Source organism: Polyodon spathula, chromosome 3 (assembly GCF_017654505.1).
Source record: "Polyodon spathula isolate WHYD16114869_AA chromosome 3, ASM1765450v1, whole genome shotgun sequence".
Lineage (NCBI taxonomy): Eukaryota > Metazoa > Chordata > Actinopteri > Acipenseriformes > Polyodontidae > Polyodon > Polyodon spathula.
Genome location: NC_054536.1, coordinates 90173653 through 90245741, shown reverse-complemented (window position 1 = coordinate 90245741; position 72089 = coordinate 90173653). Strand labels below are relative to the sequence as shown.

General features: G+C 37.2%; 1 protein-coding gene across 1 annotated transcript; it reads right to left on the bottom strand.

Annotated features, from left to right (window-relative positions):
* Positions 1 to 22130: 22130 nt before the first annotated feature.
* Positions 22131 to 65933, bottom strand: LOC121313620 (dual 3',5'-cyclic-AMP and -GMP phosphodiesterase 11A-like). Its single transcript, XM_041246348.1, has 20 exons — positions 64913 to 65933; positions 58799 to 58957; positions 47752 to 47841; positions 45577 to 45717; positions 42598 to 42662; positions 42100 to 42220; positions 40994 to 41069; positions 40831 to 40898; positions 40151 to 40243; positions 37627 to 37677; positions 34143 to 34289; positions 32873 to 32980; positions 31857 to 31966; positions 30954 to 31044; positions 29864 to 29964; positions 29583 to 29660; positions 27953 to 28016; positions 26214 to 26288; positions 23308 to 23391; positions 22131 to 22934 (listed from the first exon to the last, which is right to left on the bottom strand). Exons 1-20 carry the CDS (start codon positions 65669 to 65671, stop codon positions 22812 to 22814), a joined length of 2604 nt encoding a protein of 867 aa, XP_041102282.1. The 5' UTR covers positions 65672 to 65933; the 3' UTR covers positions 22131 to 22811.
* Positions 65934 to 72089: the final 6156 nt, after the last annotated feature.

Sequence of the window (72089 nt, the reverse complement as noted above, 5' to 3'; positions counted from 1 at the left end):
TGTTCCGTAGCAGGTCCCTAAACCTGCAATCATTGTCCAATTTCCCTTTTTCATAGGTGCGTGACAAAAACTGTATGCGCTCTCTTGTGAAAGTTCGCTTTTTCCATTTTGCTGACAAGTACTTTTTTTTTTATAAAGTTAAGTCTGTTATTACGCTATTTTCTGAGTGTGTGCTGCTTGCAAGCCTGCAAATAACAAATGTTTCCTGAGTGGCTTAACTGTGTTTCACCACTTCGTTTAGTCCAAAACTGAGTCACCATTCCACTGTGTAAATTCAAGCTGTTTGTGTTAAGTCCAAATTTGGTTTTGTCACGTTTGCAACATTCTGTTCCATTTTTCTGTTAGTATCTCTGTGTTTTATTCTGCATACCATTTTTTTATTATTAGCCTCAGAGGTGGTTTTGGTTTAATATCAATTCACATGGCATGTATTTCTTTTTAATCCAGCAGTCTCAATGAAGACAGATCAACATCAATTTCAGGTGCACAACCTCTCCTTGCTAGTTCATTTTTTTTTTCTTTTTGAATGCATCTGCGTACTCTTTCTCTTCTCTGATCCTCAACTTGTACAAGGTTGTAGGTTCCAGGCAAGCATGGAAACCTTCCATGTAGTCTTTCTTGCAGGGCAATACTATGGGTTCTCCATTGTAATACACATTGTAAACAGCCACTCTCTGCACAGTAAGGGCAACCTGATCTATTGCTGGTCCATTCTCTTAACACATCAGTATCCAATACTGGATAGGGATCAGCTCTCTGCTATGGCATTGCTTGTTTCATTTCCCATCCTGCTTCCAAGGGACATGTATGGAGTACCCAAGTGTTAAATCATGTAATGAAATGCCAATGCTAGCAAGTATGGTGTGGTATTCTACCTACTCCACACTGCTGGTTGAAATGGTAGGCAATCAGTGTCTGTGTCCCCCATAGTTTTGGTACCACAGTTACCCCTTGTCTGCTATTTAATTCAGCTTGATTAGACATTGTCTTTTTCATTCACATTTTGTCCTATTAAAATAGCGGACCTCTGTTTGACACAGTAACCACAAGCCCATTATACTTTGTGCTTGTGATATACAGCTACTTTTTATTCTTAGTTCACTGGTCAATGGTTAGTTCATGACATTTCCTTTCCTGTACCTGAAATCAGCTTCCATGGCCCCATCTGTTCAGGAAGTAAGGCCAGTCTTTTTAGTTTGCCAATTTCATCATAGGGCAAAGGAGTTACAGTCCTCAGCAATTCTATTTCATCGCATATGTCTGTGGTTTCAAAGTCTGTATTCCAGTTCAGTACTATATTGAAGTCTAAGTTTTTGAATATAGTACTTTGTTTGATTCTTTTAGATGAATTCAAGGTTGTTGAAATACTTCGGCCTGGCATGTTAGCTACCATAATCCTGTCCGCGTTTCAATTGTTCATATTAATGTCTTTTTACCCATAGTGAGCAAAACAACAGAGGCCTGCTGCTTGTACTGATAGGGCAGGTCAGATCTGGGTTCATAACATTTGTATAGTCTGTGAAGAGCCTACCCAATTGAATCCCTTAAGTTTTGCTTTGGGTTTGTCGTTAGAAATTCCCGCTTTGGTTAGGTAAGGCCTACTGTTTCCTTAATATCTATTGAGACCCTGAGAGCAGAAGCACCAGGCACAACAAGCAATTCCAAATCACAGTAATCAGATTTTATTATTAACACTCAGGTACAATTATACAGAGAAATGCACAACTACTAGAGTATATGAACTAGCCCTAACACAGATTAACAGATAATGTAAACACTTAGCTGCTATAATCTGGACAGTTGGCGATGTCAGCTTTCTCTTTTCCAACTGTGAGTGAGTGCTCCACTATACCAATACATATAACCTAATCCCCACCCTCTACTTGCCATAACCCACACATTCCCCAGACAAGAAGAGCCCCTCTCCTTATTTCTCTTTTCTCCAACACAGACCCCCAATATGTCTCGGCCTATCTTGACTTGGCAGGCAGTCAGCAACTCCTCACTTAACAAAGAACAGATGTCACCTCTTGTGACAAAGTGCCCGCCCCTGTGTGTATTTTGTGTTATATGTTGTGTGTTAGTGTTGGTGTATAGGCATTGGCACACGGGATATAAATAGGTCTGTGTAACATGAGTGTTTAAAATGTATATTTGTATTTAGGCACGAGGATTGCACAGCACTTCACGTGCAAGTAAAAAGTAATAATATGTGAGCACGGGGAATTGCACTTTATTAATTCACGTGCAGTTGTACCGAGACTCCAACTGAATGATTGATTAGAATCGAGTCTCCATACAGCTGCATAAAAGCAGCATGTTTTCACTCACTCAGGGTTGTGTGTTTAGTGAGTGGAGAATGGGATTGGAGACAGAGGTAATAATAATAATAATAGTAGGTAAAATAGAAGCGCACCATGTTTTTGTCTGTATATTGCGCTTTGTTTGTCTTTTTGTTTTGGCGAATATGCCGTGTCTTGTGTTTTTGTTTGTTACAATCTTTTTATTTACTGCTCTGTTAATTCATTAAATGCTGAACGAGACCATTCGCTCAGCTCCACCAAACTCCACCTTTCTGTTATTTATTTCCTGGTTCCTGTTTCTGGTCTGACGTGCCCCACTCCGGTCGTGTTGTGACACCTCTCACAGGGTTCTCAGCCTTTACAAGCAGGCAGCACTGAACCAACTTCAAATGAACAAAGAGAGACATTTTATAAGATAAAAATAGTATTGAGGAAAAAGAATTACAAATTGCTGACAAAGAAAACTGATGACAATATTATCTCTGCCCCCTGCCTGCTCCCCTTTTCTTCTGTTGAAGATCATTTAGTTCTTTGCTTGTACTTTAAACCTTAATTTGAAATATGCAGGTCTTTCAGACAGTGTTATGCTGCTACTTCTTGGTACACTGCAATCAGACCATGTGACTAAAATGTCATGTGACTTGGATGCTTCTTCTCTATAGCGCTGTAAATTAATGCACAAAACAAGTAACGCAAGATTTTCAGCTCAATAAAAGAGGGACCAGTAATATCGATAATAAAAGGAATAGGAGTTTTAAAAAAAATCTAATTTGAAGGATTGATTAACACAGACTTGAATTACAGTTGTGAAATTGACATTAGCTTGGAGTCTGTCTGTCTGTCTCAGAGACATCCACCCTTTAATCTTATTTCTACAGTCCTAGACTGTGATAGGCACGTCCTTTTCATGAACCTTCATCGTGTATATGTACCAGACCTGCAAGAAAATAATGAAGACATTAGATTATGTCATTTATTTAAACTGACCATGTGGTCAATTAGCCCAGTAATATACTAAACTAAACTAATCTAGTTAAAAAAAAATCAGTAAAAACAATATAAACAGGAAATACAAAATCACATGGCATTAAGAAAGCTGATACTGTATGCATAATTTTTCCTAATGAAAATACATAAATAGATAACTATATGTTTATAATCACTGGCTGCAGTAAACAGTAATAGGGTTAAGGAAGAAAAACAGTCAAAACATTATACAGCAAAATCTGATTATCTGGAAAATATGTGATTGAGTTATTATGATGATTAAAGAATGCAAATTGAAACCAGGACTAATAGGGTTAAACTGTGAAATAGATATAGATCTGTATTTGTAAATATATTTGTGAAATCAGCAATTACATTTTTCTTTTTTTTTTTCACAAAACAACTGCATTTAGGCTAGTCCATAACCTTTGCTATTGTCTATTTGAAATACTGGTTTGGAAACTCACTGAGAGCCCTTTAAAAACACTTCTTGTTTGCAGCTCATTAAATGTTACAATGATAATCAACAGTTATGTGGTGATAGAAATGGAGCACTAAAACTTATTTTATAACACAGTGCAAGCATTGAACTCGGCTCCATTGAAAAAAAAAAGCTAGAGAATGTCAGTTATAGCATGTCAAGATTGATTTATTATTTTACTATATAGCTATGGCCAAACATTTTGCATCACCCTATAGAATTAACTAATTTTGCTTCATGAAATCAAATGAAATCTGCTGAATAATGTTACTTTAACATATTGAATTACATCCTGCTTTGTAGTTTTCCATATACTTTACAAAAAAACTGACAAATACTGTACTATTTACAAAATACTGTACTACTTATGGCTTCTGGTCAACTTTTGTGATATATATATATATATATATATATATATATATATAGTTTTACATATATGTAATGCTTCCCCCTCCCCTTGCATTGAAAGCACTTTTACACGTTACAAAGTAGCAATCAGAATGGCAGCTTTGAAAACCTATTAACCGACCAACTGCAATGACCTGCGACAGCTCTGCAAAAACAACCCTTTGTTGCTATTATTGCGCATTCAACTTTTTTTCAGTCTTTTGTACTGGACTTTTCAATGGGAAAGTGTTTATAAATAGAAACGTAAGGATTTGGTGAGCGCAGACTAACTTGGTCAGGTTATATGTATTGGTTTGAAATGTAGTTTCACTGTAGTTTCACTGTATTGTGTGTGTCAGTCCATCAGTCATTTCAAGCAGCCCTGTCCATCAGCATACCATTTCAACACACAGTTTTCCTGTCAAGGTCAGGAAAGGTTAGGTTTAGTATTTGTTAAAAGCTGTATGCCTTTTGCTATTAAATGTATCCGCTAAACTGTTTCCTCTTTTGAGGTCAGCAGAGGTTAGAGTTAGCATGTTGGTATTAGTAGTATGTTTTGTTGTTTACTTTAAAGGTGGCTCCAATAATCAGGCAATTAGGGACATTAACTGGACATTTAAATTAATGCATAGATTTTATGTTTCTGTCTATTAGTCAACTGTCTGTATTTCGATGGCCAGGAAGCCCAGCTAATACTTTATATTGAGCTTAGATTTGGTGGGGTGACAATTGTAACATTTGGTTTTCTGACTACCTCAAATTTCAGCTCTACTGGCACCAGTCAAATTGAATACTTATGGGAACTGAATTGCTTATTTTCCCTCTTTGAGGGCAGGCTCGAGGCATGTACAGTTATGAGGGCAGGCTCGAGGCATGTACAGTTATGAGGGCAGGCTCGAGGCATGTACAGCTATGAGGGCAGGCTCAAGGCATGTACTGTTATGAGGGCAGGCTTGAGGCATGTACAGCTATGAGGGCAGGCTCAAGGCATGTACAGTTATAAGGGCAGGCTAGAGGCATGTACAGCTATGGCCAAAAGTTTTGCGTCACCTACAATTTTAAGATAATTAGTAAGCATAATAACAACCTAAGCCAAGACAACAATAGAGGATCACATTGACCATACATAACATGATATGAAATAGATAAGAAATTCAGTGTTAGGTAATGTAGATGATATACAGTATCACCTTCAATTAATGAATGCACCTGTCATTCTTAACTCATACATTATAGCATAACATTATAGGGTTTAAGTGATTGTTTAAGCATGTCCTATGCTCTTAGAAGCTGTAATTATTAGTCTGAAGTAACAGAACCTGTCACTACACTGGTTATTCATTCACACATACGATTCAGCAATGACAGAACTGCCAAGTATTACTTCTCCCCAGGCAGATTTTTCTGAGCATTGGTTTGCATTATTGAATGCTGCTCCAGTGTTTTATTGTACCAGTTACAAATATAATTTCCTTAGAAGGAATTGCTTTTTATTTGTTAAGGGTTATTACACAGCACTGTACCCTGTTTTAATGAACAGTGGAACTGATTTAGTACTGCTGCCTGCCAAATATCATAAACTTGATCTTAAAATAGAACAGAACGTGCAACAACAATCGTAAGAAATGCGGGAACTTTGATTAGATAATCCCTGTATACTTTTTCCACCCATAAATTCAAGCATTAGAAGAGAATACGCTGTTCCAACACATAAGAAAGCGATAGGGACAAACATGTTAGCTAATGTCTTGGCAGTAATGTATTGACCTTAGGAGTCTATACACATTAGTCAGTACACAGAGACTGTTTGTCTGTCCACCCAGCTGTCATGCTTACATGTTTACATCTATGTAGGGAACCAGTTTTCCACTTGTGATGAACTTTAGACTGCACATGCTTCATCACATGCTACTGAGAGCATTAGAGTCTTGTTGTATATTGTAAAGGCTTGGCATCTCAGCCCATTGAATTGAATGGAAAGGCAAGGTCTGGATGTGAAGCTCACGATGCAAAGATGAACTTTTTAACCATTCAACTAAGCAAGCTCTGTAGTCAAGAGGCTAGTGTGTGTCTTATGCTGATGTTAGTATTATTAACTCATCAGCTGCTAGGAGGAGCAATATGAAAGCTGTCCATCTGTCTGTAGGGCAAACTTAAATTTGTGCATGTGTATACAGTTGATGTAGTCTCATCGATCTACTTGGTCATGTTACTGGTGGCTCTAATTTTGAATTTGCAGACATGGTGAGTGATGAATGTCACTGACATGCTTGTCTGATCCACGCATTACAAATACCAGAAAACAAAGTAGGAAATACTATAGACAGTCTGGTTTTACCTAAAATCTAAGGCAGGTAAACGCCTGGCATAGTACATTAAGTACGTACCATTATACAGCAGGATGGTTCTGGTTACAGTCGCACTTGCAAACTAGCTGTCTCACTGGTGAAAAAAGAAAACGATAATCAAAACCATTAAATGTCCATTTGACTAGGATGTAGACTTTCTAATGATGAAACAAACATCACTAACAGTATACACTTAGGTTTAAATACTTTAAAATAATCAACTTGTTGGACATATACTGTATTTAATTACAGAAAGCCAATGTGTAGTGTACAATACTACCTTGCTCCTTTAAAAACGAATATAGTGCACACCCTACAGGAATAACACATAAACTACTGATGTTTGCTTTTTACTTAGCTTCTGATGAGGGTTGATGACGAGGGGGGGTGAAATTGATCAAAACTTGAAAGCAACTTGAACAACTTGTTGTTGTTGTTGTTGTTGTTGTTGTTGTTGTTGAGTATAAGCATTTTATAAATACATTGTTTAATTTACCTAGGCTTTATATTATTATATATATATATATATATATATATATATATATATATATATATATATATATATATATATATATATATGGAAATTACAGCCTTTCAATTGAATTGTTTCCTGAATTATGTGTTGCTGCTGCCTTTTCTTTTGAAAGTTCAAAGGTCAGGTCAGTGTTTTGTGGCTGTGCAGAGTGCCAGTGAACCCTGAATTGACCTCTCTGATTGTTTCCCTGTTTAAAACAGTGAGAGTGTTGTGGCCTTGCATTCAGATGTAAACCAGGGCACGAGATGCAGGAACCACAAGCAGAATGTCAAAGCTGTATAGAGGAATTTCAATTGCTCCAAGTGTTTGATGTGGGTGGTTAATGCAATAAACTTTAGACAGGTCTTCTTCCCATAACCTCTGTGGTGAGTCGGCCCTGTATAAAATCAGTGGGGATAAACACACTTCACACTAAGAGCAGTGGCTGGCGTTGCTGCAGACCTTATAGTCGTATCCTTTAAAGATTCTTTCTTTATTTTCAAATTTTTATTTGAGTCTTAATTGACTGGCACGCTTTATTTGAATTGGAAACTGGTGTATTCAGATTCGTAACACATTCACAAAGGCTACATAACATTGTATAATTATATGCATGACCCGTCATATTCATATTGAAAACCAACATTACATGCATACATAGTACATGTTAATAACTAATTACATTTCCTACTATAATTCTGCAAAATTATATTGCTTAATGGATTTCAAGAACTACAGTAAAAGTGTTGATGAATACCACTTGAACTACACTGGAAACGTCAAATGTTCAATTCCAGTACTTTTTCTTTTTTTATTTTATTTTTATAGCAATCAATAGTTTACTGTTGGCATTGCTCACATATCACTGCCAGCCATATCTTCCCCCAGTAGCTCTGGAACAATTTTTAAAGTGGGGGTGCTGAAAGCTATTGAACAAAACTGTAACCCCTGTATATGATGGAAGCCATGCAAAGCCAGGGGTGCTATCGCACTCCCAGCACCCCTAGCTCCAGTGCCCTTGTCTTCCCCCACATCCTCCTCACCAATAGCTGGACAGGATAAGCTTCTTTCTAAGTTTGCATCTGGCATGAGTCACATGTAAAATGTTGTCACCTTAGTCCTCAGTGGGACAAAGCCAGCACACATTTTGGTCAGAGTACGGTTTTCTAATAGGGCAGATTTGATGCCTGCTTGTGAGGCAAGGTGGGAAAGGTGACATTGGTTCAGTATTTTACACCTCGGCACTGTGGATTAACAGCAAGGTTTTCAGAGCTGCTGATATAAAATTATGAATACATAATATTATAGTTATTTTCTTCAGGGTTCATTTATGAGAGTTGAATTACTACCTGTATTTATAAAATCAACTTATTCCAACACTAATCCTTCTACTTATCCATATGAATATATATATATATATATATATATATATATATATATATATATATATATATATATATATATATATATATATATATATATATAGTGTTGGAATAAGTTGATTTTATAAATACAGGTAGTAATTCAGGCTAAACAGCTATATATATATATATATATATATATATATATATATATATATACACACAAACACACACACACACACACACACACACACATACATATATATATATATATATATATATATATATATATATATATATATATATATATATATATATATACACAGCTCTGGAAAAAATTAAGAGACCATTGCAAAATGATCAGTTTCTCTGGTTTTACTATTTATAGGTATGTGTTTGGGTAAAATTAACATTTTTGTTTTATTCTATAAACTGCTGAGAACATTTCTCCCAAATTCCAAATAAAAATATTGTCATTTAGAGCATTTATTTGCAGAAAATGACAACTGGTCAAAATAACAAAAAAAGATGCAGTGTTGTCAGACCTCAAATAATGCAAAGAAAATAAGTTCAGATTCATTTTTAAACAACACAATACTAATGGTTTAACTTAGGAGTTCAGAAATCAATATTTGGTGGAATAACCCTGATTTTCAATCACAGCTTTCATGCGTCTTGGCATGCTCTCCACCAGTCTTTCACATTGATGTTGGGTGACTTTATGCCACTCCTGGCGCAAAAATTCAAGCAGCTCGACTTTGTTTGATGGCTTGTGACCATCCATCTTCCTCTTGATCACATTCCACAGGTTTTCAATGGGGTTCAGGTCTGGAAATTGGGCATTGGGCCTCCATCCACACCTTGATTGACCTGGCTGTGTGGCATGGAGCATTGTCCTGCTGGAAAAAACAATCCTCAGAGTTGGGGAACATTGTCAGAGCAGAAGGAAGCAAGTTTTCTTCCAGGACAACCTTGTACTTGGCTTGATTCATGCGTCCTTCACAAAGACAAATCTGCCCGATTCCAGCCTTGCTGAAGCACCCCCGGATCATCACCGATCCTCCACCACATTTCACAGTGGGTGCGAGACATTGTGGCTTGTAGGCCTCTCCAGGTCTCAGTCTAACCATTAGACGACCAGGTGTTGGGCAAAGCTGAATATTGGACTCATCAGAGAAGATGACCTTACTCCAGCCCTCTGCCGGTCTGTAGCTTTGTTGTCCCCAATGTGTGCTGCTTGACCTTGTTCTTATGAACCGCCATCTTTGAAATTTAAAGGATGGAAGCAATCCAAAGCTCACTGTATCCCTCTGCCAGTAAAGCCAGAATTGAACCCTTCTTTTCCTCACTCAAAACTTTCCTTTTCAACTCTTTGGGCATGGTCAATAGTTATTTTTTGATTCCAATTACTTTTGAGGTACTACTAGCACTGTTTTGCCATCCAGCTGGTCTTATTGCAAGAGGATAGTGATGACCACAGGAGTGGTTTTTAAACTTTTCCTCATTAAATAAGATTTGGTTCAGGTGATCCCCTAATCAGTACTTCATTCAGTAGAATGAGGTGTGCCTGTGTTGGAATTCAACAGACACTGGAAAGGAATGGCTGCATACATGTAGAGATGCTGATTTAAGAAAAATTTACAGTGGTCTCTTAATTTTTTCCAGAGCTGTATATATATATATATATATAGCAACTAACAATCTGTTATTTGTGCAAATATATATTTCTCTAGAGGTGAATTTATTCCTGGGTTTGATATGAGCTACTTTTTATAAAAGAGGTTGAAAGAAAAAATCACACCTAACAAGAGAATCTTCAATACCTTGCAGCTTAGAAATAACAGGGTGAAATGCCCTTGCATGTTAGAGATAATCTGTTGAGATTGCACTATTCAGTTACCCTATCAGTCTGAATAATGCTCGGTCAACAAGCTTTGAAACTACGTGACTGCCATTCACTTCATTCATGATCACATTTTCAGCAAGTGATGGTTGCACATTACTGCATAACAGTACAGCGAATATGATAAATTGAAACAGAAAACCTCATCATATTGGTTATTTGTGATAAAGAAAAAGTATTTCTTGAGATGGCTAGAATGAATAATGAAAAAGAACAGTTTGGAAGTAGAAAATTGTTATTATTATTATTATTTATTTCTAACTAATACGTGCACATCAAAGAACTGATTACTAAGCAGTTCAAAATTGCTTACAGTAACAATACACTACAAATAAGCAATAATGATCAGGATCCTGACCATTACTGTGGAATAAAAGATTGAGCTGCACTGAACAACAATCAAGGAACTTTGCTAAGGCATCTGCTAATGTAATGACCTGTACTTTTGTCATAATGGTCGTCACATGGGTTATATTACAATACAACATTTGAAACTATTATTTCTATAATACATTTTCAGACGAAGGGCAAAATGTGTGTGAGTGCAGGTGACGGCAGTTCTGCAGATCTATCCCGATAAGAACAGCAGAAATGCAAGGCTCACATAATAAAGATGGTTACATTTTAACTGGGAAGCTGCTCTCTATTAAAGCAAAGCCTAGCCTACCCAGCGCTCAGCTACAAGAGAATGACCTCAGTGACCTATTGAGCAGACGACTGAAAAAGAACCTCTGAATCACAAAACAAAACGAACATCTGACAGCGACTCTGGTGTCAAAGGTCAACGGAGGAAACAGAACGCCTGGTATCGCTCTCATTTTTACCCTATTGTAGGTAATTCTATACTTCCCATCATGCCATTTACTAACTTGGCAAAAGCAGTGCTGACTTCTGCAAAGTGTTACCCAGCCCGTAATAGCTATTTCACATAGGGGTTGTTTGAAAGACCCGCTGTTGCTGCCTGGAGCTATAATCAACCATCACCTCTCCAGTTCTAAAAGCAGGAGAAAGACAGCAGCTGTGGCGTTAGTTGCTTTTTGACAAATGATCCTGCCATTCTTCCTAATGATTGCTGATATGATGACACTCCAGTTCTAGTAAAGCGCTGATACCCCAACATTGGCAGATACAAAAGGTTCTCAGTTCAATTCACTTTTAATATCTCTTTCCATGGGCTTGTACAGAATTCAGAACTATAGCAGTACCATATATCAATGGTAAATGAACCTTATATAAATAAGGTTCAGCGGATGCAGAATAATGTAAATTTTAAGATGAAATTGGAAGATCTATTTGTTGTCTTATTATTTTATTTTTTACAGCATCTGATTTTAATAGGTGACATTTTTGACAGCAACACTGGAATGATATAATGAGTTTATTGTCCAGCAGGTGACTGAAAATATTAACTTAGACCACTCAGGCCTCGGGTTCATCATGAGGAAATCCATCCCTGTGAGAAGACAGTGTAGTTGTATGCTGATTAGACTATTACAATGGGGTGGGAGTGCTGGGTTTCGTTCACTGTATACCACGTGTCCTCGATTGCCACCTTAAGCAGGACAAACTGTTTTCTACTCTGGTTGGCTGCATAGAGTCCCTGAAGCTAGTTATTAGTATTTCTGTCCATATCGTATGTTCCTAGTTTCAGTTGCAACTTGATACACAAGTTAAGTGACAGTGTGTCATCAAGCAGAGATAAATGGTGGGTGGTCTTGGCAGCTGGCACATAGCTTTTATGTCAGCTGCAAATAATCAACTTTTTCTATCATTACTTGTTCTGACTTGAGATTTATGCATTTTTTAAATATAAGTAGCATGAAAGAAATGTTTTGATTGTGTTTTATTGTATCTTTGCCTTGCCTTGGGAAGTTTAAGAAGCTTTTGAGTATATATATTATTTTTCTCTGTCCTAAACTGGAACCTGTATGCCCCAACTACTCTATAGACAGCATAGGTGGGGCACATTATTGGAATGGAACGAGGAAGGGTTCAGTCCTAGCCTCTAAGATTCTCTACACAAGCACAAGGCAGCACAAAGCCAGGTAAAGTAAGGGTTAGAGAAATAAAAACTATATTGGAACAACAGAACCCACAAACACTCAAAATAATTGGAGATCTCTGGCTAGGTTCAGAAAGAAGGTGCTGCATGTTCTTTGTTAATACAGTATTTACAAAAATGCACAATGTGTTCTTGTCCATGTCTCCTTGTGCTGAATTTCAATAGCATTTGTTTTTCTATTTCGTTATGACACACTGTGTACATAATGCTGAATCCAATTTAAGACAAAGCAACAAGGCAAAACAAGTGCAATTAGATTCCAGAAATTCAATTATACATTAGATTATATAATAGATGTTATATTTTTAGAAGCAGACTGCAGGCTTACAGTTTCCAAGGGTAGCCGGAAAATTGAGGACACTCAGAAAGATAACAAAAACTTCAATTTAATTATAGTACAGTCCAGGATATTTCTTGAGGTGCCTTTTTTGAGAATCTAACTTCACCTTGACATCTTGGGATGCTAATGAAGTTTCTGGTTTTTCTGAGTTTCAAAACATGTGGGAGCTTACTTTATTTTGAAACAATATTCCAGTAAGAAATACGGCTTGGTCCTTATTCTGTTTATTCACTACGATTAAACACACTTACTCCATCTGAGAAACTTTCTTCTCTAGATAGTTTCTTGCTTTAACTTGGTATACACAATAGTAGAGACCAATGCTTTCCAGGTATCACCTGCCTGCTTGAGAAGTCACCATCGAGTCTTTAAAATTGTGACCTTCTGAAACAGCAAGATTAACTTAAGCCTTTAAATTGATCCTCTCTGTTGTTCTGAGCCGGGGCCTGTAGATACACCCTTTGATTTGAAAGTTGTGTCATTTGCTCAGAATAATATAGTGATAATCTTGTATTCAATTAGATGAACATGATTGAAGTCACATAGAGGAAAATGTGATTTACAAAGACCAGGCAGAGAGGTTAAGGATATACACGGCAGGCTTAAAATCATTTTGGGTGAATTAACTGCTGCTTTGGCTTATCAAGTTTAGTAATGGCACAAAACAAAGCATGTGGGTTTACCTGCAGGTTACCTGGTCCAGTAGTTAAAGAAAATGCCTTATAACCAGGAGGTCCCTGGTTCAGATCCCAGCTCACTCATTGACTCACTGTGTGACCTTGAGCAAATCATTTCACCTCCTTGTGCTCTGTCTTTTGGGTGAGACGTTGCTGTGACGTATTTATATATAGGCAGGGTACTCAGTAGTGTTCATGTCAGTTTGAGATGCACTTGCAAGAAGCTGTATCCAGTTTTATTGTTCAATCTCTTTCATCGTTACTAAAATGAACTCGCAAAAGAAATGTGTCAAAAGAAACATTTGGATCATGTTCAAACTCACGTGCATCCCTTTCCATGGGAATATGTACGTTCAGCTCCTTACTGTAGTTTTGGTTGGGTATACTGCTTGATGAGTCGTTTATGTCAGGATTATTATAGGTTGATCAGTCATCTGTCACCAGAGCCAAAAACCTTGTTATGTGAAACGACACACATTATGCTCAAAGAACCTGGATCTTCTTAGAAGCTGGCACATGGCGTGCATAAGGTATACCATTGGCTCTATGGATATGGTCTTTTCAAGATCCTTTTATGACAAGGTTCTAGGTTATTATTAATATGTATTTCTTTGGCAGACACCTTTATCGAAAGCAATTTACAGGCGTTAAAAGGCAGTACAGGTTAACAATGCAAGCTGAATATATAATGCAATATAGTTTACAGTGATTGCAAATAATACTACCAGGTGACAAAACTGTTTTTTTTAAAGCCTGGGTTTGCTTTTGAAGAGCATTCTCATTGTCACTTCTATTCATGGTTCGCTTTTCAGCCTTGGTGAAGGAAGGTGGGGATGCTGGCCTTCCAGTCCTCCAGCTCAAAGTGCTGCTGTACTGCAAGATCTCACACTTCCACCTGGACTGTCCCGAAGCATGAATTGGTTTCTAGAGCCAAAGGAGTCACTAGATCAGGTAACAGGATTTTTCTCGGTCCTGACCAATTGGTTTCCAGAACACATTTCTGTTCCTCCGTGTCACCAGACACTAACCCTATCGGGATTAGTATTCCACTTCCTCCTTCTGTGTAGTAAGTATGTTTATATTTATATCTCATTCACTCTTAAATTTCTTTATTGTCATTTAGGGTTACATTCACAATGCTTTCAACTCACTGCCATTACTTGACAGGTAAAAAGTAATACTGCCCTGCAGGAAGGCAAAAAGACAGACAACATACAGCATTTTCACTCTAAATTTACACATATTTATTTGGCAGGATTGTATATCTAGCTGTTATATTTTGAAATGATTTGTATTATACTTGTGTAGTGTATTTTTCACCCTTATGTGTACTGACATTCTAACATTCAAATTGGTCTATTATTTATAATTATAATTCCTAGCAAGGGAATATTTCATAATCACTCAATTTGTCTTTGTATATCTCCAAGCGTTCTGGTAATTACTGCAGTGTATGTACGGTAGTATTTTCCAGTAGAATTGAATTTACATGTTGATAATCATAATTCAGGTTATGCTCTTTGGGGTTTGACTTTGGCACTTGAAACTATTTTTTTTTTTTTTTTTGTCTATCATGCAAAACCTTGATAAGTCAAGATGATTTGTTCTTGTGTTGATAGCTACAGATGACAGGCTTGAAATCCTCACCACTATATTTTATTCATCTTGTTTGGGTATTTATGAAAAAAAAAGAAACACTTTGAACCCTGTTAATCAAAAATGAGCTGCAAAGTCCAATACAATATTTTATTCAAGGGGATTTAGCATAGAAAACAGGTTGCAGTCCTCCATTTTCTTTAGGGTCAAAGGCTTAGGATGACTTTTATAGGTACAGAATAACAAAAATGATGGTAAGAGCGTGTGCAGTTCCATAATGCTAACATTGCAAATGCCACAAAAAACTAACTTTATTCCCTTTTGTTAGTTTTGTTAGTTTTTGTAAATCTTGGGATTACATTGTGAGGGCCAACAGTCAACCAATTTTTATTTAAATTGGGAGGGAAAAAAAAAAACTTGAAATTCCATTTGTGAGGGTGTGTGGTTAATTCCATACATTACCTTTAATTAAGATACCATAATTCAGATTATAGGAGGCTGTGTGATCTAGTTGTTAAAGAAACAAGCTTGTAACCACGTGGTCCTTGGCTCAAATCCCAGCTCAGCCACTGACTCCTTGTGTGACCCCAAGCAAATCACTTGACCTCCTTGTGCTCTTTCGGTTGAGACGTTGTTGTAAGTGACTCTGCAGCTGTGCATAGTTCACACATCCAAGTCTCATATCTTGTAAAGCGCTTTGTGATGGTAGTCCACTACGAAAGATGTAATATATATATAAAAGAGATATTTTTGTATGTAGAGCTAATGTACCGACAGTAGCTAATTCACATGTAGCTTCCATATATGATTCAAGTTCTCATCTGCTTATATTGGGGGGGGGGGGGCATGCCTTATTGTTGGTGTCGGTAGCTGCATACTGACCTTTGACCTTGTCATGTTTTAACATAACCTGCAGATTTGAACAATACCAGTGGCAGGCCAACTTATCTGATGACCAAGCATTTTTAATTGTACATGTTATTTATTTATTGCATTTATATAGCACTTTTATACAAAAGTATCTCAAAGCACTGTACAGAACATAGCAGAAAAAAATAACAAACCGCAATACATTTGTTTAGCATGTCGCACATACAACTGCCACAATCAGACCATTTAAAAAACAGATGTCATTAACAGTATACACTTAATACAAAAGCAGCAATTTTAAAGTTACATTAAAATCCACTGAGTTAAGAAAGCCATTTTATAAAAGTGTGTTTTTAGTCTTGACTTGAAAACTGTAACGGTCCCAGCTTCCCTGATAAACAAAGGCAGAACATTCCATAATTTAGGAGCTCTACAAGAAAAAGCCCTCCCTCCTCCCGTGTTGCTTTTGTTGATCCTAGGAATAACCAGCTGCCACTCATCCTGTGATCTCTGTGCGGTTTGGAAGATACAGGGTCAGTAACTCCTGCAAATAACTAGGTGCTAATCCATTCAGAGTCTTGTAAGTTGACAGCAACATCTTAAAACCAATTCTATAAATTCTGTAGTTATTTTTTACAACAAAGAATTTCAGACAAAAAAGCATCGGATCTGGTGTCCCGTGCAGTCCAGCCCACAAATTAACCCCTGGATATATGGTATTTGCAGAAATGAATGTGGCAATATATAAGTTATATAGATGCACTGTGGTAGTTCCATGAAAGATGAAACAACTTCTATTGTAAATGTTTTTTTGTTCTTTTTGTCCGCCACATGCCTTATTTCTATAACATAGTTACAATGCCTGAATTCAAGATGCATCATCCGTTCACCCCTACATCAAGCGAATACGAAATCCTTAGCATCTCAGAGTTTAAATCATTTATCATGATGTAGGAAATCTGATACAGAGCGCACGAATTGGGAATGAGCTCCTCGGGGTTACTGAGCTCCTAACAATTCAAGTCAGAATGATAGGCTTGACAGCTTCACTGCTAAACCCGGAAGGACCGGGTGTGTTTGTTTTCAAACAGACAGTCCAAGACTCCTGAGCACTATTGATGCTGGATTATTGATTATGACCTCAAGTTTTTCTTTGCTCCTTTTTTTTCAGATGTAAAATATCAATATTTAATATACCACTGATGCTCATTAGTACCTTATGTAACAACATCTATCCTTAAGTTCTGGTTGTATTCAGTCAGTACAGATATGCTGTACACGGTGTAGGAAATATATTGATAGAGTACAGTACAAGTGAAAATGTGAAAATGCATTTTTGGAATTTTTTTTAATGTTTGTTATAATTTGTGGGGATGTTGGATGAACTCCAGGTATGCTCATCTATTGTAAACCAGTTATCTGCTCTGTTACAAACAAGTTTTCAAAGGAAAATATATGCAATTAAGTTGCTAATTAAAGCTGTTGGATCTCACTCTCGCAATCGTTTTAACTACAATAACATGCCTTTATGTTTGTGTATTCTTGTACAACAATCAAGGTTTACTTCATGAGAAATGATCTGGGAAATGCTGATGCATAAATCATAATGCTTTTGTCTGGTGGCTGTTACCGAAGATCTCAGTTTCCCTTCTAGTCTGACTATCTGATGTATGATTTATATTTAGTTATATAATAGTATATTATTAAAATTGTGTTGAGATGTATCCTTTCTTTTACAAGGGGATTTTTCAACATTTTATAAGAACATACAATTTTTTACAAACAATCCGATGCCATTGGCCCATTTGGTTCCTAGTACTGGTAGCTGGTTAATCTCACCACCTTGTTTAATTAGGTCTTAAAGAATACCAGTCAGTACTAACATGACTACAGGTAGGCATAGTAGGTAACCCATTCCATACCCTCACCAATCTCTGTAAAGAAGGATCTCCTACCTATGTCTGCCATACCTATATAGAAAATGTAAATACTAATGTGTTGACATAGTGTTGATTGCAGCTAAGACAAGAAGTGAATGCGAGTTAAATGTTCCTGATTAAAAAAAATTAAAAATCAAATCAAGAATAGAGGACACTAGCAACACTGTGTACAGAATCAAAGCTTTATTTATACAAGAAATGGCATTTTCTGGCATTTTAATTTCCACATGCTCAGCAAGCAAACAAAGCAGCTGCCCATTGCTATGGACACATAAAGGGCATAGCAAGCAGAGGAACAACATATTCAATCTAGGGAATGGGTGGAACATCTCAAATGACATTTTCTTAGTTTTTCAGCAAAGGCTTGTTAATCTCGCTGTTTTGATTAATGTGATCATACACAAATGCTATAAAAGGTACGTACGCCTCTCAGGGAAACATAATTCTACAGCAAGCCAAAGTTGGCAGTTCCACTCCTGGTCTTCATTCCAACCCTGTTCTCAATTGTTTAATTGAACCAATTAAACCGCCATCCAGACCCTGAAGTAGTTAATTATATAGTTTTACCTGTTAAAAATGGAGTGGAATTGCCTTCCAGGACTGTGATTGAGTGACACAAACAATGTTGCCTAAAAACACACCTATTACGCATCAGGCTATATTTACTGGAATAATAGACCTACCAATGTTTCAAACAGAATGTCCCCATGAGGGAATCTGTATTTAAAGGTGTTTTACCCAGGATACTATTGTGTTGCTCTGTGTTGGTTTCATAAAACCAGTCCCTGTTTCTTGGAAGGTGAACAGATATGTTTAAAAATAATAATAATAATAATAATAATAATAATAATAATAATAATAATAATAAACAGCTGATATTTATCCAGATCAAGGACAGTCTGATTTTGTTTTCTTGATTTTCTGAGGACAGAAAAGGATACCAAATTTGTCCACTGACATTTGTTTGGTGTTTGTGCCTGCAACTATACATAAATCCCACTGCAGTTATCCAATTCAAGTACAATAAATATAGCTTTCATTAAGAAATCCATGTCAGCATATTAAACAGTATTTGTCTTTGTAGCTACAAGAACAACTGGCACAAAGGAACCACACAGAACTCTCATTCCAGCGATGTACAGTTATGGTTCATTTTAATACACGTTTGTTTGCTTGCAAAGCCATACAAATAATTTACGATATTTGCAGTTATTTTCTTTATTTCTTTTTTCAACTACTTAAGTAAAATCATTGCAATGTTTAAATCAATGCATAAAGGAACTGTGCTAATTATCATGCAAACACATTGTACACTGTATACTATATTTAAAAGAAAATGTTTTAGACATACAGTACAACACACTCCGTAAATCTTTATTATTAGCCATAACAAGAAACGTACTCAATGGTGGAATATGTAGTAATGCTAAAAGAAATTTCTAAAATCCTATGGTAAATGTTTTGATTAGAAATGCTTACACTACATACAGTGAGTGTTGGTTGTATGGCTGACTTATTATGGTTTCTCTAGTTGCTTTATAGCTTTCATATGTTTAACGATATTGAGAAAGACTTCTGATCAAAATGTTTGTTCATTTTTGTATTTCTATAAATTATGCAATCATCAACTATTTATTAAAACAGAACAAAGAAAACCCTCAACAGTTTTTGCAAAGCTTTGCTCTCACTTTTTCAGAAACAATAAAATACAACCAAAACCCATTTAAATGGTAATTCAGGACATTAATGACATGATATTCAAGAGGCAGAGTAAGTATGGGGTGCCATGTGTAAAATAAGCGTTAATATTTTAACATGTCTTTTTTTAATAAATATTTTTTTAAATGTGTACATTCATATATAATTTATATATCCAGTTACAAGATTTAACATTTAGCTACATATTTAACTAAATCTTAAATCTCTTCACAAGATGTAACATTTATTTAAATATTTAACTGGCCAGCTAAATCTGAAGTTTGTATGCAAATGAGCTCTGCCTGCTTTGTGCTTTCACACGATTTGATTGGCTTATGTAACGCTAAATAGGGAAATATGCAAAGTTCAGCAAAGTTCAAAGCAGGCATAAGTAAGTAATTTGCTGCAAAATATATTTTTAAAATCTAGTATCAGTTTCTTTGTGTGAACAGTATTTTAAAATAGGGTCAAAGGCGCCAATATACATTTGAATGTGTGCCTTTTGAATATTACACTATCAGTGGTCAAGATCAGTTTAAGAAAACGGTTTGCAGTCAGTCTTGACTCTTGGAAAACCAAGCTGAAAAGCATTCTCCAACTCTCCCAGGTTCCTATTTGACAGTACAATGGAGAAGTTAAACATCTGTTTTCTTTAACATTCTGTATGTCACACAGAAAGCTTTTATTTCAAATGCGCTTTTAAGAGTTTCTTGCAATAGATTTTTTGCTAACAAAATAGCTGCAGATACCCTTGTAGATGTTCAGTGTCGTGTGTGTATCATTAAAGAGCCAACAGGAACAACACTGGTATTGTAGAAAAGGGTTTGGCAACCAAGGCCATTTTTAGTCTGTATAAGACCAGAGACTGTCTAACCCATCTAGAGCTGCACCCAGCTTTCTCCACAAGGAGGACTGCATTTACCAACTACAAACATTTCTCAGGAATTCAGAAAAACATTCAAGCAGATCTGTTTTTATGTAAATGACAACTTGTAAAAGGCATGGAACTCAAGTGGAATTACGACCCTGTTGCAATCAGAGTGGCCCCATATGAGTTAATTGCTTAATTCAGAAAACCCACACCTCACTGTGGTCAGATTGACAGAATGGCAGGCAGTTGTATTTAAGAAGGCTCAGTAGTTATGTAGTAAATGCACATCACAATAGAAGTTGATAAAACATATGTCAGCCTAGTGATTGACTATTCTGGAGGCACAGAATAGTTTGGTATCACTAATTCCAGTAGGAACCCAATTAAGCCATCAAAATGGGTTTACAGTGTAATTGGAAATTAACTGGATAATTCTAAAACAAAGTAAAACAAACAAAAAATCAATTTCAAATAACTCACCATTCCCACAGCTTTAAAGAGTTTGATGAGAAATGTTTCAATCACAGTGATAAAGGTATTTTTTTAGAGAATTTAGACAGTGGTATGTTATGTCATTTGGTATATAGGACATCTGTAACAAAAGTATTCTTTTGCGACAAACTTCTATATACGAACTGTACAAGTATAAAATTACATTTTTTTTTTTTTTTTTTTTACAAATGTGTTGGCGGTGTAGTGATCTTGCTATGGACATTGAGGTTTTAATAACAATATCACACAACCTCAGAGAGACAGCCTTCCTTCTCTGCAGTTCTGTTACCACGTTTAACCGCTGTCTGCCCTTGGTTTCTGAATGGATTGGGACGTTATATTCCATCTAATAATAGGACCTGCAATCTCATCCAAACCAGCAGGGATTTGACCCTGTTCAGATCTGTATGGTTTGGATTATAGATCTGGTGTTTCAGATTAGAGAGTACAGTACTGTAGTTTAATTAATGCTAAATCCACAATCCTAAATCATTTCTAGTGTTAGAGTACCACTAGAAACAGAGTGGGGTTTTTTATAGGAATAATTTATTTCCTAACTCATGTTATAATTATGTACCCAGGTAAATTATGTATTTATTTATTTTTTTTTAATATTGGTATGATGCCTCATGAAAAGAGTTTCAGTATTCTATTTATAACATCCACGTTTTGTTACCTTGTGTTTATACACTACTTATTTAAATTAGATATCAGGATGGTGGATAACAGGAACAATGTGAGGTATGTTGAGCTGAGCACTGAAAGTAGGGTAACCACCCCTTTTCAAATTTCAAATTTCAAATTCTGTTAAAATATGTATAGTAGTAACTTGACAGTACTTGCACACTTGAGTTGTACCTTTTTTCCTCTGCTGTGTTCCACAACAAAATTCTTATGGTCACCGGCACATTCTTCTGAGGTTTTTGTGTGTAGGCATTTTTTTACATTTCTCCACAATTTGCAATTCTTTTTTAATCCTCCATATTTTAACTGTAATACAGCTTTAAATCCCACAAACAAGTCTCCATTCCTAATTATAATCTCATTTTAAATCTTGCACGCGGGTTCTCTAATAGAAATGGAGGAATGTGCTGTCACTCAGTTGTGGGTTTAAAGTATTCAGAACGAATCAATGACAGATACAAGTCAGAAAGGAGGAACACTGCCCAGCTGCAGAGGGAAAGGTATTTTTTTTTAATAATTTATTTGTAGTAGGTTTTATTTTTTAATGGGAAAGGGGTGGTCAACATGAATTGAGTAACCATTTCCAGTTTTTCTGTTTTTTTTCCCCTTTGTTTATTGGCTATACGTCAATTTCATTTTTTTGTATCAGGGATTGTTTTATCGTTTTTTATCGGTTAAAACCAAAAATCTAAGCCCTACTTATAACTTATACACAATGGAGAATGAATGGGAATGGAAGCACATTGGTTTTTTACAGCCTCCTAATGCCCCTGATCTCGCTTACCTTTATGTGTCTTTGCACCGGACTGTGGAATCTGTCACGGTCGTCCCCGAGTCTTGCTTTTGACTCTAAAGTTTAGCTTTTGAAAAAAATACTCTGCTATGCTTGAACATCTTGCTGCTACTCTTTCTCGCTTAGTAAATAACATGTAATAACATGTGCTTACTTAAACTATTCCCAAGCCAAACAGGACTTGTATGGGTGCTGATAAGGGCAGGTAAATGGAGCAGCACGCAGCTTCAACTTGTGAGTTATGTAAAGTCTGTTTTGTGTGTTTAAGAAGTAAATACTTTTTTCTTACATATTCATAAACAATCTAGAAACATTTCTTCCATGTGAAACGTGATTTAATTAATTAAAACATATATATATATTTTTTTTTTTAAAGAACGTCTTTAAATAACTTAGGAGTTAAAGCTGTGTGAATAGGGCCCATCATTTTATATCAGCTGTCATGAACATAAAAAGTACAGTGGGTTTGCTCCGCCACAAAATGAATTTCGCTGTCCCAATGCCTCAAGATTCAGGTTGTGTCCTGTGGGATTGTTGGTAGGACAAGTAAAGCTCCTCCCATTTTCTACGGTTAGCATTGATCCCATCCATCATGGGCTGCAGCTTGGCATTCAGTTTCACCAGTGCCTGGAAGGGAAAATAGGATTTAATTAAAATAACAGTAACACGGTCCTGTAATAATTTAATAGATTCTACAGTGCCAGAGGAATGCTCAGTTCTAGATTAAAAAGTACTTTGAAAACTGCTAAATATAAATTATTTTTATTACTATATATATATATATATATATATATATATATATATATATATATATATATATTTTTTTTTTTTTTTTTTTTTACTTAAACACATTTTTTATGGAGTTTTGGGATACTTCATAGCCTGTACAAATCTTGGTTCGCTTAACTAGAAAGCTATAGAAGGTGTGAAAAAAAAAACTCACAGAGCATGTATGTCAATTTGCTTTGTCTGCACATTTAAAGTTATGAACCCATGGTACCTCATACAGCGGCCTGCAAATCCCATCAATCCATTCTAATTGCAATCCAGGAAGCTCATCTTTTCTGTTCCGGTCAAAGATGGCCTGTGAGACATTGGAGAAAAAGGGGCTTGTAAATCCATTGAAATTTAGTGCCGTACACATAGGGGTATAACCTTTTTTGTCTCATGTTATGGTTATCAAGTTTCAACACAAACAATTTGTCATGATTTTTAAAAAATTAATTTGTATCACCTTTCAAATACATCTGTTTGTTTTAGATTTAACTTTAGTTCAACTGTAATGGCATTACCTTACATTGCCAGACACAGGTGTTGACTTACTGGTTGCCATTCTTCATTTTAAATAATGTTTACATATGACGTGCATAATGTTGACAGGAGCAGTCTAGATTTGACACCTTAATAATGCAGTTAACTTGGCAGTGTTTTTCTTTAAAACAACTCGTATACAAACAACCCTGGCAACTCCCTGCAAGAGCAAAGAAAGCACATGAGAACCTTTTCCACAAATCTTGAAACTCAGAACATAAATGACTGATTAAAAACAAGTATGTCAATCTGCTGTCCAGCCTGACTGCTTTTAAGCACATAAATAAACCTGTTCAGACGTCAAACTTTACAATGTTAGACAGTTGATGGGTAACCTAAGTCTCATCATGATTCATTCTCAATTGCCTTGTGGGTTGCTAGAAAAATAAACCAGCTGAGCATGCTGTTTTAATTGGAAGGCAGTGGCATTCAGATTTAGAGCTGTAGGTCACATGGTATCAGCCATGAGTTTTGAGGCGCCATGCTTATGAGTATCCAAATACATCTGAGGAAAAAAAAAAAGATGTTATTCAGCCTTTAAGAGTATAAGTCCTGGAATGAGCTCACCCTATTGGAAATAAGCAGGTTAGGTATGAGGTGAAGATCTGAGAAAAACACAACAGAATGTGGGGAGCAAGTCAGTCAGAAAATCCAAATGGAAAATGATGCATTTGTCAAGGCAAATTTGCAGGAAAACTTCCAAGGGCCGTACAATGTTTTGGTTACTTGCTATTTTTGCATAGCATAGCACAGTTGTGAGCATATTACTGGGTGCACTCTATTACGTTAGGTTACTAGATTCAGGGTATGAAAGAATACCATGATTAAAAATGATCTTATGTGAAAGTCATACAATAGTATGATATTCCTGCGTGACATATGGAGCTGATTAGGCAAGGGTAGCATAGCAACAGATTAAAGTCATGCCAGAATTTCTTATCTGCACATGCTTCATTTTTCATGATCTGACTGAAACCTACAGCAAGCCCTTGTAACATTTCATACAGAATTTAGGAGACGTTTACAAATTGATAGGTTTTTGTAGCAGAGTAACCCATTCGCAGCAATTGTAAAGTGGTAAATGGTACAGTAGCTTTAATAATCACTGGAATTTTAAAATGCATAATTCTAAGTGGTGTTGTCTCTCGCTGTAATCTCACTATTTTGCAGGTATTAGCAATTATAAATAAATGTTGTTAGAAAAGCATATAACTATCACTGATAAACTGTTGATTAAGGCATGCAAATTTTTAAAATGCATAATTCTAAGTGGTGTTGTCTCTCGCTGTAATCTCACTATTTTGCAGGTATTAGCAATTATAAATAAATGTTGTTAGAAAAGCATATAACTATCACTGATAAACTGTTGATTAATGCATGCAAATAAATTTACATTTCCTTGTATTCAAAAACAGAATACTGTGATTGGCATCACTTATCTTTTAATGAGATAATTGAATATGATATCATTTGTATTAAATCTTTTTTTTTTGTCACGTTATATGTGCTCTTAATCATCATTTCTTACTGTTTCCAAACAGATGGATATTTGACCTAAAATGTGGATTTTGGTATTATATATATATATATATATATATATATATATATATATATATATATATATATATATATATATATATATATATATATTTGTTCTGTAGCCATTGCCTTTGTTGTAGTTTACTGCAAGTGCTTTTCTCAAACATGAATCCAACTGCTTTGTTTTGACCATCATCTGATTTGTTGCCAAAACGTTCTTCTTCAACAGATGTTGGAAGCAATTACCTCTTTTTCTGGCTATTGACTTTAAAATGCAACTTAATTGCTATGTAACAGTTTTCAATTGATTACATATTTTTTTAATTAGTTCTACTACATTTTTACAGATTTTTAATGTGCAAATACTTCTGTCATTAACACATATTAAAAATTGTTTAAGTGCTTTCTTAAAATGTGTTATTTTTTGTTTAAAGACATTGTGTATTTTGGTATTTGTCATATTAATCGAGGCTAATGTTTCCAAATGCATGTATTTAATATGTTTACTTGCAGAATGCCAACACTAACACTGTCAGCGACTGTAAATGCAAACAAAATGTCAGGAGGGTATAAATTAACATAAGTGTAAGTGTTACTTTAAGCCACCTTGTGGCAAAAAGTTGCAACTGTTATTTGAAAGATCATGTTAATTAATTTAAAGGGGGTGTAACTAGAAAGGAACTCTCTCTGTCTCTTCTGTCCAGCAAAGAAAGCACGGGGTACTCTAATAGATGCAAATCAATATGGACAAGTGGATAGCTCTCAAATGTTGTGGAGATTGTACTTGAAAATGTAGGAAATGTGAAATGAATAAGGGAGCTGTGTCAGAAGAAATAGAAGTCAAGTGAATTTAAAACCTTAGGAACATAATACGAAAGTGGATTTAAAACCTAAGGAACAAAAATTTTGAAAAAAGATCTCCTTTACACTTATGAGCGGTATTCCAATATAATCCTTCAGGGAGAACCTTGTTTTATACCAGCCCATGAATATTTTGATGCCTGAAACACTGAGAATACACTCAGGATTCCCATATGAAAACACTGAGATACTTACAGAGGGGGTTAGCTTCAGTTCTGCCCTCTCTCTGTCTCCTTGCTCAAAGAACTCACTCGTAACTAATTCCGCAACCTGCAACAGAACAAGATCACCAGTGGGATGCTAGAAACTGCATAGTTATGAACAAGGATGCAAATAATAAGCAGTAAATCAATCAATCAATCAATCAATCTTTATTTTATATAGTGCCTTTCATAGTGGAACATTATATAGTGCTTTACACGATGCAATAAATACATGAAAATCCATAATACTTCAAATAGTGAAATGTATAATACATGATATACAGTGGAAAGTACATAATACATGACAGGAACATAATACATATACACTGAATACAGTGGAAAGTGCATAATACAAACCCATTATGCACACTGTGGCAGAGCAAAGCTCTGCCCTTTTTAAACTGGCAGGGATGGTGTTAATTTCCCCTACCTGCCTGGGTTTATTATGTTCAGGTGGCTGGGGTTGATTAGTTGATTAGGTTAATTAACGCTCAATCAGCGCCCAGCCACCTGACATAAAAGGAGGCCTCTGCTTCTCATTTGGGAGGAGGGAGCTGAGGAAGCAGGTTGGTGTTTTGTTGGGTGTGATTTTTCAATTTTCTAAATCCAGTGAAGGCATTGCCCAGCCTGGAAACCTTTATTTTGTAAATTTTGCTTTTTGTCTTTCTTTTTGTGTTTCAATCCCTTTGTTTTGGCCCTTGCGCCCTTTTATTTTTGTATCTATTTATAATAAAAGTATATTTTTTTGAACTGCAGTCTGTCACTGGGCCTCTATCCACTCGCCAGCCTGCCACACACACTGACTTATACCGATAAATACCAATTCAATACAGTGAACATGGAAATCAATGAATGCTATTTTAGTCTGAAAAGCAGTATTATAATAATAATAATAATAATAATAATAATAATAATAATAATAATAATAATAATAATAATAATAATAAAAACAATTTTAACACTATAGGATGAGGTGTTACAGAGAATCAAGAGTCTATGCATGCAGAATCCCAAAACAATGAAGAGTGATAACCAAGGCCATAAAATCAGTTATCTTACTTGCTTTAAAAGCATTAGGAATATCTGAACTGGTCCTCCTATAGTTATTTGGGTCATTAATTCCTCAGGGCGTAGTCTCTAAATACAACTCTTTTAAACTGCTTCTTGGTACCTAATGACTCCCTGTGCTTTGGGTCAACCTCACTAAATTTGTCTACCAAAACAATAACATTGTAAGTGAGGCTTAGCCAGGAAAGTACCAGTAAAAAAGCAGCTCAAATGTTTTCTATTAGTTGATCTTTATTTAGTACATTAGAATAAACTTAATTAAAAAAAAAAAAAAAAACAGAAAAGCATGTCAAGAACAAAAACATACTTAGGGTAACAATAAAAGCGACCAGTGACAATGTTGTTTTTTAAAAGATTTACTTTAAACAGGAAAAGCATGTCAAGAACAAAAAACATACTTAGGTTAAGCCACATACAAAGCGAACCAGTTGACACATGTTTGTTGTAGTTTTTTACCACAACTTTCAAAAGAAAGGGGGAATTAATTGCTGCATTGTCCAGGTACTTTTTTAGTATCTAGCAGTCTATGTAGTCTCGAGCATAATGAAAATGTATCAAAGCTAAAACAGGTCAGGCAGAAACTGAACAAAGTGTAGGAATACACAGAACACGCTAATATAAGGAATTCATGTTGCTAAAGATATATGAACAGTTGAGCCTCACCTGCTTTGAGATTTCCCAGGGTCGTGTCACAGCTCCTAAATCACATGCTGTCATAAGCATAGACCTAGTGTGACCAGAATGCAAATTAGTTACAGTGCAGAAGAATCAACCACATAAGTAAAAAGTTAAATGTTTATGAACTAGGTGTATGAGTCTATTATCTGTGAACATGCATGAACTAAACACAGCCAAGGGGCAGGTGTACTAAAGTGTTGTGCCTGTCGCAATAGTCGCAAACGAGTCAGAATTCTAGTGAAATATACTAGACAAGTAATGCTGTTTGCGACTTTATAGGGAATGCTTTGCGGCAGCAGATTCTGTTTGCAGTTCAAGCATAGATTAATACATTATGGGCGTTCCTGCATAAATTCTCCAAAAGGAGGCGGGGATAGTGCACATGAGGGTTCTCAAATATTATAATGAGATGACATTTCTGGTTTCCCCAACATGTTGAGAGCAATACACTGCTATGGAACGCCATCCGGGTCAAAAACGCGTTTCAAATACTGAATACATGTATTAATTTTGACCAATCAGAATACATAAAAAACTATGCGTTCTAAATAAATAAATAATGCATTTTCTACGTAGTGGCTGGTGACAGTAGCACCTATGTAAGGGCTCTCCATTTTACAGGCATGCAGCGTAATTACAACAGTAGCCAATTACCTTCAGTATAAGATCTTTTTAATTTCAGACTAGAAATATGCCCCGAACACACTGCCCGATGCAACTGTCGCATCTCAATGAGGTTGCGTGCGAACGGGCATCACACACTGCCCGATTTAAATTGCTGGAAGGGAAGTACAATTTGTGATTTTTTTTTCTGGTGTTTGACCTGCCCTGGATGCATAAAGTACAGTGGCAATGGGGCAAATCAATGACAATATATGAAAACATAAAGGCTATGGCACAATTTTGGCTAGAAGGCGATATGATTATGAAAACCACATATGACTGAAGACATGCATACATTCTCTATTAATATATATACATTTTAAAAAGGAAAACTGCTGTGTACCATAAGGTGCAGAATCAAAAAGAAAAAGGTAATGTTGGTACACAAAAATGTGAATAATTGATAACGTGACTTATTTTGTATTACCATACCTGTAGCCTACAGGCTAAAGTAACAAGATGGTGAGCTAGGTGTTCATTTGATTTTACTACTGTATTGTATACTGTATAGGTGTACTGTACAGATTTATATTTTTGTTCAAAACACTTTAGTGTTATTTCAGCACAATGATTTATACATTAAAATACATTGAGCACTATAAATGTATGTGTGCGCGATTTTATTGTATTTTTTTTAAACCCGACACCTCCAACAGAAGCAATGTTATTTTGATTGTTGCCCTTGCATGTATAGACATTATCCTTCGGGCAGCCTCTGCTGCAGCAAACCACAGCTCAACTTCCGCTGTTTATTTGAACAATGTTGCACGACTCTCTCCATAGAGATCTCGCCAAGAAGACATAACAAATATTGAAATTATATTGTGGTTCTCTTCATTAACATATTTTCTCTTAGTACACATGACAAAATGAATACTTTGCTAAGTGTCACAACAAAAACGCAAATTGCAGCGACCGGCCCATCTTCATACACCTACCCCCAAGTGCTTACCTGAGAACTTCTCTGTGTTCATCATTATTCCAGCGGTATTCACCAGCCTGCACACATGCAAAGAATGTAGTTCTCTGTCTGAAAACATGGTCCAAAAAATAAATAAAATGAATGTCTTTCAGGCACAATTCTTGATTTAATGCAGTGAGGACCATAAATATAACACAACAGTGTGGATAAATAATCATATATACGCCAGTATCACACAATACTTCACAGAAATTCACTGATAGATAACTCCTTACATACTACAACATTAGCATACACAATATGTTACTTACTGAAAATACAAGGTAAGGTCAGTGGACAAGATGGCTTGTTTAAGTAACTGCATCATGCTGCTATATTCTTTGGAGCAAAGATTAGCAAAAATATTGTGACCCTGCAAAGACAGGAAACGGGTGGTAGGAAAAAGTTAGGTAGTCTGTACCCTTTTTATCACTACCGCTTTCAAATAAACAACCACAGGATCAGAACAGCTTGCTCTAGTCTCTTTCGTACTGCACAATGGTTTCACTTTGATTAACAGTAAAACAAAACAAAAAAACTAACTAAAAAACCCTAGTGGAAAGCAGCATTGTTCAAATCAATGCATATTATGCTACAGATTCCATTGTCAATATTAACTTGAGTATCTAAAGGGTCATCATCTCATTGTTTCACACAATCATTCTCCTTTGCGCTGTTACTCCATGATCAATATGAAATAGTAGCATCTAATTCACACTGACAGGCCTGCCTAATAGAAAGCAATAAATAATAGATTACAGTTCAAACTCGTGTCACTGTCCAGAACAGAGATATACATGGTCATTAATTTGTCACCCTTTTTGGCTCTTTTCTTGCTCTTTGAGTTACTTTCTCATTCTTCTTTGAATGGATGATTTGAATGTATTGTAGGCATCCTTTTTTTGATGTAAGGTTGCACTGCATTTGCTGTGGCACTGGCTGCGCATTATGCTGTGCTGTGCGCACGTGTTAGTTTGTGTGTAATTGTAAAGGTGCTGGTAGGTTCAAACTGGCTTGATGACAGTGTCTGTCTGTGACAGCATTTAAACTCACCTTGCATTGTACATTCTCAATGTGATTGAGGTCTCGAGACTTGCTGCTGTACTCACTGAACCAGTCAACTATACAGCTGCTAGAATGCTGCTTTATCAACTTGCAAAAGACCATGACCACCAGAGTAAAAGCAGTCCATGTAGGGCGAGGTCTGGTTAACAGAGTGTTTCAGTGTTATGGCACAGCAGGTCCTACCTCCTTAAAGACACACATCCCTCTGAATCTGTAACATGGTGCAGGTCATTCTGACAATGATTTCTATACAGCACAATAGTATTTGAAATGGCAGAGTGATTAAATTGATTGTACCTCGCTCTGCAGTATCATCACAGCGTGGTTGAAGTGGTGGTGCTCCAGTGTGGCTGAGGTTCCGTACAGCTGCGCCAGAGCAGATCCACTCCTTCAGAGAGTATAAACAAAAAGCGATCAGGAGGAAGGATAGTGAAGTATGCTTAATGCATCAAAATGCTGCAAGAAATTTAGATGCATGTGCTTAGAATTGAAGCCACGAGTGCAAGTTATACTTTTACTCTCAGAGAAAATTGAAGTTCCTGACATTCTAATACTCTAATAGGAATGAGCATTCCTCAAACAGGTTTAACACACTTTAGTTCAATGCCTACAATAGGAACCATTTACAAATTGACTTGATATACCATGCAAGTGCACTGACAGCTTAAAAGAACTGTAGGCAGATACGTTTCCATTTCCTGGATTTTAATGTATTCAGATCCCTTAAGAATTTAATGGAGGTCACTGCAAACTTGAACAGAACTAGTTTGCCAGAAGCTATATAGATTGGTAAGGGATATGACAGATTGATACATAAGATATACTGCCACTTTTTTTTTCTTACTTTTTTTTGTTTAGCAGCACACATCGCATGTTGAAACATTCCTGAAAGCCACTTGGTGACACCCCTGTATTTAGCCTTGAGTATAGCGAACAGTGGATTGTAAGGTAAGCTTTTCATTGCTGCCTTGTGGGTGTACATATATATGGGATATGCCAACGGAACGCTCTCTGTGGAATCGCCATCGAAGAGCCTCCACTGCACACAGCCAGGATGCAAACGTGGAGAGCAGCAGGAGAGCACTGCATGACTCTCAGCACACCACACGGTTATGGCTTTACCAGGCGGGCCACTCGGGGATCCCTATCAGCAGCATTTATTAAATTTGAAAGTTACGCTGAAGTAACATTTATACCCACTTTGCCTGGAACGCATTGTTGGTACCTCTGTGGTCAAGATCATGGCAGAGACAACCAACCATCAAAGCCAATATTTCTGTGTCTGAAAGGACCTCTTGAAAACCGTCCGTCTAAAAAGAAGAAAGTCACTGTTAATGTCTATGTTGTTTACATGGGGGGGGGGGGGGTAATCATAATTAAAGTGATTATGAACAATTGTGATGTTTTCACCACACACACAGACATTACAGCCTTAAGGGGAATTTGAATGTGTAAAATGTTAAAAACTATTTATAAGAAATATAATCTTGCGTGAATCCCAAATAAGGTTTCCAAACTTCTTAAATATTTCAATGCTGTACTGAATTGGCATCTCAGCCCACTAAATTGACAGGAAAGGACCGGACATGAACGGCAGCCTGTCCGGTTCAAAGACAAACACCTTACTATTCAGCTCTAGAGTGAGCTCTGGAGTCCAAAGGGAAGTACGGGTCTTAAGCTGATGTCAGTATTATTAACTCATCAGCCGCTACGAGGAGATTCATCCCTGCTTAACAAAGCTTATCCTCAAGCAGAAACACAAGAGTGCATCCATCCACCTACGCTGAGGGAGGGAGTTTCATCCATCCACCTATGCTCAGGGAGGTAGTTTCAACGTCAGACTAGTATTGTAACTGCGACAACCCCTCGCTGTCCCCAAGGATTCGAAGCAACTTTACAGAATCATGTATCTTGCAAGCCAACATACATGCTATAGCTATAATAATGCAAAGAAAATTTATGTTTAATTAATTGGTTCAACCACAGGGGTCAGAATTCTTCCCCATAGGGCAACACTGTAATTAATTGGCCTCTCAGTCCATTGAATTGATTGGAAAGGCAGGACGAGATGCGAACCACAAACCATACAGGTCAAAGACCAACGGCTTACTAAAGAACACGCTCTATAGCAGAGAGGTAAGTCCGGGTTATTAACTCATCAGCCACTGGGAGGAGGTTCATTACAAAGTGAAGTAACAAAAGATCAATTTACTTACTGTAATTATAAGAAACATGCACTGAGAAACATTGAAGGCGTGGCGCCAGTTATGGTATGCAACTGTACGATAATTCTTTCTCACTGTGAGTAACCAGCGACACAGAACCTGAAACAAAACAGACAGCTTTGAGGGAGAAGTTACAATCTTCAAACAGATATCAGACCTGACAGCTAACTGCTTGAAAAGTTCTACATTGCACATTTAAAAAAATACAAGTTAGAACTTGATCACAGGGAAAGGCATTTCTACTTGGTATTCTGCCTCAAGTACTCTGTTTAAAAATGTGTTTTAAATGTACAGAAAGCTATCTGAATACCAGCCAAAACAATCAAACCCACATACGCTATGAGAGTGATTGGGATTTGACTGTTTTTGTATGAACCATATCATACAAACACATGAAAAGGACTGAACACAAGCCAAAGCATCCACAAGGAAGAATATGTTTAGCCAGTGTGTTCCTGGTGGGCTGTCATCTGTCATCTAAAAAAGTGGAGAATGTTGGGGATTACTGAAAATAGTACTTTTTTGTAATATTAGGCACTAGGAACCCATTTTATTTAAGACAAATAATTATATTTTCTGAAAGGTTTGTTCTGCAGAGTTTAACCTTAGTTAAGGGCTATTTTCAACCGTTATAAAATGAATATTATCCAGACAAACAATTCCAATGGTACAAAACTAGCAAGAAACTTAATTAGCAAGAAAAACAACAATTTAATTGTTGCCGTCCACCCTTAATAATTTTGTACCATTAAAATAATTTGATTCCTCTCAGAAATGTTTCTTTGGCCTTGTATGTAGGAGGAGCTAAAAAAGTTATAATAAATAGATTTCTACAATTATTTATTTCAGCAATTTCTTTTTTTTTTTTTTTTTTTTTGCAAAAAATATAAAATTTCCATTGGGGTATGTAAACTTTTGACTACAACTGTATGAGAAATAAACACAGTTAGGAATTTGCAGTACATCTTATCCTGTGTACAGATGCCATCCTGTGTACAGAACCTGAGGAAAAATTCCAAAGTAAAAAAAAACAAAACAAAAAAAACACACTTATTTTCTTTTAATGAGTACAATCTTTGTTTTGTTTCTATGAATAATGTTAAAAAGCTGTATGTGGGGTGTCTAGTATTATACCACAATTTCACTGTTTGAGCCCAAAACCCAAATGGCAGAACATTAGGAGACACCGTACACAGAATATATTAGCTTTTATATGTCTAGCACCTTATCTCACAATACATTATTGAACTGGTGTTCTTACCTCATAGTCAATTTTGAATTTCTGAACAACTCCCAGCTCCAAAAACATCCGTAGTGAAGCTGTTATCATTGCATCTTTGTCAAGGGAAAAGTCATTGAAATAAAATTCATCGATTCCTAGCTCGCTCACTGAAGGAATTTTCGCTGCCTGAAAGAATTTGACAGTAAAAAATGTAAATAGCCACTTGCTGTACTTCAAATTATCATGAAATGTAACTAAATGAATGTTTTTTTCCAAACAAATATCTTTCTAAATGGACTGCAAATGCATTATACTGCTTTATTATTAATATACAAGTTACATATTGATTGATAGAATATTTATTTTCTAATCATTACCAACCTTTATTCAGTCCATTGTCAATTTCAGAAGGCGAAACATGCACTCTGACTTGATCCTTAGCAGTCTGTAATGCACTATAATACATTCCTCTTTCCATTTAATTTTGAAAAGCTTATTATGTTTTAATAGTATTTGTTTCAGCTTTCCGTTTTACAGTTTCTCTTCAAATGGGCATGATTTGACAAGGGTACTTTTAAAGTCGCTATGAAAAATCTTCACTGCAAAACACTGAAACCTGATGTGTGTAGAATGTTAAAAAGTCATAATATGGTCTGTGTTTGTAAGGAGGAAGGATTCCATTGTTAAGAGAACATAAACAAAGAATTAAATCTATTAGGCATGGTTGTTTTTCCACAGCAGTTTTTCAAAGTGACATGCTGACCTGGTTGATAACTACCCTGTAAATTTAAGCAAACTTTCCTGAGTTGTCGAGTTTAAATGCATGCATGCTTCAATTTAGTTTACTAACGCCATTCATAAAACCTGTAAACTACAATCATGGATGTCAGCCACTAGAGTATATTCTTTTAGTACTTAATTAATTAATTGTATAAACTTATAGTTTCTTTTAGCACACCCTGTAATGCTTAATAGAGCGGGAGCACAGTTTTAGCAATGTAAAGTTGCATTGTTTCTGAATGTTAGTTCTACTTTTCCATTGCCAAAAAAAGTATTTTTCTTGTAGATGATGCTTATTTGTGAATTTGGTGTGATCAATACATGTCTAAGGGGTGATATGATCAGTCTATGGATAAGCTACAACTATCCTGACAGTAACAAGGAGTTCCTTGCCTGTTGCTGTAACACCAGGGTAACCACAGATAAGTGGCTGCTGCAATCCTGGCTGATTCCTCAATGCTGTAAAGTGATCTATAAGAATACAGCTGTGCAATGCCCAGCAGGGTATAGGCTGATCAGATCAATGGTACACTTGTTTTTACAGCAGACACAACTGGTTCTGGAGTAGGTCTTTGACCACCAAATCCTACCTTTGCCTAAGATGAGATCTAATCAGGGTCTGTGAAACCAGCTGACAGTGACAGATCACTACTGTACTGTATCTGTATCTGTAAGGAGGCATGATGGTGTATATCCAGACTGAGTAATCTCTAATCTTATCATGATCAAAAGAGGCAAGATAGAATAAAATAGTATTTGCTATTACTTCCCATTTTGGGGCAAAGCAAGTTATGATCATTTCAAAAATGCATATTTCTATGAGCAACTGGTCCTCATCTCTCTCTCAAATACAGTAACAAACTTTTAGGTTACTGTCAATTGCAGAGCTTGTTTATCACAACCCTTTTTACTACTTTGAACACAAACAGTATATTTTAAAGCACCATATGAAGCCTGCAGCTGGGCTGCAACCTGCCATACTGCATCTGTTTGAAGGGTTATACATCAATAAGCACCAGCAGCTCGACAGCTGCACTTTAAGTATCCTGTTCCTTTATTTGTTGAGATATTTGAGATTTTACAGAAAGCTATCTGTGGAATGGGATTTCTTTGGAAAATTCATGTTGTAGATTCAGAAGCAGTTGCACTGTCTGTGTGTCACAGAGCAGCTGGCAGAGGTGACTTAAACAAAGTTCCTGCTCTGATTATTTCAATCTGTTCACATTCTCTATCAGTGGCTATTGCATGACCTAATGGAAATATCGTGAAGCACACAAGGAGTGCCTTAATTCCACCTCCCCAGATAAAAAGACTGGCTTGCAGGCATTATTATCATTATTATTATTATTATTATTATTATTATTATTATTAGCAGTAGTAGTAGTAGAAGCAGTAGTAATATTAGTAGAATGTATGTGCTGATTGTGTCTGTCCATCATATTCTGCACTATAACTGTCTTTGCACCAATCTACACCAACCCTTTACCATACAGTCCTAGCGTCCAATGGAAGTTTCATTTGCCTATAATCCGATATCTTTACCCTTTCTGGCACTGTGTGATTATTGCATGATTATAATGAGCCTCTGTATGTGCACATGCTGGTTTATTATCTTTATGATTCTGTTATTGTGATATTGATAAAAAATATCACACTTGAACAATAGCAATCTCTGCCTTGCTTTTCCCTGCTGATGGCTTTCCATTGGGTTGTAAATGTACATTTACAAAAGGTACCTCATTCGGTCCTGCACTCAAACATAAACCAAGGAAAAACTAAAATAGCTCAGAGCCTCCGTCAATTTCCTGCATAGCAAAGTAAAGAGCACGATTAACAGACTTATGAAAAGCCGGTGACAATATCAAATCACTTTTTAACATTTTCAATTTCCTTTCCCACATGTTTTATTACCTGATTATACATTCTGGACTGCCCATGATGGTGTCCTGTATTAGTCATTCTATAGCAATAAGTCAGCCAGCACATTCTGTCTTTGTAATACCATTTGCAGAGATTTACTGCTCAAACGTGTTTACTTATTTATAAAGACAGTAATGCACATCCATGCTCAAAGCCTAACGAGTATAAAAACACCCTGAATACCTTATTATTGAACATCAAACAACTACATGAATAAAGCACACCACTACCATATCTATACTATGTAACTTAAAGGCACATCTTTGACAAGCAGACCAAGCTTTGGACTTTCCACATGCAGTGGGGTGTAGACACAAAAACACAGAAGAAAGACAAGATGTATTTCAGAGCATATGCTTTTTAACTCCTAAAAAAAACACCATCTGAATATCTCCATGAAAAATAGGATGTAAATAACATCACAGCAAACCAGTAAACCCGTCTGCATCTTGGCTTTGCCCTAGTATGACTCATTTTCAAATACAGCTATCTACAGATTCGAAGTGAGTCTTTTTGCAAAGTTACTTCGTGCTGAAAGAGTGACTGTTCTAATCAGGTGCATATCTAAATCTAACTGCTCTTATGCTGCTGGGGTTTCCCTCCAGCTGTGATTTATTCACCCACATTCAAACACAGTGAGACAAGGGTGCAGGACTGAGACCTTACAGAATGGGAAAACAATACAAGAAAGAGGAGAAAGCAAGGCAATTTTAAATAGCCTGAAGTCCTTTCTAAATTGGTTAACTGGTCTGTTCGCTGGTTTAAAAGAAAAAAAGAAAAACGTGTATAATAAGTTTTGTAAATACGTGTTTAATGAAAGTACCTTCAGCCTGTCCACCTCTGTCTTTGAGCAAGTGGCATGATAAGACAGCATCTGAGGAACAAGAGAACAAAAACAAACATGACTTCTGTTCAGGTGGTACTCCTGTGTTTTTGTTCAAAGCTAATCGCTTTAAAGAGTAAGTTGCATCAAATATGATTCTTACATGCTGACTCTTAAAGATAGTACATGTATCTTTAGTATTCAGGTGAAAGAACACAGTACATGAGTATTTGCAATAACAACTGCTCAGAATAATCCCAGAAATCAAAGAATTGTAAGAGTACAGTAAAAAAAAAAAAAACTAAAAAAAAAAAATTCGAATCTGCTTCCTGATGAATGTGTTTTCTGTATTCTGTCCTGCAGTACCCTGTGGAGACTTTGATTGCAGCTTTATTCTCATTACAGGGCAGCAGGAAATTTACTGTAATAGAGCAGGAAAGCAGTTTCTATCTTGCTCTGCACCTTCATTCTTTTCAATATGCTTGTTATATGTTAAAACTCGAAAGTGAATATAGTTTCCCTTAAAAAAAAAAAAAAAAAAAAAACAACAAAGCCCGATTTGAAAATTTTACAGCTTAAAAGGGGAGTAATAACTGTCTGTGCTTAAGATGTTCTGCAGCTCTGCACTGACAAGTCCATTTGTTCAGTGTGCTTGCTATTCAATTCACAGTTTTAGTCCTATTTCTGAGAAATTCAAAAAGTGTAACTTGGACTGGTTATAAATAAAAAATGAAACCTACAACCAGAAACTCCCATTTTAAATGACTTTTCAAAATGTTTTCCAAATATATTGTTTAAATGTGTAATATATGAGAAACAATATGGTGGTGGATACCACTTGCTTTGTAATTTCTATACTATAAGCCATTCAGTGCATGATAGAAATACATTAATAAAAACAATAAATAATTTTCCTTTACTGGTATTTCAACTGTTCCTTCTATTTCTTTGTCATTTCTAGGCCTACTCATTTCTTTGTCATTTGCATTCTGGTTCATGCCCATTAAATTTGAATTTTTTAACCTCATAAAAAAAAATATTAAAAAGAACACCCAGTAATTTGATGGTAAAACTCATTTAGGTTCTAGGCCTTGGTTTATACGTGTAGCCAGCCCCCGGTGTGTTTCTTGTTTTTCAACGAATATAGGAGAATCACCCAGGGTAAACAAAGTGTTAATAATAATAATAATAATAATAATAATAATAATAATAATAATTACAAATACTTGAAAAATGTTTAAAATAATAATAACATTAACTCTGTGCCGTATACAATATAAGGTTTTTAAATTTAGCTTCAGTTTGTTGGCCACAAAATGGGTAGAAGCACCTGAATCACAGAGCACAATCTCTTGCATTACGGCCCCAGAATATGCATGAGAAGTGCCTGGTGAGGATACAGGGAAGAGATCAGAAGGTTGTGCATGACATCCGTCAACACACACACACACATTGCACTGGGAGTAACGCAGGACTGACCTTCACAAAGTCCTGAGGGCTGGGACCCCTTGTAGAACGCAGTTGATTGTAATGTTTTGACTGTCCAGCAGATGGCTGTAATGTGTCCAATACACTTTCTTTGGTGCTTATCAGAGTTGCTAATGAATGAACGCAGCTTCTGGTACGTCTATCAGAAACACCTTATATGAAGTGGAGCGTACCACTTCCCAGAAACTGGGAAGGGGGGGGGGGGTCTACGAACAGACAACGACACTGCTTCTGACAATCCATGCAAATATGATTTCCTAGAGCTCTGAAATGCTGCGGATGAAACGTGATGCGGTTTGTTTCGCACTGAGGACTTTGGTTATGTTAGCACTCAAGCCCATATTTGGTAACAGAAAAGGAAGAGAGGGGGAGGGGGGGGGGTGTTCAAACGCTCAGTAAACAGGTCAATTTGGCGCTCTGACTGTGACTTTATGGTTAGGATTAAGTTAAAGGTTTGAGATAAAAGTGATTGAATGTTAGGATTAGTGTTGTGTGTACTTGTTCCTGGAGACAATGTTTCCAGATGAAGTCACAGCATGTCTGCAATCAGCTCTGTGGTTACCTGCTATTTCCTGTTTGCATTGTGTGGTTATTTTTTAAATCTCCAACGCAGTTCCGAATACATCCAAGTCCTGTTATTTGAAATCCAACAGCCTTAAACCTATGATTAAGCTGCATTACCAACAGGAATGGCATGTCAGTAAATATCTGGTTTATCCAATTGCCAATGGGTGGGACCCAATCAGGTCTATTGTGATTTCTCCCTTTAATAAACACTCGCTATGAGAAAATCCACGGTTCGTGACATTTTAAAATAGCACAGCTTATTAGTTGAATAGGGCCTTGGTATATCTGGCATAAATAATTGAGCAGCGGTTGACATGTTTATGTTAAAAAAGCTAACAACCTATTCATGACAGAATGCTTTTCAAACCAACAAAAACAAACACCAGACAGGGTTTACATAAAAATCACTAAAACACATGCAACATCTGACACACTGCTGTTAAACCAGGAGAAAGAGAGATATACTCACGTCAAGTGCAACAGACTGCTTAGCCCACGTCTTTTTCACCTGGTTGTACATCATGGTGTTGTTAATCCCAAGACCACAGAATATGACAAAAGCCTAAAAAGAAAGACTGTTGTCGGTCTTATGTAAACTTTACCATGCAGATTAAAAATATACATTTTCACCCCAGTCAGAATGAAGCCTTCAAGACAAAGTCCAGTCTGTTTGATGTCAAGTAGTACCTATTCATTTTTGGTGAGTTTGTAATTTATACACACTCCTGAGGAACAAAATAAATGGGCATGTACTGATTGTTTTAAATTGTCTTTATAATTCCTTCATTCTTGAAATTAGTTATGGCTTTTTTTGCATTCCTTTTCATTAAGTCAGACTTGAATACGTATTTGGTATTACAAATAAACGATAAAACGCCGTCGTCATTACACATTTCACTACTCAGGGAAACACAAGATTACCCACAGTGAAATCATTCCCATCTACACTGGCAAATTCATTGAAGCTCTTGTTATATTCTAAAGCTCGTTTTTGTTGTGTTTGTTTTGTGTGTGCGAAATTGCTTGAAAAACTGTACAGACCTGCACTTCAGAAATACATTTCAAAAAGGCTTCACATACAGCAGGAGACTTGTTTTTATAGTGGCAGTAGAGCTACAGCATGGCATTATAAAAAACAGAAAGCTATACCTCAAAAAGCCTCTGATCTGCATCATCAAATGTTTTTCTGTCCAGTCGGTTGAGAATCTGAGCAACACCTGCAGGTAGAGAATATCAGTGATTTACTCCAGTGTTGCAAAGCGCTGGACTCAACTGACTACAAGCCACGGGTGGCTGGGGCGCATTAACTTACCAATAATTTGATGAGTTCTGTTCCAGATTGGCACACAGAGTACCGAACGAATATGAAACCCAGATGCTTGGTCTGCCTGTAAAGACAAGGGTAGTTTATCAAACTTGTCAGGAGAATGTTGAAACTGTGTCCTCTCAGTTAATAAAAGTCTGTGCTGTGGTGACAGAGACCTTCTACTATTTGTACAGCCATTTGGGTGAGGACATGATCTGCATACAGTATACCTCACTGGCAAAGGGTTATCTGCGCCTAATCTAATGTTAACTCTTATAAGATTCTGATGTTTAGAAATGTGTTGACCCTGAATGTTGCCGTTGTTGCTGCTGCTGTTTTTACATAGATAACTGCGTTTTGCGTTTTTCAATCAATTTGACCTGTTTTTCAACTCAGTTTGAAATGGATATTTGGAATGTTGCCTCACCACTACCATCCACTCTCCAATTGGTCAGTAGGACTGACCAATCAGGCACATGTTTTACTACACTGTAGGATTGACCAATGGCGGGAGCTGGAGAGCAGTAATGTTAACAACTGTTGGATTTGCCCTCAGAAGCCTTAGTGTCTTTGCTGCCTATTTCAACTTACCCTTTTTCTGTGTTGCAAAATACTCTTAGAAACATAACATATGACAGTCAGCTGTAGGTTATTTTGATTCTTATGCCTTAGTTTTAGCCAGTTTAAAAAACAAATCCAAAGAACCCCATCCAAAGTGGTTCAATAAATGAGACACTTTGCCCCTGCTTCCAGTTCCTGCTCACCACTACTGCGTGTCGAATTACCAGGCTTGGCTACCCAGTTGCCTTTTTCCAGAGGCTGCTCCTCTGCTCTTTTGCATGTCTAGCTCATTTTATCATGAACAGTGTAATCATCGGCTTGTTTACTTTATAATCAGTGTAGTAAAATATACAGTATGTCAGATTATAGCAGTCATTTTCACAATGTCTATGGGCACATCCATATATTTTACGACCAATCAATCTTAGTAGCTGTTATCACTGCTGTCTGCATATTTATTATTTTACATATGCCCCACCACACTGCAAGCTATATTTATGCTAATAGGTTATGGTAAGAAGCCAAGTCAGTAGGTGTATTTTTCCCCCTACCTCAGCTTCAAACCGCGGATCCTGACAAACATCGCTGATGTTCACTGGAAGACCAGTGGAAGCCACTAGCTCAGCAATGCTGTTGTTTATCAGCCAATCAGAACAGGATAGCTTCTCCATGCTGGCTTTGTCAGGGAGAAATCAAAATAAAAGTCAGATATTTTAGTCAGCCGTGAAAAAATCTAAAATCAACCATTCCCTTCTGTAACCTTGTGGTTAGAGCTATGGATGGGAGCCAGGAGATGGAAGCCTAGCTGTTGACTGTCAATGTGTGACTTTCAGCATGTCAGTTTTGTATTTCTTTTTTTTTTTTTAGTATAAAGGGATACATTATGCACATTATTTTACAAGAGTAACAGCATGACATCCAAATGTCTGATCTCTGAGGAACAAAACACACTGAAAGTTCAATTTTGTTGGGTTATATTGGGGAAATAAACTGAATGATAAAAGAAAAGAAAATCATAATAGAACAGAAAGATCAACTGGATATCTCACCTGATTTCGAGGTCAGTACAGCACAGAGGAGACATAAGTTCAAATGTCTTTGAAAACTTCACAACCTATCAGTAAAACAGTACAAAACAGAACAGTGAAACTGGTATCTATTTTCTCTAAACCCATGCTGTAAGATATGTATAAAACCACCAAATCACCAAGCCCAGTTTGAGAGCTGTAATCTCAATCTTCACAATCCACCCTAGGGCATTACTGCCAACTTTCTATAGCAATTGGCACAGGGATTGAACATTCACTGAAGATGTTTAACAGATTGCAGCTCCCCTAGTGGGCAACCAAAAATGGCATCCTCCTTAGAAATCACCTTTCAAACAAAAGAGCAATACATTTCCAGACTAAAACAAAGGATGCAAGACTGTGCATTTTTAGGGGGCAATTCTTCTTCTGTTGTGTATGCACTTTACCAAACACTAAATGAAAAAAATATATATACACATTAAAATTGAGTCCACAGCCTTTCTCTAAAATAAAATCGATTTTTCGTGGAAAAAAAAAATCTACTCGACAATTCTGACTTCTTAAATGAGATGTAATATACATTATCGCCTCATTTACGAAAGGGCACTACATTTGGAGTTAGCGCGCACGTAACATAGTGAGCCTAACGTGCGCAATAAATATAAACTTACTAACAGAGAACGCACTCATTTACATGCACAGTATTTGGCTAATTTACATACCATACTGTGCATGCTACATGTATTGTGACCGATAATTTAATGTGGACGATAATGTCAGAGACTTACCCGTGACCACCGTGATATCAAAAGCCCCAGCAGTCGAGGCGTATCTTTTGGACGGTAGCTTATTGGGAAGGTGGAGGTTGCTTGACCGAAAATATGTGATCAACAGACACAGCACTTAGCAGAGGACAAGCAGAGGCAACGTAAAGTAACACCACTGCTTACCTTTTAATTTTAACATGTTTTCTTTGTATAATGTAAACAAAAAAAAGCCTTTTTCGTTTATCCTTGGCCTGCACATTAGTTTCTAAAATGTTATTGTACAACCCGCCTCTTCAATATAACACGCGTATTCAACATGTGCAGTGTACGAGTGACATTCCCATAAGCCAATGACAGAGGTAGTAAAATAGCCAATCAAATAGCACATAGGATCAGTTTCTTCACACACAAGTTTGATTAGGATAGCGAAGCAAGCTTGATTAAAGTATTTATTTTACTTTGTGTAAAATTTAAAATCGGTAGCCAAAAAGTATTTGGAGATGTCACAGAAGCGAAAGGTGGAGGGGGAACACAAAAGATTCCAAAATCTTTAGTCAGATGATTATTTAATTAATTATTTTCTTGGCAAGACAATATGTCCGATTTACAGTGCAGCGGTTGGAGTCGTGAAAGATTAAACCAAACAACGTCACTGTGACACGCAACACAAAGCAACGTATTTTGAGTTTACTGGAAATGAAAGAAGCTATGGAGTCAACAAAATGTTTTTTTTTTTTTTTTTTTTCTGAGAAGTGCTGTGGATGTCATGAACAACTCAACCACAGGAAAGGACTTTGTTTTTAACTTCACGCCATGCAAAGTGCATAATTACCTTGAAGAAAGTAACTGGGATTATAGCAGAGGGTGCACCATATGACTGGACAAAAGACTGGACTGGTTTAAAGAAAAAAAATGCAGAACCAGTTTTCTTGCACTAGATTCTGCATCAACAGGCATTATGTGGAAAAGTTGCAGAATTAGAACACGTAATGGGCATTGTTATCAAGTGTGGCAGAAAAGAAGTGCCAAGTTTTGGGACAGAAGTCCTGAAAAGATACATTTCATAGTGGCACTGTTAGCACTTTCACAGCTTGTCAGTATCTTTATTTTCACTGCTGTTAAAAACGATATAATTTGGAAGTTAAACATTGAGACTTAGCATTATATACGCTGACGTCTTCTTTTTTTTTTTTCACTGTTCCATTAAAATAAAATTCTCTTCTATTGCCCATTATATTACATACTGAGTTTGTCAGTGTTCTAGGAAAGCTGCTTCTAGTTATATCTGCCTATTTCTGTACCATAAAATGCATTAATATGTTGATTAATTGATTAATTTATATTATTTTTCTATGGTGTGGCCCACCAAGTAAACAGTCTTAACTTAAATGGTCCGTGCTGTTAGATTTTTCCAGTCAAACACATTTTCATAACCAAGTAATTCAGCAAGATGTATTTATTTTGCATTAGTGAATCATTGAATCAAACAGACAGATCTGTTTAATTGATTCACTAAACTGAATGAATCAGACGAACCAAGTCAGTAAAAAGAATCAAACTGTTTTCAGCTCGCTTATCAGTGGTTAAAGCCTGGTTCCCATATGCACTAACAAATGATCACTTTAACGCACGCACTAAAATAAATGTCCTTTAGTAAATACCATGTGAATACAGCTCATCTCGTTATTCTGAGCTGGATGCTCATTTAAATACATCAGCATGCATTACCATACAAATCACATATTAATTCTGATTACCATAGTATGGCACAATAAAATTAGTGTGCACCATAATATGGCCATTATTTCGCGCGATAATGAATAGTAAATTATAAATACTGAAATAATTAACATGCACAGTAATTGCAATTACAAGGTGCACGGTGCTGGCACTGTCTTAGTAACTGATATCTTCTGATACACAACAGCCACAGTAAGCGTCCAAACACAAAGCAAAAAAACACTTCCTTTTAAATAAACTTCCGCCAGAATCTGCAAACTCCAAGTATGTGAAAACGACCTTTTCATCTGGTGAAATAATTTGTGATTAAGGAAAAAACAAGATTGAATTATTCATGAGCCCCTTGTAACAGGAATAATCGAACCACACTCATATACATGTGAAACCTCATTGAAACTACTGTTGGTAGCTATTGGTGAATAAGGTGTGAAACGGTGCAGAAAAAGGTTCAGTGCATGAGGCCCTGCATGTGAAAGTGATAACGCTTACATACTGGAGAGTCGGTATCTTCCAGCAGCAGGACAGAGCATCGCTCACACTGCAGCAGGGTCAGGGCACGTTGCATGATCTTCCTCACAATCTTCTCCAGATCCGTTTGCTCCTCAAAAAGATCATTCACAACCTCCAGGAGGGCCTGGGAAACAGAGGAACAGCCTTCAGTCTAATTCCACAGGCAATGGGAGCAAGAGCTCCACTATCCATAGAGAGGGTTGGATGTACAAAGGCGACAGTGAGAAAAAATGTAGAGATGACTATGTTTTCAGAAAGCAACATTTCAGTTACATCATTTAAAAATAAGGATGAATAACCCCAAGCTCTTAAACAAAACTGAACATCTTAGTGTTTAACTCACTTGCAAGGCTTTCATAATACAGTTTTAACTGCCAGTATCACAAACTACTGTGGTAGTGTAAATGAATCCTTCACCGTGCTTTAGACACATTTCTGAAAGGTTTAATTACTGTTAATTACCACAAGCTGGGGACTGACTGAATCTAAACATTGCCAAAGTATTAAACTTTATATTAGAACAATGTGCAGGTCAGGTCAGGACGTGGTGCTCGTTGTCAGCCTCTCTGACAGATTGGTCAGGGACACATAGGGATTAATGCAGACAGCTTCCCAATAAGAGCCAGCAGCCTCCAGCATCCAGTACAATGCTGCAGTAAGTTGGTCAGATTTTCCTGTTAAGGGAAGGCTTGCAGATACAATTCAAATCAATTATTCAAGTTTGTTTCGCACAAGACTCCCAGAGGAAGTATTTAGCTTAAGCTTGCAAACTTGTTACACCCCCATAAAGATCAATAACATAAAGTGTCTGCAAAAACATACATTGCAGCATGCAATGTGGTATCTCTGGGCTCTATAGAAATTCTATAATCCTGGGTGGGGAAAGGAAGGAAGCCTCCAGTACTTGTATAACATGCTTATATGCTCTCTGACCCCTTTATTAGGACCCCTTTATTGGGCCACCAGAGGCACTGATCTCGTTATTGACACAACGACTCCACAGTGAACTGACAGGATATGTCTAATCCTATCTATCTATTTTTCCCTTTGCCTGTGTGAACAGGGTGGCTGTAGGGATGACATCAGACCAGAAATGAGGCGCTTTTTAATAATACACAGAAAATAAAACAGTTGAACAAAACAGCACGTGGCACTTTGAGCCAAAATAAACAGACAAACAAAACGGACTAACACGAAAGAAATAGTGGACAAACAAACAAATATCGTGTGGCCCTCCAGCATGTATTGGCAATTGCTATTCCTATTCTTACTTTATTCTCCTCTCTCTCTCCCTTTCTACACTCAGTGAACACCCAACCCTGTGTGTGTGAAAACAGACTCTTTTTAAGCAGCTGTACCGAGACTTGATTGCTAAGTTATTCAAATCTCGATACATCCGCATATGAACAAATTGTGCTCCCCGTAGCCATCTTGTTTACAGTTACAGATGTACAGTAACAGAAACTGAGTGACCAATTACCAAAAGTAGTAAGAAGACATGTCGATTTGGATAAAGAACAATTAAATGAACCGAAGACAATGAAAAACGGGGAAAAAAATAGAAAATATACACATATACATATATATATATATATATATATATATATATATATATATATATATATATATATATATATATATATATATATTTACTATATTTTAACTGTCTTTCAGGACTGGCTGAAACAAAAAAACGAATTGTCTCAACTGTGGAAAATGCACATCTTTATAAAAAAAAGCTTTACAGAATACTAAGGGATTTCTATAGAAATGTAAAAAATGCCCATGGAGAACAATATAACTTTTCAAGCTACATTAGTCTCCAAGCTGGAATAAACTTCCAGTAAGGCCTTCAGGGTGTCTTCTCGCCTGAGTTGTCCGTATATTGGACGTATACTGACACCCTGTCTGGCCCTATTGCATACATATATAACAGGCCAAAAACGTCCTGTCCTATAAGGTTAATTTAAGAAACTTGATAGAAATAAAAAAAAAAAAAATTAAAAAAATGTTTAAGGGATTTTATCAAGTAATATGTTGGAAAGCATTCTATACCTTTCAGAATGCAAAAAGTGTATTCTATTATGTCTAATGACTTGAGTAGGTTTGCAGGAGTGATTTATAAAAGGCAGGCAATATAAATGAGCATTCCCCATACCCTGCTCCGATCGTACTCTTTGCGGGACTCTGAGAAGAGCTTCGCATTGGATATCGATATCCCACAGAACGGTAGATACATCTGCAGCACCTGAGAACAAAACAAAAACAAAATGGCAGTTCAGTATTTCACTGAACATTTGAACACTATTTGTTTGAGATAATACCGGGCAGATCTACTAGGAAGTATGGTTTCAGTTACATTACCATAGAAGCTGTGTTTACACACTTGCTCTTGTAGGAGACTAGCGCCTTGTACCTGACCTTGGATTCATGACACCCATTGAAGAGCAGAGGCACTGGCCAGCCTAGCTCTTCCCAACCAACTTTACATTCTCACATAGGAAAGAAGACACTGATTCTGTATCTCTCCCATGCTTACACAAATACAATAGTTTACCCATTTTTTTATATTCTTTACCATATCTTCTAGATAAAGGGGTATCTAAGCTTTTATTCTGCATTTTATTCCCTTGAAAATAAGGGGCATACATGCAGTACTTCACACCATTGTATTATAACTTTACTCATTTATTTATGAAAAATACATGAGGGAAAATATTTCAGTTCCAGTTGATGAGCACCACTTCTAGTGTTTGAAAATGGATGGGCCACTATATGACGTAACAGGCACATCTTGTGAATGTTATTTAGAAGGCTGTGGGAAAAAAGAGAGGAAAGAGTTCAGGTGGTAACAGTAAACTGGCCCCTAAGGGAGAAGTCAGATAAAAGAGCTGACATTTTTAAGCTGACAGTCTCACTAGGCAAGATGTAAATAGGGTGAGACATGCAGCGAGTCATGTCAGGGTCCATCAAACATATCTCACTTGAAGCCTGACTCCAATTAACTAGGAGATAGGGGATCTCAAAGCCTGGATCAAAGCATTTGAAGCAGAGTAGAAAGATCAAATCAGTTCTCTAAAGAATTCCAGAACTTTGTGGAGGGAAAAAGGCAGCCTGGCTATTCAGCTTGTATCTTCAGGGCATTTTTAAATGACTTCTTCATGCAACAAAGTAATAAACTCCACTGGGGCCTCTCCTTTTGCTTTCATCATTCGAATCTTCTAAAGCTGATATTAAATTTAAAATACATCACACCGAAGATCCAACGCAGACTTTGCTAATCGTACCATATAATCAATAAAACTGCAATCTGACAAAAAGGGGATTTGGCTGGAAAGTTTTACCATTCGATTTAAGGCCTGCATATAGAAATTTCTGTATATAACTTCAATTGTTCGCAACAAAATAATCTTAGAACAGTATGAATCTAAGATTAATACAGATTTTGCTGCTACAGTCAATGAGTTCTTTCCAAACTTTTTTTTTAATTACAGATTAATAATGGAAGTACATATTAAGCTGTCACAGTTAGATATTAGAGCTTGTTTAAAACATGTAGTTCAGTGCGTTTCATTTTCAAGGCTCTCTGACCTTTATAGAATGTCTGCGCTCCTTTGGCACTTCGTCACCCCACACTAATTGTTAACATGTGTATCCAGGTAAACTGCCAAGGGACTCTGACACACTGCTGCAGCTGTACAGCACATGAACACTAGGGGGTGTTATCTCCCACAAGTCAGAGGTCATGCAAAGTTGCCGATCTCCACTGGGGATTCCACAGGGAGCACTGCATTGTCTCCGGCACTCCCATCAGCAATCAAAATTAGGGGACACATAATTTTTTTGCCCACTCCCCATCATCACTTAGAATCACTTTATTAGAATAACCATACTGGTTTATTTTACAGAAAATATGGCTTGCAGGAGGTTAATAAAACAAAAAAAGTTAAACAAAAAAAAAAAAAAAGAGATCTCTGTACGTTGTTATATGTGCTGGCTTTTTCTAAGAACTACTTTTACCAGCGATTGCCCACAGCAGTACAACCCCTTCATGTTGCTGCATCTCTGAGTTCTCCCCAGCTAGAAAGCCTTTAGGATGGAGGAGCTGCAGAGTCACTGCCTGACAACAGCCTTGGACCTGGAGCTGCAACGAGCTAGTAACTATGATTAGATACTCCCGCTGCATAATGCCCTTGGGCTTAACAAACAAATAGATGTTCCAGAATTCCTCTCTACGCCTTGGAGATCTGCAGCACCATTACAAACGCAGAACCCTAATCCATTGCACTTTTCAGTGTGGCACCTAACAATGTTCCCCTATCTAGGCTGTTGTCAGACACCATGACCTTTGCAGATGCCTGATTTTGTTTGGATGGAAGCAAGCTGCCCCGTCCTCTTGTGCTCATTGGATCAGGGACCTTATGCATTCCGCTAAATTAGAAAAAATCAAGTTCATACTAAGGGGAACTACTGGAATATTGTATATAGCATGGCAACCCTTTTCTTCCCATGCTGACAAACTCACTGTCCTGTCTACTGTAATTTACCTTTAAAGAAACCAAGGCTGATACTCCCTCTTTCTCCCTCTTTCTGTCTTCAATTATAATCAGTGCAACAATTAGTTGTTTGTCATTGTCTAACTTGTTAATTTGTAAAAACCAATAAACAAAATTAATGCAGAACCATTCCCAGCTTGATACCTTTACAATGTTACTCTAGATAAAAAGAATGAGGAAACAGCTGGATTTGATTTGCTGAACTATAAAAAAAGTAATGACGTTTTTATGTTATTTAATTTTGGCAACTGTATCAACAATCCTTTCATGAACCCTAAAAGTCATTTTTGTGATACTTAATCATGTCAATTATAACCCCTCTAAATCTTTAATCAAATTTAAAAACATAGTATATGGTTACAGTATACAGCTTAAAACACCTGCACATTTTTGTTTTTTAAACAACTTACTCTATATGAATGTTAATGGCATAAAGACAAAACGTGTTACCCAAATCTTTCGTAAGTTGTTCTAAATGAAAGTATGAAGTCAATGTTATATATTTTCTGCCACCTTGTGGCTACTTTCTGAAATTGCATGCCTCATTTGTTTTCAAGTAATTTGGGAGTTTCTTGCCATCCAAAATCCTAACTACGGCTGCCAGTCCCAGGGCGGCGCTAGCCACCTCTGGGCACTAGGTTGAAGTTTTTTTTTTGTTTTGTTTGTTTGTTTTTGATTTTTTAAATACACTAACTGCACCAAATCGATAAATGCGCAGGTACTGTTTTGGCATTCGGCACCCCCGAAGTTGATATTACACCATAATATTCATAATATTGATGACTTAACACGGTCCACGGTTCCAACGCCTACAACAAAATCATTGCACGCCGATGGAAGGTGCACTGCCTTGCATTTCTACGAGTCTGAAAACAAGATAACATAGGTTGGAGCACTCTGAGTCTGAGAGTCTTTAAGTTAAATAAATAATGCTAAGGGGGTTACATGTTGTTTTGGTAAACGTATTTAAAAACTTGAAATTAATATATAAAAAAAAGAACTAATAATAATAATTTTAAAAAAAAAAGTTTATTATTACTATCTGTATTTCATTTGTTCCACGAGTTCCCATTTTCTTCTGCTAATGTCGGAATCTATAGGGTTAAATGCTGCGAACGAGGAGGACGCTATGAAACGCACTTATTCAACTGTGTAGTCATGTAACAACATTTTAAAAGTCATCGGGAAATACCTAATATAAAAAAGAAAAGCAACCATAGCATCTAATTCAGTCTGTACGTTCTTTTTTCTCCTTTGTGTATTAACTGGTTATATTTGATAAAGTAAATGGCTAGGAGTAACGTACATACAAACATAAATAACCAAGGAAGTTAACAGCAAAAGTATTTGTCAGTGGGCTACTTGAATCGTATTTGCAGTACTGTACAATTAAACCCACATTACCGTGCAATGTATTACAACTATTAATTTAAAAATATGATTTACATTTTTTGTTTTGTTTTATATATTGACATGCAGCACACCATAGGTTTTGAAATATGCAACAAAAGGTGTATTTTTATATTAAATCATGCACATACAGTATATTTGTTTTGTGATTTAAACTTATAGGGCTGGTTTCACAGAACGTTAACATTAAGTAGTCCAAGATTACTGCTTATCAGTGTCTCTAAAACCTTCATTATTGTATTTAAGTTATTAGGTGTGTTAAGATCACCACATATGATCTTATATTTTCATGCAACCTTCTGAATAATACAGTTTCAGTTTTATGTGTGCTGTATGAATTGTGTTAATCAGATATGTGTGTCTCTGGGTGCTTATATGTGTACAGTATAAGTATGACAAAATAATAACTCTTTAAAAAAAATATTTTTAAAGGCTGATTAATGAAACCTAATCGCTTTATTTCAATATTTTAAAGTTTATAGAAGTTGATACACAGTATGATTTCTACTTCACTGACCAAATCAGGTTTTAAATCACTTTTACTAGACTTCCCTAGTCTAGCAGTGGCCAAGGCAGAAGGACAGCAAGTTGAAGGGAGTGTGTGTGAAGGAGAAAGCAGTGAAGGCCAGTCAGCACCACACAATCTAACAGCCACATTAGACACAGATCCTGGAACGTTGGCAGCAAAAATTGATGACAAGACAAGAGTAAACCTGGTTAGGCAGGGACCACATCAAGTAGAAAATTTCAGTTTTCCAGTTGATTCCTCCCAGTACGATCATCGTTTTACACCTGAGAACTATTACAAAAAGATGCCTAATGGAAAAAGAGTATGTCACACTGTGCTATATTCTGTTTTTGTTGCAGGTTGTTTAGTAACTCAGAGCATCATTTGACTTCAGCACAGTTTAGAGCATGGTGTGACATGGCAAAACACTTGAAATATCATGAGACATCTTTGGACCACATGAAAAGCATGCAAAAGTGGAAGGAGCTTGAAATCAAATACCAGAAGACCATTGATCAAGAAGAGCAAGCCCAATTACAGAATGAACAACAGTACTGGTGTAAAGTTTTAGAACATCTGCTTGCTGTTGTTCAGTTCTTGGCCCAGCGTTGCATGGCATTTCGTGGTACACATGAAAAATGGTATGAACATGATAATGGCAACTTTCTAGCTCAGGTTGAGCTTCTAGTGAAGTTTGACCCTTGCATGTACGCCAGATCAGAAACAAAGAACTGCACTGTCACAACCTTGGAAAGGACGTTCAAAATGATACAGCTGATGAGGAGCAAGGTGGTTGAGGAACTTATCAACAGGATCAAGATGGCCAAGTACTATGCAGTCATTTTAGACTGTACTCCTGACATAAACCATCTTGAAATGATGTCAACTGTTTTCTGCAGTGTCCATATTGAGGATGGCAGTGTGAGCATCGAGGAATATTTTCTTGGTTTTCTTAATGCAGAAGTGACAACTGGCTTGGGTCTAACTGAAGCACTTCCTAGTTTCTTGAGACGAAAAGGAATCCCCCTGGTTCCAAGGTGTTGGTGTTATTCATTTCTACTTTCCTGTGATGCGCAAATCCTAGTTTAATGACAAGATATTTTAACAGTAAGAGTCTGTGTTGTGTTGACTGACAGCTAGCGACAAATCTAGCAACTTTTACTGCTTACAGCAGTGATTTTATGAAGTTGCCAAATTTTATCATAAACAACAGTCACAAGCATCTCAATACACCACACTTCTCCTGTCTTGAAGTAGTACAGTGGTGGTGTTCTTGTAGCGCAGATTTCTGCAGTTCTCCACAGATCTGCAGTTCTAGACAGAATTGCGGAGATGCGTGTTCTTAGAGAGCTGCTGCGTGACATCACTCAACTCCACCTGCAGAAATTTGTGCTGATCCTGCACTGCGCAGCTTTGAAAAGTTGCTGCAAACACTGGTTGTGGCTCTGAACCAAAGAGATCACGAGTAACCTACTAATCGTAATGAGAGAGAAAGGACTGTCTGTTCAATTTATCTGTTCAACTCCACCAAGCAGGGGAGTTTATCCACTTTATTATTTACCACCACATCACTGTTTGGGACAACCCATGAATTTCAGTATGATCGATTTCTCTCATTATTATAAAAATGATTGATTCTTTCAGAATGAATGTAAAAGCAAGTAGTAATTGTGACACTAAAATAATTAAATGTTTTAAAATTAGGCACGCTGCACGAACATTTACTATCTGACCAAGTTCTGTCAGTAGGATTTCAAAGAAAATGGAGCAGTAACACAAGTATGACGTTTTCCTATTGTAGGTAACTCGGGCTGCAGTACTGACTACGCCACCCCTTGGTTTAACCAGGAGCAAAGAGGCGCTCCAAATACCCAAGTTATTTAAATTAAAGAAAGACCTTTGGTTCCCCACTCAACCAGAGACAAAAATGTTATTAAATGTTCAAAATAGTGGTGGCTGCAAGCAATGAAAATGTAAGACAACCAATTTCTTGTGGTCCACAGCCATCCCTATAATAAAACAAATAAGTTAGGCAGAGAGAACTGAGGAAAGAGACATCCAAAGTACAGTCCCCTTACCCTTGCCCATCCAATCCACCAGGTCACCCCAGACCAAACCACATAAGAACATAAAAAAGTTTACAAACGAGAGGAGGCCATTCAGTCCATCATGCTTGTTTGGTCGTTAGTAGCTCATTGATCCCAGAATCTCATCAAGCAGCTTCTTGAAGGATCCCAGTGTGTCAGCTTCAACAACATTACTGGGGAGTTCGTTCCAGACTCCCACAATTCTCTGTGCAAAAAAGTGCCTCCTATTTTCTTGTTTCTTTTTTCAGGTTGAAAAGTCCCTTGGGTCGACATTGTCGATGCCTTGTACAATTTTGAAAGCTTAAATCAGATCGCCATGTAGTCTTCTTTGTTCAAGACTGAACAATTTCAATTATTTTAGCCTGTCTGCATATGACATGCCTTTTAAACTGGTTAATTCTGGTCGCTCTTTGCACTCTTTCTAGAGCAGCAATATAATTTTTGTAGCGAGGTGACCAAAACTGAACACAATATTCTAGATAAATTCAACACTTTTCATTACATATCTGAGCATCTTGTTGGCCTTTTGTAGCTTCCCTACATTGTGTAGAATTTAGATGAAGACATTTCTGAGTCAAAATAAACACCTAGATCTTTTTCATAGGTTTCTTCTTCAATTTCAGTATCTCCCATATGCAGGGTTCGACATTAACCATGGCCCAGTGGCCCCGGGCCGGTAGAGAGCACAGTTTGGCCAGTAGTTATGAAGCACCACAGGCCCGACTGGGCCGGTTACATTTAATTAGTATTATATATATATATATATATATATATATATAGAGAGAGAGAGAGAGAGAGAGAGAGAGAGAGAGAGAGAGAGAGAGAGAGAGAGAGAGAGAGAGATCATATGGCTTCCGTTTCATGAATCCAGGAAAACGGGCTAGTGTGTCAAAAAGCTGAAAATTAAATTTACAAACCTTTTTTTTTTTTAAAACATAATTACGAACTAATCCTAACTTTCCGGCCACGTTGTACAGTGAGAGACTACATACCAAAGTGCTGAGTTGGTACTCGTTCCTGAGGAAAATCTTTTACAAATCAGGTTTTCTACAACAAAGTAACCAATAAGCCAAAAGGAAAGCTCTGAAATCAATAAATCATAAAGAATGTAATTATGAAAAAAAATGAAGACGAACATTTAGAGTGGAGGCTTCATTATGACAGAGGGAAAAAAAAGTAACGTTTTGTCAGTTTCCCAGATTTACAGATAAAACAGCAGCCTTATTTGTTGTGAATTCAATATTTCGTTTAGATCATATCCAGTCTCGGAGTAAGATGTCCCGATGGATACCCAGATACATGATCGAATTGTCTTTAACTTTTTGATTTGGGATCCGATGTGTTCAGGTCAAAAATGCCGTTCAGAATCTTTCCAGGACTCGCTGGTATCACTCAGCAAAATTGGAGCTGACTTGGGAGAGGCTACACAAGCGACAACACTCTATATGGGATTGCTATTATTTTGTACTATGAATATTGTTTTAATAGTGTTTATTATTGGCATTAGGGGTGGGAATTTCAAATAGTTTCCTATTTGAATACCCAGGGTGCAACCTTTTTGTGTATTCGATCACCCAAACTCTGGTCCCTTACGCTACCAAAGGCAAATGTGTGTGTACAAGCAGACAGCATAACAGTGTAAGCTGGTAAAGTTTAGCCAGGTTCACAAAGTGTTCAAACAATGTCAGTTATATTTGTTATATTTATGTCCGTTATATTTGTTAAATTACCTTTCTAATTTCAGTGTTTGGATTACCATACTTTTTAGCATTGCTATATACATTTTTAATGGCTGAAGTAACATATATTGTAAGTCTTATTTTAGCCACTTTCTTTTGAGACGTGGGCTCTCTTTGGTTACCATACACAGTTAGAAACATACTGAAAATAAAAACCATTGTGAAAAAATATATAAATATATTGGGCCAGATAAAATTGCATCCAGGCCAGTAAAAACACTATCTCAGTGGCCCGAGGGGCCAGTAGTTAAAAATGTAAATGCAGAGCCCTGATATGGTATTTATAATGCACACTTTTATTGCCTGCGTGCAGTTCTTTTACATATTTCTATATTAAATGGAATTTGCCATGTGTCTGCCCAGTTCTCAATGCTGTCTAGATCATTTTGAAGGACATTTGCAGCTGCAACGGTGTTTGCCACTCCTATTTTTATGTTGTCTGCAAATTTAACAAGTTTGCTTATTCTACAAGAACTAATGTAGATTAGGAGTAGCAGAGCACTTAGTACTGATCTCTGTGGTACTCCACTGGTTACCTCGTTCCATTTTGAGGCTTCTTCTCTAATCAGTACTTTGTTTTCTACAGGTTAACCACTCCTTAATTCATGTGCATGCATTTCCTTGAATCCCTATTGTGTTCAGTTTGAGAATTAATCCTTTATGCAGGACTTTGTCAAAAGATTTCTGGAAATCTAAATAAACCATGTCATATGCTTTGCAATTATCTATTGTCATTGTTGCATCCGCAAAAAAATCAAGCAGGTTAGTTAGACACGATCTCCCTTTCCTAAAACCATGCTAACTGCCTCCAAGCATACTGTTAATACCACTGTGAACTTGTGTAATTAAATAAAAGAAAAGACAATGAATACACATAGAAAAGTGCGCAGTGAAAAGAAACCAAACAAAACAAAACCGTGTAATATATATTAACACACCTTGCAACCAAATAACCAACTTGCTTGCCTCTCGTGATCCAGAGAGAGAGAAATCGGAAATACAAAAACTAAGGAAAGCAAACATATCATAAAATTGTAATTCAACCACAGTAAGAGAAACAGCGGCTGGCTGACGTCCTCATTCTTGGAATCCACGATATCTTATTTTTCCTCCTTAACGCCTGGATCAACATGCCTAACGGGTGGAGAACTGTTCACACAACCGTCCAGCAGTACACACAGCAGGGCAGCAACACGAAAACAGACAGCATCTCTCCACTGCTCGTGTGGCACACGTTTCAATAGGAGTGGGTAATTAGTATCAGTTGGTTGCACAAGAAAACAAGACTTTTTTTAGGCCTGATGTTTGATATCTGCCAGTAATTATTACAGTGAGTTGACGGCTTTCAAACAGACAGTTAGCAAATGGCTGAAGAAAAGGCATTGCTGAACCTCAGCAAAGACTCGAAGGATGTTTTACTCACTTTTCATAACAGTGTTTTTTATCCCCCAGTCTTTCATCCAGTCCTTGCTTATGTAACGGGCAGTGTTGTGCGATTACACAGCCGTTACACATTCTGACTCCTCAGTAAGATAAGCTTTAAAGCTCTGTAACCATGAATGCAGAGGAACCGTCTCTTCCTCACAGAACTAAAATATTCTTAAATATTCTTATAGTGTGTCTAACTTTAAATCTAAACATGATACTTAAAACTGACTCAAGACAACGGCATGTAACCAATCATACAAATAATGATGATGATAATAATAATAATAATAATAATAATAATAATAATGATGCAATTATACCATATAGCTTATTAACTGTCAATCTGTCTTCTACAATTAAATATTAGCAATATTAATTTTTAATAAAGTATTGATGTTGTAAATTAGTATTGTCTGTGTAGTGCAGACTCATCTAATTCAGTATTTAATACCTGTGTTCACAGATTGTATGTGAGCCTCAGTCCAGTGACCTAGTTCAGTATTACAAATGAATAAGGTTTCCCAGCATTGCCACGGGGCAGTGACTTGTATTAGATGACATTGAATACGCTTCTAAAATTCCCAATTATTTTCAACAAAGTATACACCAAAATATGATCCTTACAAAGAAGCTAAGTCAATCCTTTAGCATTCTTCTCTGCGATTTAAATATTTCACAGTGCAATGAATTACTGAACTTTGCTATGCTTTTACAATGGTACAGTATACAACAGTAAATGTTTGATCAGTCTGGAAACTTAGTATTAACTTAGCGTAATATCTGATTCTGGAGATCTACGTGGTGTCTGTCAATCCGTCCATCTGCATGTCACATTTACACACATATCTGGAGAATATCTCAACAAATTGGGATTAAACATTTAATTCCTAATTGTTTTTTTATACTACACTGTACATAGTGTTGCTTATGTCTTTGTATGTGATTATGTCACCTACCAGCCCTGCTGCTGCCTTCCCCCGTACACGCTATACTTTCTCCTGCCAACCTCAAGTCCGCCCTAGACTTGCTCACCAGGCTACAATCCGATGAGTGCATGATGGGATACCTGCGTCCACTTCTGACACCAGTGTATTATTCTCGGTTCCCGCAGCCAGGCACATTACACAGGGCGAGGTAATCCACACACAGGCAGAGGGCACGTGCGAACCCGGGACCTCTCGCACTAAAGCGCCGATAAGGCTGTACAGAAGAGCCGGCTCCTTTGCAAGGAGAGCATATCGGGCTTATGTCTTTGTGTGTCATAATGTCACCTACCAGCCCTGCTGCTGCCTTCCCCTGTGCACGCTACACTATGAGCAGACAATGAGACATTTTATCTAAAGTAACACCATTTTCTTTTAATCTAATTTACTAGTCAGATATAAAGGTATTGTTTTTAGATTGCTTTTCCTGCATGAGTACAGATTTGAAAGCAAGGACAACGAGATGACAGCGAGAACGAGAAAACAATTCTTACTTTTTCATCATCTTCAGTAAAAGGAGCTCCATTTGGGTTCTTGTTGATTGCCTGCACCACTCCAGTTACTTCTCCATCACTATTGCGGATGGTCATGCAGAGAATCGACTTGGTTTTATACACTGTCAGCTTATCAATCTCGTCACTGAATCGATGGTCCTGAAAGATAGGAAGCACATTAAACACCCAGTTGTTTTTTTTTTATTTTATTATTACAGTATAAAAAGTGAAGTGTAAAGCTCTTTTTTAAATTAGTTCTGGGATGACATCCGTTTTCATGTTTGGGATTATAATGTTAATACATTTATAAAAAATAAAAAAAAGAGTGAAACACTGACCTGGTCATTTTTGCCACATGGTGCTTGTTCGAGAATTTGCATATTTGTCCTTACGATTGTTTAAATTAAAAAAATATGTATTAGCCTGCTTTATATCTTGATTGCTGTGGAGGCATAAATGGTGATATAAAGCGGGTGATGATATAAACCAGGTTTCACGTTTGCCTATGACAGCACATCATTGATAAATTCTTTTAAAAATCTATCCTTTCCCATGAGAAGTGGCTAGGAGTGTCATTAATGATACTGAAAACAGGTCTGCAATTGGTAGGGAAATCGACCTGTGTTTTATGCACACTAATTGAGATCAAACCCAACCTTTTCTTTCTTTTTGTCTTGATAAACACAACCTTGCTCCAAATAAATAACAAAAACAAAAACAAAAATATAAACGCAACATGCAAAAATTTCAAAGATTTTACCGAGTTACAGTTCATATAAGGAAATCAGTCAATTGAAATAAATTCATTAGGCCCTAATCTATGGATTTCACATGACTGGGAATACAGATATGCATCTGTTGGTCACAGATACCTTAAAAAAAAAGGTAGGGGCGTGGATCATAAAACCAGTCAGTATCTGGTGTGACCACCATTTGCCTCATGCAGCACAACACATCTCCTTCGCATAGAGTTGATCAGGCTGTTGATTGTCGCCTGTGGAATGTTGTCCCACTCCTCTTCAATGGCTGTGCGAATTTGCTGGATATTGTCGGGAACTGGAACACGCATCCCAAACATGCTCAATGGGTGACATGTCTGGTGAGTATGCAGGCCATGGAAGAACTGGGACATTTTCAGCTTCCAGGAATTGTGTACAGATCCTTGCGACATGGGGCCGTGCATTATCATGCTGAAACATGAGGTGATGGCAGCGGATGAATGGCACGACAATGGGCCTCAGGATGTCGTCACGGTATCTCTGTGCATTCAAATTGCCATAGATAAAATGCAATTGTGTTTGTTGTCTGTAGCTTATGCCTACCCATACCATAACCCCACTGCCACCATGGGGCACTCTGTAAACAACGTTGACATCAGAAAACCGCTCGCCCATACAACGCCATACACGCTGTCTGCTCTCTGCCCGGTACAGTTGAAACCGCGATTCATTCACGAAGAGCACACTTCTCCAGCGTGCCAGTGGCCATCGACAGTGAGCACTGAAGTGGGTTACGACGCCGAACTGCAGTCAGGTCAAGACCCTGGTGAGGACGACGAGCATGCAGATGAGCTTCCCTGAGACGGTTTCTGACTGTTTGTGCAGAAATTCTTTGGTTGTGCAAACCCTCAGTTTCATCATCTGTCCAAGTGGCTGGTCTCAGATGATCCCGCAGGTGAAGAAGCCGGATGTGGAAGTCCTGGGCTGGCATGGTTAAACGTGGTTTGCGGTTGTGAGGCTGGTTGTTCGTACTGCCAAATTCTCTAAAATGATGTTGGAGGTGGCTTATTGTAGAGAAATGAGCATTTAATTCTCTGGCAACAGCTCTGGTGGACATTCCTGCAGTCAGCATGCCAACTGCACGCTCCCTCAAAACTTGAGACATCTGTGGCATTGTGTTGTGTGACAAAACTGAGAGAGTGGCCTTTTATTGTCCCCAGCACAAGGTGCACCTGTGTAATGATCATGCTGTTTAATCAGCTTCTTGATATTCCACACCTGTCAGGTGGATGGATTATCTTTCACTAACAGGGATGTAAACAAATTTTGTGCAAAATTTGAGAGAAATAAGCTTTTTGTGCGTATGAAATTTCTGGGATTTTTTATTTCAGCTCATGAAACATGGGACCAATACTTTACATGTTGCATTTATATTTTTGTTCAGTGTAGATGTAGCACAGAAAGTTTCATATATAGCATTTCCTATAGCCCTAGTTCTATACAGCATATATTATAACATACATTACAATCACAGTTTATAGGAGTTAGTTTGCTGTGGCATCACATTTGTCACTTTTGCCAAGAATTATAAAGTGCCATAACTCAGCTATAGTAACAGCTTCAATGCAACACACAACTGTTACCAACAGATGAAGCTTCTTCAGTCTCAGCTATTATCAAGGGAACAGGGCAGAATCCCTTAATGATTATCATGCCAGAAAGGTTAAACATTGGCTGCTGTCACACACTTATTCTTTGAGCTCCTCAGATCTGGGTCTTATTGTGAATTGAATCTTATCCATCGACTGACTTCATCCTGTCAACCCTGCCTCCTTTGGGGGAAAAAAAATGTTAAGTCTGCATATTATACGCCTTCTCATACTTTTACATTTAGCTTAAAGTGGTTTGAAATGGCGAGAGCACAATGCATAACAGAGTCCTCTTTCTAAACCAACTCGAATTTTATTAGCTGCATCTTGTCTTGTGTATTGTGCCTTGTGATATTCTCACGAAAACATTTTATTTGTTTGCTTAACCTGCAATTCCTATTTGCGGCTGATCTGGAATTGATGCAGTTTTGACATATTTATGCTGAATTATTGTGTGAAAGCACCTTTACCATACATCATTAGGTGTAATTATGAATATATTACCTAATGTAGGATAATAAACTCATAATAGTCTTGCACTTAATTCTGGGCTTCTTAACTACCCACTATAAAGTTAATGACTTAAATGACTTTAATGAATTGGTCCAAAAGAAGCAGACTGGCTTCTATTAAATAAATAGTTCCTTCCCTGTAGCTTGATGAACTGCTCCCAACAGTATCCCTATAGACTCAAAGCATCCCTGTTTTTAACCTTGCCATTAATCACAAGAATACATATAGACAATAGTATACCTAGCTCTAAGAACAACTAAGAATTCTGACACCATACTGTCACAAGTGGGTGACGTCAGACCAGAAACACGAACCGACTCAGAACACAGGTTTTGGAATGATGAAGGAGCTGATGCGCAGTTTAATATTTAAAGAGACAGAAAATAAAAGGTTTGTAACAAAACAGCACACGGCACATGAGGCCAAAATAAATAGACAAACAAAATAGACTAACACTTAAACAAACAGTGCACTAACAGACAAACACGGTGAGTCAAAACAATGGTTAGTGAAAACATGCGGTTTTTATGCAGCTGTACTGAGACTAGATTGCTAATCAGTCATTCAATTGGAGTTGCAGTACAACTGCATGTGAATTAATAAAGTGCAATTCCCCGTGCTCACATATTACATTTTACTTCTCGTAGGCAATCCTTGTGCCTAAATACAAATATACATTTTAAACACTCGTGTTACACAGACCCGTTTATATCCCGTGTACCAATGACTATACACCAACATTAACACACTACACGTAACATATACACAAATAAATAGCCCAGGGGTGGGGCACTGCCACACATACCCATATGGACTGTCTGCAGTGTTAAACAAAGACAAACAAACCACAACATTTATATATAATTCATCAATAACATGTATACAGTATGCAGGGTTTTATTATAAAAAAAGATGAGAAAGCTTGAGGCTCCTGCTCTGAACACAGCCTCCACAGCACAGTGCAGCAAATCATGAGAGCAGGAGCCGTCACTACTCATAACTTCACAGCAGAGCTGGAACTGATAATAAGGTTTTCAAAGAAAGAGCCCAGAAGGCTCAGGAAAGAAGACACCCCTCACTCAACTAAATTAGCTTCAACCCGGTTTCCTTTTTTATCATTATAGTACTGTTGTGTTTCCTTCAGTACCAGGTTCATTAGCAATATATATATGTATTTATTTATTTGGCAGTCACAGTACTGCATACTGATTTCTAAGCAACTGGGACCTTCCATTTACCGGTAAGTATCTCTAAACTGCTACAACACATTGCTATAGAAACCTTTTGTAATTTTTACCCAGAATTAGTTTCTCAGTGCCTAATTGCAAAGCATGCACAACTCCTGAAATTGAAATTAAGTGAGAAGTTAATGTAAATCCAAAAACATTCCAAATATGAAGCATCAAAGTATGGAATCTCTAATGGTTCTATTTAAATGTCCCCATCTCATTTTATACTCATTAATGATCATAATCATAATCGATTCACTTTCAAGCAATATCATGATATTTGAGACCTGAAGACTGATGCCAATGAATTGCTATCCAGTTGACTCTATACAGGCATTTATTGATGAAACAAAATGTGGTTTATGTGTCCTTCATGTTTTTGAAATGCTATACCTTTTCATAGGATATGGAATTGAATAATCTATCCTCTATTCACACTTTGAGTGGCAAACACAGTTTGGACTATTTCAACCCCTTCTTTGTACTTGAGCTGCAACCTTGGAGTGTGTCGATCAGTGCTCCAAAGGCGCTGACCTACTTTTACAATCTAATAATTGCAATATTAGTATGTGTGCAATTCAGAGATGCCCTAGGGCAAGCACTGCAATGAATTCCACACTTACCAAGATCAAGTGTTTTATTAAAGACTGCATATTTCACTAAGAATTTAGTACTGTCATTAAATAAATAATCATAAATCCTGAATCCTGGGAAACACTGAGTATGTGTAAGTGATCCAACTAAATAAAAAGAGAGAGTGGAAAAGCATTTGCAAAGCTATAATGGTTGGATTGACTAATGAAAGATGTGTGTGTAACAGGCAAATTGAAAACATGTATTGCTGTGCATTATGCAAGAACAAAACGATATATTCACTACAGAGGGTTGAGAGTTCACTGTTCAGATGACACTTGCAACTTACTAACAAGCTAAGAACCCATACAAATTGGGTCTCTTTTTCACTAATAAGAGTTACTGCATTCCATGACATAAAATGTTGTACCTAGCTCTGAAGGAAGCCTGTGGTATGTTTTAATGATGTGGGCTTGTAAGAGGTGGAATGCAGCGAACAAATCTTTAACTGGTTTCAATAGCTGGACTTGGAATAAGCATTGATGGGCTGAATGGACTGGCCTCCAGTCTTTCATTACTGTTCTTATGTTCTTAAAAAACTCACTTAGGAATAGCACTGCTGTGAATGTAAATAAGAGCTGTTGGGTAATTACAGAGCCATATTGAACAGCTGCAGTCCTTACCAAACCTTTGCAGTTTATGGTTATTAGTGTGCAATACTTAATAGGGACAAGATGTGAAAGTGTTTTTTGATTGATAATAATAATAATAATAATAAATAATAATAATAATAATAATAATAATATACCTGTAAATGATCTGTTAATTAATTATGTATTGATAGATAATGGGTTCAGGAGTTTGGAATACCAAAGTTATCATAGTGTGACAAACATGTATTTGTATATATTGTACAGCACCCCAGAGATGTAACTCTTTTGTCAGAGCACATAAAATAAAGTTGTTTTATTAGGTTACTTAATTGTAATATATTTTATTATATTTGGTAATGTTATCATAGGTGACAAAAAACTGGGGGAAAAACATGTAGAGGTAATGGGCAGGGGTTCTTAGATCTGCCACTGTGTAGCTCATTGAAAACATGTCCAGGTAATGGGCAGGGGTTCTTAGATCTGCTACTGTGTAGATCATTAAAAGGCACCTTGTAATATCAACATACAATGAAGGTATTTTATAAGTAGCATTAATGATATTGCTTTTGAAATCATTTTTGTATTCATTATGTCTAAAGAATGTTGTACCTGGATTGTGTATGCATGAAAACATAAATATAATAATAATAATAATAATAATAATAATAATAATAATAATAATAATAATAATAATAATAATAATAATAATAATAAATGATAGTGGACCAGGTATATAGTATATGCATCATTTTCTAGGGGCAAGGGTACTGCAACTCACCTCATAAGCATTCGGGATGTTAACTGTCTCACCATGCTCTGCCACATATCCAATAATCCCCTTACCCCAGGGAACCTGCACTTCTTTGGCATTCTCCATACTGGAAGAGGGGAGCACTATGGTGCCAGAATGGACATCAAAAAACTTGGACACCAGTGTTCTCTTGTGTGGAGGACCCTCCACCATGAACAGGGAACACCTGTCTGCGTCAACCATAATGCACACGTTAATAAGAATCTTATAGCTGAGGCTGGTCATGTCCAGGTCATTAGAAATGTCTTTGACCAGCTCCAGGAAAAATTCCCTTTCATTGGACTCCTTGAGTCGGTATTTGATATCGATGGCGCTGGAAGTATACTGGGGCAAACTGACCCGGGATTCCAGCAAAGCGCTCAGAATGTGCGCTGTTGTTGAGGGTAAGGAGCTGGCTTTCCTAAGGAGGGCTCTTCTCCTCATGCTAGACTGGGAATCATGAGTACTTAGGTTAACATGCTCATCGTAGGTCCTGTGTGCTGTCATAGCTCTGGAGCGAGCAAAATTCCTCCGCAGCTCCATGTGTGATGTTCGTCTCTGTAATCCGTCCCCCTTAGCTGTCCAGGAAGGGCTCCGTTTTTCTTCCATTGAGGCTTTGGGTGGCTGTTGTTCTTTGAGCCACTTGCTCACCACATCGCATTTTTCCTTTCTAACTAAGTACTGCTTAAAAAGATCAGGGTGACAATCCAAGAATGCCTCCACGTCTGAAAAGTTAAAGGCAGTCATGATGATAATCTTGACAAAAAACTGTATGTATAAGTCCTCTCCTTGGTCGGGTGTCGTTCGACAGATCTTAACATTTTGCGAAACTGTTTGAGTTGTGTAGAATTGCTCTTAAAACACATCTGCGAACTTTTGTCATCGAAAGGTATTGTACTGTGTAATCCCTATGCAAAAAAACAAAACAAAAAAAAAAACAGAAAGATCCTGCTGAAGTCACTCTTAAAGAAATAGAGCGCAGTACTGTCGATTCTGCAGTAAATTAACGAATCGCTGAAACAGCAAGCACTTTAACTTAAAGAATCGCAGTCAGCTGTGAGATGGGAAGGACGCTTGAGATTTCCGTATCAATGCAGGGATACACTGAAATTGAGTTTGCCTTTAGAATGCTAATGAGACAGGGGCAATGAAAGTAGAACGCATATAGCTCTGTCTTCAGACTAGTCTACTTCACTGAGCTGTCCACGAGTATCTGCTTCTTTTACAGTATACACGTGTACAGTGTATTTAATACAATCTATTTTTCAATCTGAAAGTGAATAATACAAGACAGCAATAAGAAACTAAATGCGTTGATACGGTTTAGAAACAATGTACATCTTTGTATAATGAATACCATAAACTTTGAATAATACATGCATGATTGTGAGACAGCCACTGCTATTGAAACTTAAATGATTTATTTCCAAGTATTCATAATACATTCAGTACCAGTAGGCTATTGTGTTTGATGTCTCATTTGTTCTTTTATGCATAGCCCGTTTCCAAACCATAGTCATTAGAATGTGATATTTATGTATTTGTTAACTCGACAACAAACTAAAAGAAAACCATTCAGATTTCAGTCCTGAACTCATTATGTTTGTCCTCTGTACGAAAACAGCTTGCAACCTATATGTACAAAAGAAAGTGCACGTTTTACAGATATATTTATACATATATAAATTAAATCTGTGTTAAAAACAAACCAAAAAAAAAAACTGGTTCAATACAGACACTTAAAAAGGCATCATCAAATTGTGTGTATTGGTGAGAAAGTTTTTATGTAGTTGTTTATGTGAGCACTAACTCCTGTCTCTCCTCAAGTGAATCAATTAGCTTTTGCTGCAAGTCTGTCAGCTTGTTCTGGCAGCGCTGCATACTTTGTCATCTACACCCTAGATCATGTCCCGCGCTCATGGTTATTAATAGAGCTGATTCTGGGTTGCTGTTAAATAGTTATCTAATGACGTCATGGTGGATGACGGTCAGTCAGCTAATCAGGTTATGTGAGAGAGAGCTGTCCTTGTTTAATTTCCACCGCTACTGCAGGTGATAGCTAGTTTTTCCTGTTCGTTTTTTTAGTTCAGCTACAAATTCCAAAAAGCTTGCTTTTATTTATTTTTTTATAACTACCTTAGGTAATGTAGACAAACTGGTAAGGCAAACATACCTGATTACTGATGAAACAGCAAGGGTAGAAGATTCAGCTGTGAAATGTACTGAACATTCACCTAGAAATAATCATTTAGTGTAAAATTGAACAGGTGTAGGAAGCAGCTTCAAGACTATACATGTCACTGTACCAGGTCTGTCAAGGTCTTTTCTCCAAAGCATATTTTGCACTTGTGTTAACTATAAAAAAAAGAGAGTGAATGTAAACAGAATTTGAAAATCCCCTAATCTGGAATCTGTGTGAATAAATATGGTCAACTGATGTGCCATGTGGTCCACTAGACCTATATAAACTGTGATAGAGCTGTGTGCAACTATTCTGCAACAATCACGTGAAAGCAGAATGATCTCAGTGACTTGACAGTGTAACAAGTGTTCAAAGAATGACAAGCAGATCATGACAAATCACGCCTGGCCGTCACAACACCAAAGGGACATTGTGCCTGGGACAGTCCAAAGAACAGCAACCAGACTAATCCCAGGAGTTAAAGGACTGACATAGGAAGAAAGGATGAAAGAGCTGAATCTATTTATAGCCTGGAACAAAGAAGTCATGACTGAAGTGTTTAAAATGTGAAAATGAGCTGACATAGGTAGCCCACACTATTGCTTTAAGTGCACTACAGAACAGAGGACACAGTTGGAATTTAAATGGAGCTAGACTTAGGACAGTGGGAAGGAGACACTCCTTCACAGAGTGGTGAGGGTATGGAATGGGCTACATGGTCATGTTGTTGAAGGAAACACTCCTTCACAGAGAGTGGTGAGGGTATGGAATGAGCTACATGGTCATATTGTTGAAGGAGACACTCTTTCACAGAGAGTGGTGAGGGTATAGAATGGGCGCTACTCGGCCATGTTGTTGAAGGAGAAACTCCTTCACAGAGAGTGGTGAGGGTGTGGAATGAGTTACATGGTCATGTTGTTGAAGGAGAAACTCCTTCACAGAGAGAGGTGAGGGTGTGGAATGGGCGCTACTCGACCATGTTGTTGAAGGAGACACTTTTTCAGAGAGTGGTGAGGGTGTGGAATGGGTCACATGGTCATGTTGTTGAAAGAGACACTCTTTCACAGAGAGTGGTGAGGGTATGGAATGGGTCACATGGCCATGTTGTTGAGGCAGAATCACTTGGATCCTTTAAACTCAACTTTACAAAGTTCTGAGATCAATTAACTATTAGGAATCGGACAAGCTTAGATTGGATGAATGGGCTCCTCATATACTTTCTTAAGCTATAGACATATTCAGTATATTGAGACTAGCAACAGACAATGCGTTGGAAATGACATGCTGCTACCCATGCAGCTATAAGATCATTCTGTGTAGAAACTTCAAACATGTCAATTTAGAGATACACCCATTAAACAGTTGGATATGGAATTAAAATTTCATAAAATCAAAAACAATCAGATCAAGACTTCACATTCTGGAATTATTATCCCTCTTCACCCTGGGTCTACAGTGGCTCTAGTGGGGGGTTGTATCCAGAATTCAATTCTATATGTTGTTGTGACTTCCTCTTTTATAACTGCTATTTACTATCTAAATACCACTGAAAAGCCACTTCTGTTTTTGGGAATGGGTCTTTTAGCTGAATGAGGATTTTCTCTTTTAACCTCAAGAATTATGAAATCCCCTGTCCTATTAGATTATCAAGTTATGTTTTTTTTATTGATGTTTGGTTAGCTGTTTTTATATTGTGAGTATTTTGGGTGTGTATTTGTTATAATGTTTGCTGGCTCCCAGAACACCCTTGTGAATGACACTGTGTATTTCAAGGGTTATAGCATAGAGAGCACAAGTTTGAAATAAAACTTACACTACAGATTCAAATTATTATTATTATTATTATTATTATTATTATTATTATTATTATTATTATTATTATTATTATTATTATTATTATTATTATTATTATTATATTATTATTATTATTATTATTATTATTATTATTTATTATATATTCGTTTAACCCTAATGACACCCCATTTGCAGAACGTTACGTCTTTGCTTCAGTTTACACAGTCTTTGCAATGTTCAGTTTTGGTGTCTGTGAAAGCAATGCTAGGTGGTTCTAAAAATAAGCAATAATATTTAAAAAAAAAAAAAAAAAAAAAAAAAGCTTGCCGTGCATATCGTTAATTACTATTGATCTTTCATCACCTGTTCCTTGTCAGTGGAGGACATCAAATGTCACAAATAATTGGTAAACAGCAGAGTTTGAAAATGTCTCAATTCTGCTGTCCAGGATAAATTACTAGCACGGTTATTTGCCTTATTGACAAAAGAGTAAAGACATTTGACCTGCACTAAATACAGTCCTGCTTTTAAATACTGAAAAGGCTGCTCAGCCAGGTGTTTACAAACGCTGAGATCAGAGGAATGTTAAAACAACTCCTGGCAGTTGGGGATGTGCTTATAAATGAGTGTGAATCTGGCCTGTCACACAGGAAGTAATAAGCTACCAGAAGGCAGCTGTTTAAACTTCAAAAGAAATTCAGTATAGAATCATTGCTATCCCATTAAAAATAATAATTCATTATGTTAAATAATATAAAGCAAGGTATTATGGTATTATTAGTAGTAGTAGTAGTCCTATTTAAATGATCGTAGGACTACTCCAGCTGACAGCTGGAGAAAAAATACAAATTAGCATCCTCAAAAAGAGGATGCTAAAAAGATGACAGTTTAACTAATTTTAAATGAAAAAAAAACAGATTAAAAGTCTGTAAATTAAATTGTCAAGGGGGTGGTACAGAGCACGCCACCAAGAGCCCACTATCTGACAAAGGCCGTCATGTCAGACTTAACCTCTAACTTAACCCTGGAACAGACAAGGACCCATATCCAAAGAAACCAGTCCTGGTGATCTTGCTTTTCCTGGTCTTGTACATTGTCAGTTTAGCAAGAGCCGGGAGCAGATTCACCGGGAGGTCTCTCTTCTTGGTGGAGCCACAAACAGGGTGGCTGAAAATGAACAGGGTTGGGGAAAAATGCAGCCAGAACTGCAGCAGAAGATTCCTCAGCAGAAGGAAATATGGCTGGCATGCAAAAAATAAATATGGAATACCGACTCCATGCTGCACCCTCCATCCTAGGTCCCCAGCTCCTCTTAGGACCTGTGTGGAGTACAGGGCATCCCACATCCCCTCAGTCCTTGGAGGGAGGGGATCTTCCTCTCCCTCACTGGGCCAGACTCCGCAATCACTGTGGAGCCCGGGACCGCCTCAGGCGATGTTGCCATTTCCCTCTCAGCGACAGCATCAGGGCCGGGACCCTCGTCACCGTCAGAGGGGGAAGCCTGAGGCAGTTGTTCTTCCGGAGCTCCTCTTGCGTCCCCTCAGCGGTGGGTCAGGGGCCAGTTTCCTGGTCCTTTTGTTCCAGGGGGAGGGGTTCTGCTTTGAGAGTACTATCTTCTTGTGCCCTCTCGGGTTCTTCCATTTCCTCCTGTCCCTCAGTGGGGGTCGCTTGCATGGGCTCCACTTTGTCAGCGGAGCATAGGCCTACGCCAGGAGGTGTTTCTTCCATGCCCCCCTTGGCAACACAGGGTTCAAGACCCACGTCGTTGCCAGTAGGGGGAGGAGCCTGAGGCAGTTGTTTTTGGGGTACCTTCTGTGCCCCTTCATCGACCTCCACTGCGGGCGGCCCCTCGATGGTATTTTCGGGGCCGGTTTCTGGGACGTCCCTCTCAGGCTCATCCCCTCTTTTCTGTCCCTTTTCCATGAATAACTGTTTAAAAAAGAAGGAAAAAGCTCTCTGCACTTGCTGGCAAACACAAGTGCAGGGAGAGAAAGAAAAAAGACAAAAACATAAAATAAAACAACAAAATCTAAGTATTTTGGAATCAAAAAGTGCACTACTACTTTAGAGAAAATACATTATATAAAGATCTGAAAAATAAAGAACTTTTTTGGTTTAAAGACCTGTTTTGGGTGTTTTTTTGGTACTAAATGGGGGAGCACCACAAATGTGTGCCCACTCTGTAGTAGTTGTAGCAGTAATAGTATCATAACATCGATGCTGAATGGGAATTTATTACAACCTTATTAAGATCTCACACTGAAAAAATTTAGACATATCGTCTAGCTCAGCTGTCAAAGCACTTCATCAGCTGGTTGTCAAAGGAACTGATGTGTTACTGATGCAATGACATCTCTTGTGTTTATATAGTGAATTAAATTAAGGAAGTGAGGAATTTTTCAAGTTTCCATACAACCTTACTGAATGACAAAGACACTGTTGATTACAATATTACCACAAGAGGGTACTAAACACTAGTTTTAAAATGTTAATTGGCGTAGACTTGTAGTCCATAAAATACATATGTCAGTGGTATTCTTGTGAAGTACATGTACGGATCAGTATGTCAGTGGTATTCTTGTGAACTATATGTACAGGTCAGTCTGTCAGTGGTATTCTTGTGAACTATATGTACAGATCAGTATGTCAGTGGTATTCTTGTGAACAATATGTACAGGTCAGTCTGTCAGTGGTATTCTTGTGAACTATATGTACAGATCAGTATGTCAGTGGTATTCTTGTGAAGTATATGTACAGATCAGTATGTCAATGGTATTCTTGTGAACTATATGTACAGATCAGTATGTCATTCTTGTGGTATTCTTGTGAACTATATGTACAGATCAGTATGTCAGTCAGTGGTATTCTTGTGAAGTATATGTACAGATCAGTATGTCAGTGGTATTCTTGTGAAGTATATGTACAGATCAGTATGTCAGTGGTATTCTTGTGAACTATATGTACAGATCAGTATGTCAGTGGTATTCTTGTGAAGTATATGTACAGATCAGTATGTCAGTGGTATTCTTGTGAAGTATATGTACAGATCAGTATGTCAGTGGTATTCTTGTGAAGTATATGTACAGATCAGTATGTCAGTGGTATTCTTGTGAAGTATATGTACAGATCAGTATGTCAGTGGTATTCTTGTGAACTATATGTACAGATCAGTATGTCAGTGGTATTCTT

Bases quoted from the DNA above. Each gene is read 5' to 3' on its own strand.
- LOC121313620 (XM_041246348.1), bottom strand. From the start codon at position 65,671: ATGACTGCCTTTAACTTTTCAGACGTGGAGGCATTCTTGGATTGTCAC. The intron at 32,981-34,142 runs GTAAGAACACCA...GTTTTGTTTCAG, and splicing joins AATTCAAAATTGACTATGAG to GTTCTGTGTCGCTGGTTACT. The intron at 31,045-31,856 runs GTGGGTATAAAT...TACTCTCTGAAG, and splicing joins AACAATGCGTTCCAGGCAAA to GAGTGGATCTGCTCTGGCGC.